The 67,272-nt window shown below is 36.0% G+C and overlaps 1 protein-coding gene and 1 pseudogene across 1 annotated transcript; both read right to left on the bottom strand.

Moving 5' to 3' along the window:
- Positions 1 to 7,873: 7,873 nt before the first annotated feature.
- Positions 7,874 to 58,417, bottom strand: LOC101889842 (protein fuzzy homolog). Its single transcript, XM_059131201.1, has 5 exons — positions 58,327 to 58,417; positions 58,158 to 58,271; positions 57,527 to 58,093; positions 7,942 to 8,441; positions 7,874 to 7,892 (listed from the first exon to the last, which is right to left on the bottom strand). The coding sequence occupies exons 2-5, from the start codon at positions 58,233 to 58,235 to the stop codon at positions 7,874 to 7,876; spliced, it is 1,164 nt and encodes a 387-aa protein (XP_058987184.1). The 5' UTR covers positions 58,236 to 58,271; positions 58,327 to 58,417.
- Positions 58,418 to 65,376: 6,959 nt separating this feature from the next.
- Positions 65,377 to 67,184, bottom strand: LOC131806662 (protein fuzzy homolog; annotated as a pseudogene).
- Between the last annotated feature and the right edge of the window lie 88 nt (positions 67,185 to 67,272).

The following is a 67,272-nucleotide window of genomic DNA, read 5'->3' on the forward strand; positions in this document are numbered from 1 at the left end:
CTAAAATTTGCAGTGAAAAGGAAAGCCAGATAGACACTATCACACACTCACCACTATGCGACGCGTTTCGCCGTTGGTTAAGCGGCTCATCAGGCATATTTGGTGTGGATGATGGCTTACAAGGGCCGTTCTCTGGAAAGTAGTATATATTTCGAACATATTGCAAATTAGCATATGCGAATTATACACTAGAAACTCTCCAGGTTCGACTCAAGTTCTATTGGCAGATCTTTTTCACAGCAAAGTTTTTTTGTTTTTGTAGTGATGGATTTTTTGTCCACAACAACTACATTGCTTCCAATGCATACACTTGTTTTAGTGCTGCTTTAGGAAGACGGGTTAATGGCTCTGAACGTAGAGACGGCAACTTCTCGTTGGCTGCACACCGAGGTCCGCGGTTCAAATCCCACAGCCAGGCTCGGCTGAATTTTTTTTTTTTTTTTTTTTTTTTGAGTTTTGCCTTATTAAGGCGAAGATCATATGTTTTATGATTTATGTGTTTGTTTTCTCTTTCGAGACGAGCTTAATGATCTAAAATTTGCAGTGAAAAGGAAAGCCAGATAGACACTATCACACACTCACCACTATGCGACGCGTTTCGCCGTTGGTTAAGCGGCTCATCAGGCATATTTGGTGTGGATGATGGCTTACAAGGGCCGTTCTCTGGAAAGTAGTATATATTTCGAACATATTGCAAATTAGCATATGCGAATTATACACTAGAAACTCTCCAGGTTCGACTCAAGTTCTATTGGCAGATCTTTTTCACAGCAAAGTTTTTTTGTTTTTGTAGTGATGGATTTTTTGTCCACAACAACTACATTGCTTCCAATGCATACACTTGTTTTAGTGCTGCTTTAGGAAGACGGGTTAATGGCTCTGAACGTAGAGACGGCAACTTCTCGTTGGCTGCACACCGAGGTCCGCGGTTCAAATCCCACAGCCAGGCTCGGCTGAATTTTCTGTCACTCTGTCAGTACCCTAAGCATAGACGCTCTAAATTGTTCTGGTATCTTTTCATCGCGGAGTCGGAGAAGGCGAGCAAAGTCAAACAATTTATTTTCAATGTTAGTGATTGTAACATTACAATAATGCCTAAACGCAAGTGTACTTTTAACATTTCTTTGCAAAATAAGTATCCATTTATAAAACAAAGAAGTGGTGAATCAGACGTTACGTGTGAAAGATGTCGTACTGATTTTAGTGTTGGACATGGTGGTGCCAGTGATATTGAGAAGCATTTAAAATCGGAAAAACACAAGCTTTCTGATCAAGCTGCCGCTTCAAGCTCGTCAATGCTTTCTTTTTTTAAAAGAACAAATTTGGCGACTTCCAAAGACTTGGATATAGCTGCAGCGGAGGGTGCGTGAGCGTACCACACAGTGCAAGAAAACCACAGTTTTCGTTCGAATGACTGTGCTTCAAATCTAATACAAACATGTTTTGAGCAAAAATTTAGATGTGCCCGTACAAAATCACAAGCTATAGTTGTAAATGTGCTGGCACCTATGGCGATGGACGAATTGAAAGAACACCTTCACGAAGCCCACTGCATATCTTTATTAACCGATGCTTCCAATCATGGCTCAATAAAATTATTCCCTGTTTTAGTTCGCTATTTTGTACCATACGAAGGCGTGAGAGTCAGGATTTTAGAGTTTCAAAAGCAGCCAGGCGAATCATCTGATATAATTGTGGATTATTTGGAAGAAGTATTATCTTGCAATGATTTGAATAAGAAAATTGTGGCATTTTGTGCAGACAATACAAACTGCAATTTCGGAGGAAAGAATAGAAAAGGGATAAATAATGTTTACGCGAAATTGAACCTATCCGTCGGAAGGCAGCTCATTGGATTGGGTGTGGAGCCCATATAATTCATAATGCTATCAAAACAGCCGCAGATTGTCTCCCTGTTGACTTCGAATGCATCATTGTGAAAATTTATTCATTCTTCTACATCTACAGCATTCGGGTAGAAGTTCTGAAAGAGTTCTGTGATTCCACCGACACAGAGTATCAGAAACTGTTGGGCTACAGTAAAACAAGGTGGCTTGCTTTAATGCCGGCGTTTGAGAGAATTTTAAAAATGTTTCAGCCTTTGAAAACCTATTTTCTAAGCATAGATAAATGCCCTACTATTTTAAAAACGTTTTTCGAAAATCCCAGCTCTGAATTGTGGTTATATTTTTTGCACGCACAGACAGCGATTTTTCATCAAGCCGTGTTGAAAATCGAGGGACAAAACGTGTCCGCAATAGAGTCTGCGAATGAAATTAATCGTCTCCGAGATAACTTAGAACTTAAAGAGAATTCGATTTTCCTTCCTCATTCCGTCCGCAATCTACTGGTAAAATTACAAAAAACTGACGTTGCTGTTGATGAGCAGAATGTGAAAACTGCGGCAGCGGATTTTTATAAGACAAGTAAAGAATACTTGGAACAGTGGTGCCAGTTCAATGCACAACTACCAGTATTTGAATGGTCAAATTTGAGAAAAGTCCCTACTTGGGAGGACGTACAGAATGTGACGGATTTGCTGATCACACAAAGATTTCTTAGCACTAGCCAAGATACGGAGGTGTTCGATGAGTTTTCGCTTATTTCCAGTTACGTCACAGTTGAAAAAATCAAAAGATGGAACGATGAGAATATTGCTACTGAAGACCGTTGGGTGGAGCTGTTTAAACACTTCCGTGCTAATAATCTCAACTGCACAAACTTTCGCACAATTATTGAGTATGCTTTATGTATGCCTGGAAGTAACGCACCTGTCGAAAGAGTTTTTTCCCTAATGAATAAAATATGGACAAGTGAAAAAACGCAGTTAAGTGTGACAGTTTTAAAAGCTATTTTAATTACATAATGCATATTTTTTTTTTTTTTTTTTACAAAATTCCGCAGGCGTCCCGCTCTGACGAAAAATATAAATGGTCACATTATGCATTAGCTATTTTTGCATCAATTCCTGTGCAAATAGCATGTGACCGATTGAAGCACAACCAACACTCAATTGTATTATCGGAGTCTGTGGGATTAGTACAATTATCATACGAGCAGAACATTTTAGATTTAGTAAAGCACGATGGCAACTCTGTTTATGAAATACACATAAGAGCAAACCAAAAAGACTATTTTGTAAGTAACACAAAACACTTAAACACCAATAAGTACTTTACGAAATATGTATACTTATCAAGAAATTAATTTATATTTAAGCGCAATTATCTTAAAATAACCATAAAATAAAATATTTTTTTTATTTAAGACAAGACAAATAAAATTATCAACTTTCACACAACAGGGTCGCCAAGAAAAAAATTTAGACCTGACAACAGAGTAAATGTAGTTAAAGTGTTATCCATTGATATTTATTGGAGTTTTTAATTGCAACAGTTGGAATACATTATCATATTATAAATTTATTGAAAATATCAAGAGCCGCGCATGCAATTTTCATTCAAACTCAATGTTTACAACAAATCAGCTGCTCTCTCTCCCTCTCTTACACTACACTGGTTTGGTGCTAACAGCGTTGCCACATAAAACATAGGGACTGTCAGCTGGGAGTACTAAAAGCTTGTGTTGCACTGCCGCAATTTCTTGTTACACCAAATGAAATAAAGAGCGTTACCAGAAACAAATTTCCCATTTTTATACCCTCCACCATACTATGGAGGGTATATTCATTTTGTCATTCCGTTTGCAACTCCTCGAAATACTCATGTCAGACCCAACAAAGTATATATATTCTTGATCAGCGCAAAATTCAAAGACGATTTAGCCATGTCCGTCTGTCTGCCTGCCTGTTGTAATCACGCTATCTTTCGAACGAATTGAAAAAGAAGGCTAAAATTTTGCACACCTGTTTATTTTGCCAGTAGGCAGGTTAAGGCCATGTAGGTCCACGTTTTCATATAGCCCCCATATAACGATACCTCCCGATATTCTGTATTTTGATGATTTTAGCGACATTATTCACCGGAATTGTTTCATATTTGGCACTTGAAGTTCGAAATGGATACTACAACCTGAGACAGAAAAATGTCTGTGCAGGTCCACGTTTTCATATAGCCCCCATATAACGGTACCTCCCGATATTCGGTATTTTGATGATTTTAGCGACATTATTCACCAGAATTGTTTCACATTTGGCATTTGGAGTTCGAAATGGATACTACAGCCTGAGACAGAAAATTGTTTGTGCAGGTCCACGTTTTCATATAATCCCCATATAACGGTACCTTCCAATATTCGGTATTTTGATGATTTTAGCGACATTATTCACCGGAATTGTTTCGTATTTGGCATTTGAAGTTCGAAATGGATACTACAGCCTGAGACAGAAAATTGTCTGTGCAGGTCCACGTCTTCGTATAGCCCCCGTATAACGGTACCTCCCGATATTCGGTATTTTGATGATTTTAGCGTCATTATTCACCGTAGTAGTTTCAAATTACGTATTTATGGTTCGTAATGGGAACTACAGTCTGTGACAGAAAATTGCCTATGCAGGTCCAGGTGTTCGTATAGGCCGCATATATCAGTACCTCCTTATATTCGGTATTTTGACGATTTTTGGTCCAATACTCACCGAAATTGTTTGAGATGTCGTATTTGAAGTTCGTAATGGAAGCTACAGCCAGTGACAGAAAATTGTCTATACAGGTCCAGGTCTTCGTATAGCTTCTATATAACGGTACCTGCCTATGTACAGTATTTTGATGATTTTGGCTGCTTTATTCACCGTTTATTTCAAGTTTCGAATTTGAATATGGTAATGGCTTGCGACAAATAATGCCTATGTAGGTGCTTGACGTACAGGCCCTAATATAACGGCTATATTCGGTATTGTAAAAATTTTAACAGAATTTTTGGCGAATGTTATCTTTTTCGAAAATTTTCAAATTCGTTCTACATGGTGGAGGGTATTCAAAGATCGGCCCGGCTGATCTTACCGCATTTTTACTTGTTAATACTTCTGTTCTCTTTTTGAAATTTTGAAATGTTAGCAAGTATTTATGCCCGGGACCATATAGAATGTCAAAAACGCCAATTTCAGCAGATTTAAAATACACTCGGCTAAACGATTATTAATTGAAACCTCACCTGAAAACGTTGGAGTCAGACAACAACTTAATCGATAAGGCGAACAGAGCAAAACGATTAAATTTATTTGTTAAAGGTAAAGAGAAGAAAGGCTAAGCTGAGAAATCCGTGGAATGCATATTTGCATACATACTTAAAATCCATGATGCAACCATAATATCAGCTCGAGTTATGTCTTCCTCAAGTGATAAAATGGATGCAATAATTGAAATGCAAGATAAAGAAATAGCTAAAAATTAATTAATAATACTAAAAAACTGGCAGGCCGTAAAATTATTATTGAGAAGACCTTACTGAAAACGGCAACAGAATAAGCATGTCTTATATCAATTGTAGACAGAAGTACTTGGTAATGATAAGACACATATGGTATTCGTAAGAAATTACTTAATAAAAATAGGAACAAAGTGAATGTTGTGATCAAAGACTGGAGAGTTGATGTGTGGAAATAAAAAAGCAGATATTAAAATTAAGAAGCATTATTTCTCCATAAGCTTAACAATTTAGATCTCAGTTATAAAACATTACTTAATAAATTAATTTCAAAAAACAAAAAACCTAAACACACTCAATATCATAATAATCTTGCTAATGTTCTTTCAAACAATAAAGAATAGTAGACAAAGATAGTCAAGAATAGTAGACAAACTAGAGGATTATTGTGCACTCTGGAATATGGAACTCAATATGCAGAAATCCAAAATCGTGATATTTCGAAAATGAGGAGTTGTATCCAGAAAGGAAAATGGTACTTTAATGGAAATGAAATTTCAATCACATCTGAATACTCTTATCTTGGACTGATATATACTCCGAAGCACATACTAGAAAGGAACGAGTTGGCAAAAAAATAGCATAAATACGACGTGGAAATGCTTCCTGTTCAGACCAAGTGCATCACTAAACCAAAATGGAAATTATTTCTAACAGTATGTAGGTCAATTCAATCTTATGGGTCACTCATTTCGGCGAAATCGATAAACTAACGCTTTTCTATTTAAAGAAAGTTTTAAAAATGCCAAGCCCTACCCCAAAATACATTCTCATGCTAAAAACTGGTGTCGAAAGTGGTCATCTCTACATTTTTAACAACTTAATGAATTATATAACTCGAATCTTGTTTCGGTATAAAGACTTCCTAAAATATTAGCGAAAAAGAATTGAATGAAATCGATGCGTGTGGTGATGGTGAAAAGAAACAACAAAGAAATGAAAAACAATGATTTATTAGTAATAAATTCTAAATAGTTTCATCTTTACTATTGGTGTATTATTTTTCTTTCTATGATACAACAGAGGCCTGGTGAGTATAACCGAGGTACGAATGGGTTAGAGCGCGAGAAGTGTACACTTCAACTACTGATCGACAATCACACAGGATCGCAATCACAGATAATCGCGGCGATCGCCGAGGATCTTTGTCGATTTCTACTACTACATCTACAATTGTTTCCAATGAGAGCAGAGTCTCGTATGTATCAAAGTGAGCTAACCAACAACAACCCCTGCCCAGTGGCATCTGCGCTCTATGGTCTCCGCCGAGGGAAGTTGCCGAGGCGATGCCTGTGGTATCAACCAGCAGCCGTGATTGACCGGACACGGGAAGTTGAAGGCCAACTTAAACACAACGTTTGTTTATTAGTGGAGAACGATGGTAATGTTTACCAGGGGGTAAGGCAGGGAATACCTAGGTTTCGGAAAGATCCACCAATCCTCATCAGTTCCCATTTTTTCAAAATTATGACAAAAAAACTTTTTTGTTGTTTTTTAAAAACAACAATAATGGGATTAAGCCTGACCATTTTGCAACAAAAAAAAAAAAAAATACTATGGTATCCCAAACAAACAAGCCAACACTGTTTATTAATAGACAAGGTTCGGTCGATGAAAATGTTTATAAGTGCGGTTGTAAGATTTAGAAGATTTTTCAATAGAATTTTAATTTTATTTAATTCTTTGGTTCCTCTTCTATTGAGTTTACGATTTCGTCAATTGGGTAAAAAAAGTTTTTTGTCATAGGAGTTATTTTTAAAATAACTTCTGGGGAGAATATCCCAGACAAAAAACAAGGGAACTGATGAGGATTGGTGGCTCTTTCCGAAACCTAAGTATTCCCTGTCTTATCCCTTGGTAAACATTGCCATCGTTCTCCACTAATAAACAAACGTTGTTTTATAAAAACAACAATAATGGGATTAAGCCTGACCATTTTGCAACAACAAAATTAAGCAAAAAACTCTCAGCATTTCTACAATAAACTAGAGCCTAAACTTATCGGATCCTTTTTTTAGGGACTATGTGACCAAAGATGAAATCTTGTGGATACTTAAACCAAGAGGTGATATGATATCACTAAATTCAAATAGATGCAAATCCAATATGTTAAATGTGCAATGTACAAGAAAATTAAAACATACAGCATTTTATAGGCCGCTGCCCAGCACTAAAAGAATTTCATCACATGTTCTTCCAAAACTCTTTTCTTTGTGCATCTGGACTAATAGATATTCTCAATGGAATCGTAGTTAATTGGATATGTCTAGCTAGCTATCTAAAATCATGTATACTTTATAGAAATCAACTGTTGCTGGAATTGAATTTGTAAATAACTATTAATACTAAAATCACTTAGAATCAAATTGATTTATACTTATAAATTATTGGCAGACGATTTTAAGTCAGTGCCTTAAAAATTAAAAATTACATTTTCATTTTGTATTTTTTTTCTGCAAGGTAAAAGTTCAATATAAAATAATAAAGAATATTACATCTTCTCATTACTACTAGAAATACAATAAAATATTTAAAAAAATTAAAATAAAAAATACTTACTTCATGGTATGCGTCGGAATTGATGAAATGAACAAGGAGCCAAATATATTATTATCTTCGTCAACTTCTGCGTAGAATTTGTTGCTATCAGAACACCAATATTGGTCAGCCACGCAATTATTACGATGATTTTGATACGATTTTTTTTCTAAAAACTCCAAATTTGAAAACGTTTGGCAAAATAACAATTTTAGTTGATCTTTATAGGAAAAATCGCCAATATATCTCTTATTAGACGCTCTGTGGTGAATGTTCGTTGAAAAAACATATTTTCTGCTTCTAGTGTTGACAATTATTATCGCTATTACAGCGGAGTCCAACTCAATGCACTCTGATATGCCACATGGTATAAATTTTTCTAACTTTTGCATTAAAGTAACTTCATTTCTGAATACGTTATCTGCTAAATCTACAAGCCTTTTTAATGGTGGTTCAGTTCCACAAATAACGGCCAAAATGTTGTTGATGGAAACTGGAATGGTAATAAAGCGGTACGCCATCTATAAATAAAGAAAAGTATTGCCAAAATTTTCAGAATTTTCAAATAAAAAAATAAATAAATTTTATTGATTAAATTGAACAGAAGGGTAATTTGCTTAAAATACGGAGATATAAAAATTATTTTTGGCAGTAAATGTAAGCATAGTAAATACAATTCAATGTTATAAAAACGAGAGCCTAAATTTTTTATACCCTTGTATATTTAGATTAGTTACAAACTTGAGAAAAATATGTGAGATGAAAAAATATATATAAAAACGATCATGATTTGAACGGTCAAAAATTTGCGTTCAATTATTAAATATTCATTTAAAGTACATCAGCGATTCAGCTACAAGTAATGAATGGTTAATGTGTTGCTTTAAAAAAATATTTGTAGGGTAAGTGCGCCTAAGTTCGGCATGTCCCAGTAGTCGGCAGTTTTGAAATTTAATCTTAAATAGCTATGAATAGAATTGACCAAATAATGAAATAATTGCAAAAGTGTTCAATGAGTTTCGATCATTTATTACGAGAGAATAAGGGTTTTCGTCAGTGAGTGTCTTCCAACGCGTGCGATAGTGCTTGTTTGTAACGAAACAAATTGTGGTGGTTAACTTAATAATCAAATTAAGTACATTAAATTCAATACTTTTGGAATCAGAAATATTTTACAATAGTAAATGACAGTCTAAAGATCATTTTATAACTTAAAAAATTTACAAATCAAGCATTTTTCTGTTATATCATTTAATGCCGACATTAGGAAAAGAAAAAAAGAGATTTGCCCGATGTCGGCAGGGGGTTGTCGATTAAAAAAAATATCATATTTGACCAATTTCACCAAAACTTGAAAAAGTTTTAAAAATAATCTAAAAACTACTGAAATAAAAAAATAGTTTTAAGTCGGCAGTTGCTTTTATTTGTGCTTTTTGACCAACGTTTCATTCATTTGACGTTTTAGATAAAGGTGGCATTTTAGAAAAAAAAATGTTGGCTATCCAAAGGAAAAATATCAGTTCACAAATTCGAAATATAAGAATGGTATTTTTTTCTTTTTTTATTTATTTTAGTTGAAAGTCCATACGTTACTGAAGGTAACCATACTATTCTTGATTTTCTACCTATATTTGGTCTACAATGATAAATTAATAAAACACTATTTAAAATCGAAATTAATTTCAAATTCTGTGAATTAGTAATATAGCATTATTTTATAATATTTGAAATAAAAAAATATACAAAATAATATTTTTTACTGAAATACCATATACCGACTACTGGCAAATAGACATGCCGAGCATTGGAAAATGGTGCAGACTACTGGCAAAATACTACTATTTTGGTAAAATTGCAAATTTTGCCAATTCAATAAAAACAAATTCAATTTTTGTTTATTATTTCGAAAAGTAAACAAAATTTGGAATCTGAAAAACTTTATTTTTCTGCATTTGAAAGATTTCACTCAGAATATTGAAAGATTGAAAAAACGAAAATACTAAAAGTGCCGACTTCTGGTACACTTACCATATAAGATAGTGCCATTATAACGAAATTCGGGTTTATCTTAACCTAGAGTAGAAGCTATTTTATTTCCCGAAGAGAGTTGAATCAAATAAAATAAAGGGTCGTTCAGATTACGTGTCATGATGTGATCTATAATTCTCACAGCATGTTTTTTACACAGATCACAATATACTTTAGCAATATTGTGCTTACGGTCTGATTCATAACTAACTCATATTTACAGGTCCTCATCTTTACATGGAAGTGTTGAGAATCCAAATTCAGGATGTTCTTCAATATTCCAACGAAATGACAACTACTATTATTGGGACGGTAATTATAACAGTACAGTTTGGGACAGTAATTATAAATACGAGGTAGTAAGAGAGAACAATTAATGTCATTGTAATGAGAACTATATTTTTTTCACTCCAAAAAAACTGACACCTGAACAGAAAGTGTGTCATTTCTCTTCTCGCCTTCTTTACATTTGGTCACTCAAACCGGGTAGATTTTAAATTACAGAGCAGTCGAAAAGTTGTCTTTTCTTTTCTCACAAAAAAAAACCAAGCGGAAAATTTTAAAAAGGCAGGAGATTACCACTCAGTCCTTATGTAAATTATGCTATTGGACTTCATGGAATGGAAGATTAAGCTGCCTGTGGTGTAGGCAAGAGAGATTGGGAAAGAAGGTGAGTCGTTTTCTGGAAAATGTCACCAAGCCGAATATTTATGTTAACTATATCTCGATATATCCATAAGATACGTGTCCATATTTGTTCGACACTCAGAATATTTCAACTTCTTTTAAATAACTTTAACGTAATATTGTTCAATTCAAATTTGATTCTCCTTCGTGTACATATTTTTCAAGTTTGTTCTCTAATTAATAACATTTTAATAAACAGCGCGTTTTATCTCTGCAAGAATATTAAAAGAGATTATGGGCGTTATCAGGCAAGAGTCAATACACGGGGGATCGCAGTGATCGAGGAGGATCATTGTCGATTACTTCTACTACATTTACAATTATTTCCAATAAGAGCAGAGTCTCGTATGTATCAAAGGGAGCTAACCAACAACAACCACCGTCCGGTGGTATCTGCGCTCTACGGTCTCCGCCGAGGGAAGTTTGCCGAGGAGATGCGATTGACTGAACTCGGGAAGTTGAAGGCCAACTTATACATTTCCGCCCACATTGATACATTTCAATGTTTTAACAAATTGCAAGTTTACATCAATGATATTTCAACAATTTAACTTTAGCTATAATAGATTATAGAAAGGATCGTAAGTTCAGGCTTATGTGAGCATTTAATTCAGTTCAAATCATATTCAATAAATACAATAATAAAGAATGTTGTTTAGAGAGGGACGGGATCCGAAAGAACCCATCCATATTGAGCCGTTGGCAAACCGGGTTGTGCAATTACTCGATTTGAAATAATTTTTGAATAAATTTCTGGACCGAGAGCCATGTTTATGGGTGCAGCTTTGTCGATCGTAGGATCCGCGAGTTCGAGACCAACGAAAGATTCGCGTATTGCGGGGGAAATCGACACTGACGGGATCACACCACGGGTAATATTCGCAACACTAGCCGTTACAAAATGTCTCTGGACAGAATCAAACCGCGATATTATAAGTAAGTCAGCGTACTCCAGCTCATTTACTCTTGTTGTCGGCCATCGTAACTGTTGAACAAGTGACGCGCAAACTTGGCTAATTTGACAACAGGGGCCAATCAGCGCCCTTACCGGAATGTTCGAATGTGGCAGACAGAGACGGACCAATACGGTTGGGGAGAGAGACCGGTAAAACATGAGGGGGTGGTGGTGGGAATATACCTCTAGGCACAACCGATGTTGGATTATTTATTTTTTTCTTGGACCGGTTTCCACGAGTTTTGTGCAAATGGGAATTGTGGCGGTCTGTGCAATGTCTACACGATAGGCGGACTGGAAAATTTTTGACATGTGGTCTGGACACAAACAATTATAGCAGTAACGATTATAAGATACAGTACGCAAGAGTTTTTCCAACGACATGTTTCTAAACACAGAACATTTATATACTGAATGCCTACGATTACAGATCCTACAAGACGCCATAGGGTGTTAAGCGGTTCGAGGCTGATGTTGTTGGCTTAGGTTCAGTATCGTGGCGGGTAAGGACTTCCCCATCAGCATCAACATTGGAAGCGGATGTGGCAGCAGCCGGATTCATCGCCAACCCTATCGCCAACATCGTCGTAATCTGGCAAGATAACTTCGGGGAACAAATCTTGCTTGGATGCCATAGCTAACATAAATGGGAAAAAATCACAACACGAAAAGAAGAAACAAATGGTATAGATTTAGTTAGGCAGTACCACTAACTTCACGACTGATCGCCTAACTATTCCCTGAAGAGTTCGAACATCTACCACGCGAACTTTACCATCATAACCGGGGTGAGTTTCCACGACACGTTCTAATTTCCAATAAGTAGGAGTTAATTTTTCATGACGAATCACAACTAAATCATTAATTTCGATATTTCTCTGTGGATACTTCCTCTTGTACCGCTTATTTAATCTCAGAAGATATTCTTGTTTCCACCTTATACAAAACTGATTCGTCAAAGCTCTTAATTTTCGGAACCTAATAACTAAAATTAATGGGGATTCCTCAAGAAGGAGTTCAGGTGGAGAAAGCAGGGGTGCACCTATAAGGAAGTGACCAGGGGTAAGCGCGACTAAATCGTCAATGTTATCCGATATAGGACACAATGGTCGAGAATTTAAACATGCTTCTATTCGAGTTAGAATAGTAGAAAATTCCTCCAATGTATATGAGAAGAATTTTACATACCTATTAAGATGCCTCTTAAAACATTTTACTTAAAACTTTTTACTGCCGCTAAAAGACGCTTATACTCGAAATTATTCGGAAGCTGGAATCCTACTGGAGAAACAATGTAGTGGTCAATTGCGGAAATGTGTTCTATGTATAAACGGATAGATGTAAGATAAAACTCTTAACGCTCTTTCCAGTGATGAGAATTGATGTAAGATGTCTTCATACTTTGAGAAAAAGGAAAGATGTGTTTTCACGCTACGAGCTTCAAGTTCAGTGTCAATAGGAGCTACATTCGAAGGATACCATTGAGAATTATCTAGACTTAACCAACTAGGACCCTTCCACCAAATCGAGCAATTTGCAAGTTCCGAAGGCAAAATGCCACGACTTCAGCTGGGTTGTCTTCAGGCCTTACATTAAACCAGTTATTATTTCCTACATTTTGTTGGATTCGACAAACTCGATTGCCTACAAATGTATTCCCTGTAGTTGGTGTTTTTCTCAACCAAGCTAACACAATGGTCGAATCGGTCCAGCAATAAATCTTATGTATTGGAATTTCTATGCCTTTTAGAATTGGTTTTAAGAGTTCAGATGCTAATACAGCCCCACACAGTTCCAAACGAGGCAACGGTTTCGTTTGATTTGATGGGAGTAACTCTTGTCTTGGAAGTTATAAGAGTAACATATATCTCGCCTTTAGAATTTTTTGTACGGATATAAACTAGCCCCGCAATATGCTTTCTCAGAAGCATCAGAAAAGATATGTAATGCTGTCAACGAGTTTGGTTCATATTAAACCCGACGAGATATTTTTATAGCATTAATAAGGGGATAGTTTTCAACAAATGATTGCCATGCATTTTGAGTAACAAAAAGAAGCGGATCGTCCAGCCAATACTATCTAACCACACTTTTTGCATTATAATTTTAGCTATGATAATAACGGGGGCTAACAAACCTACGGGATCAAACTATTTCGCTATGTGAGAAAGAACCTCGCGTTTAGAATAATTAGTTTGGAGAGGAATTGGATTCACACAAAAATAAAACGAATCTAAAACAGCATTCCACCTTATGCCCAAAGGTTTTGAACTACTTGACACAACAAAGCTTAGAACATGACTAGGCGGAAGACGAGCTAATACCGTTTTTTCATTTGACGTCCACTTCTTTAACTCAAATTAAGCAGCGGATAAGGCCGCGATAAGCTGATCACGAGCCATCAACGCAGTTTCTATATCATGTGCACCTGCTAGGAAATCATCGACATACATACTTTTACGCAAAATGTTGGCAGCCAGAGGATACTCGGATTCGTAATCATCAGCAAGTTGAAGCAATGGACGAATTGCAAGATAAGTTGCACAGTTTACACCAATTGTGACCGTCTGCAATTCGTAATCTCTAATGGGTTCACTGGGAGAATCTCTAAGCAAAATCCTTTGAAGTGGTGTATGTTGTGGATGTACGCGTATATGGCGATACATCTGCGTTATATCACAATTAAATACAAAGCGGAACAAGCGCCAACGCAAAATTAATAACACTAAGTCAGCTTGGAGGGTTGATCCCAAGTGAAGAGTGTCGTTTAGACTTATGCTAGTAGAAGTTTTGTTTGATGCATTAAAAACTACTCGCATTAAAAACTACTGGGGAAGTGGTTACCGGAAGCATATGACCTAAATCAAGGTACTCGCGAATGACTGCATCATACATACCTTTAAGGAAATGCTTACGAAGAAGTGAATTTTCATTTCGATCAAACTGACCCAGGGCACTAGAGCGAGAATCGCCGAGTTGTAGAGACTGAGGAAATTCAGCGCGAAGAGGAAGCGTGACAAAAAACGACCATCTGAATTTCTCGTTGTAGTGGACCTATAGTTTTCCTCACAAAATTTGTCAGATGGTGAAAGTAATTTGCGTTTGGATACTTCCTCAAGCTCCCAGAACCGCAAAAGCGTTTTATTTAGACTGGCTTCCTCACAAAAGTCTGAAGTGGTCGTAAAGACCTGCACAGGTGAACAAAGAATTGGGCCAGAAATAATCCACCCGAAAATAGTATTATGCGCCAGCAAAGAACCTAAAATGTTTTGTGCAAAAAAATTGAGAATGCAAATCCGCACCCAACAACATATCTACCGGACGGCAATCAAAAAGGTGTGAGTCAGCTAGAACTATATTAAACAAAGAGTGCGACAAGGAAGGGTCAACCGAAAAAGAGGGAAGATTACCCGAAATTTTAGGAAGAACAAAAGCTTTAGTTTCCAATAAAACGGTGGAATCTAGTCGAGAGTTAACTGTAATTCGGCAATTTTTCCTAGATATGACTGAAAAAGAGTTATTTATACCAGAAATAGTCGCTAGATTGGATCGGGAAGATAAATTTAGTCTATTTTCAAGATGCTCCGTAATGAAGGTAGCCTCGGAAGCAGCAGAATTGGATTGCGTACGTGGAGATGAAGGAGTAACGTTTTGAATTGGGATGGAGGTCTGTGGTCTTCTAGTGGAGCCTTCCATGTCAAATATTGCAATTACGTGAGCTAGAACGGCAAATAGCTTTTTTCACGGCAAATAGCTTTTGGTCAAAGGTTAACTTTTTAGAACGACAACAATAATACTTTCAGTGGAACAGAAGAAATAACGATGTTTAGATTGGTTTTTCAAAGTATCCGACGAAGTTTTGACAAATGTGCCTTAACGTTGCGCGAATTTGAACTAGGCGAATCAATACCTTTAATTCTTTCAGTTAGGAAAGAATCGAGCTCGGGCCATGACGATAAGGATGACTTATCTTTTAGACTCTGTTCCCAGAGTGTAACAGTAAGTTTTGGCAAACGCTGAATAAAAATGAAAACCAAAATTGGATCCCAATGATCCGTGACAATGTCATAAAAAGACATGGCAGGCAAATAGCCGTTTATGCCCCGTTGCAAGGTTTTTAGACCGGAACTCGTTTCATTTGCTAAAGAAGGGAGTTCAAATAGAATTTTCAAATGGCTATTGACAATAATACGTTTGTTATTGTATGTGTCGTGGAGAGATTTCCAAGCAAGAGGAAAGCTTTTATGAGTTAGAGGAAATATAGAAACTATTTCCTTAGCATCACCCTTGGTTTTTTGCACCAACTGACATAGCCTCTCAATGTCGCTTAACCGAGAGTTATTTATTTACATCATTGAAAAGAGGTCACAAAATGTGGGTCACAACAAAAAAATCTCCATGTAAATCATCAATATCACATGGTGGCAAACTGAGTAGTGGTAGGAGGAGATTTCACCAAATTGAGACTCCGCAAGTTCTCATTGATTTTGAAAAGCGTATGATTCTCAGGTTTAATCAAATGGGAAGAAGCAACAAACTTGACCACGTTATCAGAAGCTGCGTTAATGGAGTAAAAGACATTTTCTATGTTTTTATCTAAAAATTAAGAGGACCAAAATTAAAACAATAAATTTGTCAAATTTAAATCCAAATTCGACGCGAAATAGAAATTAATGAATTCCTCATGACTCACAAGCGGCAAGTGTAAAACCAAGAACAATGTTTTTTTAAGAGCTTTCTATGTACCAGTTGTAGTTGTATATATATATATATATATATATATATATATATATATATATATATATATATATATATACATATATATATATATATATATATATATATATATATATATATATATATATATATGAAAAATTGCAATTTTTACCAGACAGACCCGAATAAGTAAGGAAGGGGGGTTAGTTAAGACACTACAAGCAGATCACTGACAATGGTTATTAAGAATATCGCACAAAACGAATTTAAACACAAGCACTTTTTGTTTAGCGAACGAATCACAACACACTACAACCAGATCACTGACAGTGGTTATTAAGAATATCGTACAAAATGGAATAAAACACAAACAGTGCTTGCGGAGCGAACGACGCAGGGGGGATTAATTACCACACAACAAACAGATCACTGAGAATAAAGCAACAGTGATTGCAGGGAGAGTTAATTAATTGTACAGTGGCGGACAAAAGTCTACGTACGACCCCCTTTTTTGATTTTTACCCAACTTAAAACATTTAAAAGAAAAGTAATGATGCGGTTTTGTTTAGAATTTAATTATATTAGAAATAAAACAAAAATAGCGCATATTCAGCTTAAACTATAAAAGTTTTTAATAAAAAACATAAATAAGGCACTGACAAAAGTGTACGTACGTTTTTTATTTTCCTTTTTGTTGATTCATTGTTTTGCTATAAGTTAACGGTAAAGTACCGTTTATTTACTTTAGCGCTTATTCTTTGCATTTTCTTTTTAATTCCTGGAATTGTGTCACTTGAGTAATATTCCGATCGTGATAATGACGTCGCGCACAGAGATTTCTAAAGATTTGCTAAAATTGGTGGTGGAGCACAGAAATAATAAAAAATCTTTTGGCGAAATATCAAAATTATTAAATTTAAGCAAATCCACGGTGCAAACCATATTTAATAATTTCAAACAATCAAGTTGTTTTGAAAGTAAACCGCGCAGTGGCCGTCCTAAGAAATTAAATCGCAGGGAAGTGTCGTTCATCCGCAATGAAGTAGAGAAGAATCCCAAAATACATGCCACTAATTTGGCCCAGGAGCTGGCAGAAAGATCACAAATTGTTGTCCACCCACGCACAATAACCAGGGCACTTAATAATGAAGGATACCGTTGCCGAGTTCCTCGCAAGAAACCCCTTATAAGCGAGAAAAACCGAAAGCTTCGCTTGGAGTTTGCAAACAAGCATCGGGACAAGGGATTGGAATTCTGGAAATTGGTGCTGTTCACAGATGAGTCCAAGTATAATGTCTTTGGATATGATGGAAAAGCCAAAGTTTGGAGAAAACCAAATACTGCCCTGCAACCGAAGAACATTGTAAGTACGGTAAAACACGGTGGTGGCAGTGTAATGGTCTGGGGAGCGATTGCAGCCTCAGGAGTAGGAAACCTTGTGTTTGTAGAAGGTAATATGGACCGCTTGCAATACAAGCGCATATTGGAACATAATCTGCAGCCATCCGTGGACAAACTAAACCTTGGTGCGAGCTGGATCTTCCAACAGGACAATGATCCTAAGCACACGGCGAAAATTGTTAAAGATTAGCTGCTGTATTATGCCCCACGACAGCTGCATTCACCCCCACAAAGCCCGGACTTAAATATTATTGAGCATGTTTGGGAAATTTTGGACCGAAAAATCCGAAAGCACGCTATTACTAGTGCTGAACTACTCAAAGAGAAGCTGAAGGAGGAGTGGCAGAACATCTCGGTGGAAGAGCTAGAAAATTTAGCTGCTTCAATGCCTAGAAGACTCCAAGCAGTCATCGATGCTAACGGCGGCCCAACTAAATATTAATTTTGTTATTTATAAGTAAATTCTTTGAATATTCTTTAATTTTTGAGTTCGTACGTACACTTTTGTCAGTGCCTTATTTATGTTTTTCATTAAAAACTTTTATAGTTTAAGCTGAATATGCGCTATTTTTGTTTTATTTCTAATAAAATTAAATTCTAAACAAAACCTCATCATTACTTTTCTTTTAAATGTTTTAAGTTGGGTAAAAATTAAAAAAAGGGGGTCGTACGTAGACTTTTGTCCGCCACTGTATATTAATAGACCGACACTAAAAAAAAGGCGCGTGGAATATCAGAGAATTATTATTGTTGAGAACACACAGAAAATGTGATTTGTATGATTGGATAGAAAACTAGAATATTGATGTATTAGTGTTGAGACTATTAGAATAGAAAAAATGCGTCTCAACGGAGCAAACAAAGAGTTTGGAAAATATGACAGTAATTAAAGCACTCTTTGGCGGCAAAGTAGTTTAATAAATAATTTAAATTTGTGTAAGGTGTTAGCGAAAGAAAAACACAATATTCTGGTTAATAATAACGATTATTTTGCAACAAATGAAAAATATTGCGATGAACGATTATTAAAAAAATCTAATTCACTTTTTGAGCGATGATTAGGGGAAAATGGACTGTATTTTAAACGATGCGGTGAAATAGGGTGTAGATAAAGCGACCAGAACTGCGAAGAATTGCAGCGTTCGTTTGGAAAATGAAAAAGCTAATATAGCGTCAGCTTCGAAATCAATTTGTTTCATGTCAACGGTCCCTGAATAAGGATAAGTCTGAAGATATAGTATTCAAAATAGATTGAATGAACACATTACCGTAAATATTGTGAAAGATACTGAAAATATTTTAGCCTACAAGAAAGGTGCAGTCAAAGGATATTGGAAAGATACAACAGTCACAATGAAAGATGCCCTATGTGCTAAAGTACTTCGGGATAACTTGCTGTCTGTACCAATGCGAACAGAAAATGGAAAATGTTTTGATTTTTCTAAAATTGTTGCTCTTTTGAAGAGGGATGGATATGTCATTATAACAGCTCCCAAGAAAGGAAGTTTGTACGAATTGCAAATAAGAATTCAAAATAGGGCAATACAAGTTTAAGTATGAATTAAATTATGGCACTTAAGAATGGGCTCCTCGATATTAGCAGTAACTGTAGACCAAGGTACAACAAAACAACAAAGCAACGGAATATTTTAAAAGAAAAGCTTCAACACTCAGTTTCTTATACTCCGCAACAAAACGGGGGCTGAAAGATTCAACCGCACTTTGGGTGAAATAGTAAGGTCTATGCTTAAAGAATATGGTTCTCCGAAAGAATTATGGAAGGAGAACAGCCTTAGCAGCAACATATCTTATAAATAGAAGCCCCTGCAAATCTCTTTCTGACAAAAAGACACCTGCTGAATTGTGGTACAAGTTTAAGCGTAACATTTTAAAACTAAGAGTTTTTGGATGTAAGGCTTTTGTCTGGGTTGCTAAACAGAAGAGAAAAATACTGGATTCAAAATTACAAGAAATGATAATGATGGGTTATACGTGTAATGGATACAGATTGTGGAATCCAAAGAACCGAAAAATAGTTATTGCAAGAGATTCAGGAAAAATAACATCTTCAATTGCTTATAAGACCGAACAGCAGCGAGCAAAAGGGGTAATGTATTAGATTCTCCACACATTCCCCCTCTTGCTCGTCGCTCCTGCTGAACATTTCAGTAATTATGAAAGTAATTCATATGTTGAATTGGTTTCTGCAGAAAATGATAACGATATCGATTCTGCCGATGAAGAAACTACTATTAACGAAAATGAAGCCACGGCTACGCAATCTGAACCACCAAACTCTGAATCTAGAGCCATTGGAGCCAAGAATAAACGAAAGATTAAGGGCGAAATTAATGCGTTATATAACAGGAAATGCCAATTCTGCAATTTCCCATTGTATATGATGAAATCATGAGGGATTCCTTTAAAGATAATCGGATGTGAGATGTGAGGCAAGAGCTTGACTCTATTGAAGAAAATCGTGTTTGGGATTTGGTTCCACGCCCTGTCAAACATAAAGTATTGAAGTCCAAATGACTATAGTCATGACTATAGTAGCGAAGGGCTTCCTTCAGAGAACTGGAATTGACTATGAAGAGATCTATTCACTGATGGCGAAACTTAGTACAATTCGGATAATATTAGCGGTAAGCGTTAAGAGGCATTTATATTTGCACCAGATTGATGTAAGAGTTGCATTTCTTTACGGGGATTTAAAGGAAGATAGAGCAAGTATGCAAGTTTCCAAAGTCGCTTTATATACTTACAGAAAGCTCAAGGTGCTGGAACGAAAAATTTAACAATTTCTTGATCCAGCTTGGTTTTAAGAAATCTTTACATGATAGGTGTCTTAATACAACGTTTCACAGAAATTCGGTTTTGTACGTGCTACTATATGTGGACGATGTATTGATTGCGGGAAATGATTTGAAAGCAATAGAGAATGATAAATCGGATATACGTGTATCATACAAAATTTCCGATTGTGGACCCCTACAATATTACTTGGGAACGAAAATTGAATATGATAGAACTAAAAGCACGATGAAGCTTACAATTCGGATAATATTAGCGGTGAGCGTTAAGAGACATTTACGTTTGCACAAGCTTGATGTAAAAGTTGCATTTCTTTACGGGAATTTAAAAGAAAACCAAGTATGCAAGTTACGAAAGTCGCTTTATGGGCTTAAAGAACGCCCAAGATGCTGGAACGAAAATTTTAACAATTTCTTGCTCCAGCTTGGTTTTAAGAAATCTATACATGATCCGTGTCTTTGTACAATGTATGTTCGTATGGAACCTTTATTTATAATTATGCGGAGAAAACCCAACATAGTAGTTTTATCTACACGTTTGGCACTACAATAATGGATAAATCTAATACTGCCTTTGCTTCGGCCGTGTGTCTATTACAAATGCATATCACCATAATACACCGAATATCTATACGGCCTATCACTTTACTATATACGATGTATCTATAACCAACATATTTTGTGCTCTACTCCGCGCCTATCATGTCAGTACACTACGTGTTTTTTAAGGAAAAGTCCTATCAAGTCAGTGTCATCAAATGATAAATTAACTCTTTTTAAAGTAAGAAACTAACGGTGTTGTTTCTTCCGTAGCTCAAAGGGAACTCATTTTATTTACAATATTTCTTAACTCTAGACCTTAATGTAAATAACATGCATTTCAAGTACGTACAACACATAAATAAACATAGGCGACAAATCCTCTAAATTCTTTCTTTTGATTTCCCTACACTAATTATAAATTATTTTATGATTTACATTACTATCTGACTCCAACAGAAAACCCTTTACGTACATTTCACTACACTGTTAGGCATATTCGCGAGTACTTTCATGATGTAGAGAGAGATAGCATAGACAAATGAAAATATAGACAACGAAATGCTCTCACCGTTCATCTTCGAAAAAAATCGGATCAGCAGATGTCGTCTATATCGTTTCAGGGGTTTGAGTGGGAATTTTGAAGTCACTCAATTCAAAAATGTTAAAAATAACAAAAACTGTAGGATATTTGTCAGTTGAAAATTATTTCATAATAAAAGAAATGTGAAAAGTACGTGATGACATCGAAAAATATCGGAATAATCCAGAGAAATTCTTGAAAAACGATAAAATGTGTTTTCGAAGTCGAGTGGCTTCAACGCGTAAATCAGCATGTTGACTATGCAAAACATGATGAGAGCCACCTGGATACAAACAAAACTAACTTTTCGTTGTCTATATCTTCTTTTGTCTATGGAGATAGGTACTGAGATGTAAGAGATAGCCTAGAAGTTAACAAGACTATGAAGCAGAACTAAATGGTATTTACTATCAAGCGGTCAACGAAGGTATCATAGCAGCGACTTTGTTAAGGCAATATGGCAGCAAGTTTTACATTTACAAGAAGAGTGGAGAGCGAAAGCCCTAAAACAAGTAGAACGAAAAGTTGACAAACTAAAAGAAGAAAACAGAGAGAATTGGTTCGTCAAGAACACCATCATTGTATTTCCAGGTGAAATAAAATAGCTTCTCTCTTTATGACCGATGTTTGCATTACCTGTCATTTTTCAATACATACATAGTTGATCGATAAGACATTATACATTCAAACAAAGAGAAAGTACAGGATGCAAGAACGAAATTTGCAACATTGATAGACAACCACATACATAAGATGATATTGATAAAGCGGTCCTGAATGCAGATAAATATAATGTAACAGCCTCAATGTATAGAAATGAATATAAACAAAGAATTAACCATCCATTCTTGGGTAGCGCGTGCTGAGTGCGATGGTGCTGAGTCCTGTTGGAATGGCCAAGGTCCGCGGCCAAAATGTTTGCGTGCCCAAGTCTTGAATACACCCTCGAGATAATATTCGGCATTTATTCTGATGCCACGGTCGATTGATACGAGCGGAGAGCGACCATCGGATGTTATGACGGCCCATACCAACACCATGGCCGGCGCTTGAGTTCTGGTGGCCAACCGAAGGTGCACATTTTCAGCTGACCTCTTTGGCAAGTAAACACGATCATTTTGTTTGTTTACAAACTGCTGGACAACGAATGTTTTCTCATTGTATTAAATCAAATTCGGCAGTTCACCACTTTCGGCCAAGCGAAGCAACTCTTTAGCTCTTTTGAGCCTATTTTCTTTCTGTTGTGGTGCAAGTTTCTCATTTTTCGACAACTGCGATTGGGTTTTGATCAAGTCGCTTCTTTACTTTTCGAGCCATTTCTGCTAATGTTGCTGTTTTCTTCCTTCCACTTCCTTAACATCGGGCTACGCTAACAGTATCACAGTAACGAGCGATGGTACGAGACACAAATGATCTATTCACATTTAAATGCTGAAGTGCTCTAACCATAGCCACTTGCTATTTTTTAACCAAATATAAAGAAATCACACTATCACGCTTGAATTCCATCACGAATAACTTTTTTCTTTTCAGATTGCTTTTGTTCGCTTGTAATCAATACAATGAGTTGCCAGTGGAATAATTTTAAAAGCTGTCGGACAAGTGGCTTAGAAATGACAGCAGTCTGATGTTGGTTCAAATTTTTTTTATCTCACCCTGTAGTATGGGATATAATGGCTTATCAAAGAATAAATAAGGACCTTACAACACTGTTACAAAAAAAAAAACAATAATATAGTACAGGAGCTTTTTAACAATGGTCATATTACAGTTACTGAGAAAAACAATTAAAGATTATGCTTCAAGGATTTTTTTACTACTGAAGATACTTAAGGAAGCAAAGTTGAATATCTACCCTGCAAACAAAGAGGATTTTTTCTTTGTTTTAGAAAAAAAATCTTTGTTTTTAGAAAAAATATTAGAAAATCGGCAAAAAATCAGAAATGCTCACGATATTGCTTCCGAGTTTGGCCCAACATTCTAATTTCTGATCGAATTTGCCATGGATTTCCATTTGAATTCGTTTTGAAAAAAGGAAAATGAACAAATGAATGATATATGTACCGTATATATCCGATGGATTTAAAAAATTAAACACTTATAGCAAAGATATGTTCACTATAGCTCACACATGCAACCATACACTAAATAACCCTATATACAAATATTACAACAAAAATAAATAAAAACGAAAGGAGCTATATTTTATAACAAGTACCCCGCCGAGAAAAAAGAAAAAGAATGTTGAGAAAGTCAGGCGCTGGAACCAGCAAAAACAAATTAAAAACCAGTAAAGAAAGTCTTAAAGTCGGGCGGGCCCACTTTATAATACCCTACACCACTTAAAGCAAAAATAAGTTCACTATAGCTCACACATGAAACCAGGAACAAATACAGGAGAGGAATATCCTCCTCTGAATCGATTTATACCAAATTTGCCGAGTTATTTCTACCTTTTCAATTCGGGCTTGTATTACCCATTTGGTGCACAATTAACTTGACATAGTATAAAGATATATATGTGAGCTATATCCACATCTGAACCGATCACGATAACAATTGGCAAAGGGTTTTCTGAGCTGTATTTGATGTATTTTCCCAAATATCAATGAACAATATATATGAGACCCATTGCTATATATGAACCGATTTTCACCAAACTTGACATACTTGTTTGTAGACTCAATTTGGTCGTAAGTTCCCAATTCCGTCCAATTAGGGCTAAAATTACACGTTTGGTGCACAATAAAAGGAAAATTGGACGAATTAATATATATGTATTTCTGAGCTGTATTTGGTATATTTCTCCAATATCATTGTTGCAGAGTGCATATTACGGCGGCGGGCGACAAAAATAACAAATCGGATGAACAATATGTATGGGAGCAATAGCTATATCTGAACCGATCAAAATTGGTTCGTCCTTGGGACAAACAAATGATTTGTGCAAGATTTCGTCTGGATCGGGCAATAAATGCGTACAGGTCGGAATACATGGACAGACGGACGGACGGGATGCATAAATCGACTCAGAATGTGATTCTATGCAGATTATAAAAAGTAACAATGAGTCTATCTCGTTTCCTCTTGCCTGTTACAAACAAATGCACAAAGACATAATACCCTGACCACCTTGTGGTGTAGGGTATAACAAGAATACTCGGACTTAAATCCCATATAAAACTTATACGCCGAAATAACAAACCACACGTAAGTCACTGTTCCAACTCAACTCATAATTGAGGCTTGGGAGTGTTAGGGAGTAAAACACATCACAACAAACAATAAAAACGCCATGGAGATATATGCATATTTTTATATGCCAACAACAAACGTATGAACTTGAAAATGGACATCGACATCAGCGTTTTCGGAACTTTATCAATCCGCAGAGGATTGATAAGCAAGACAAAAAAAAACATATATATCGCAATACAAAAGAACGATTGTGGACCCTTACAATATTACTTGGGAAGGAAGATTGAATATGATAGAACTAAAGACACAACAAAGCTGAATCAGAAAAATCACAATGAAAAGACTCTTGAAAAATTCTCACTTAAAGAGTCGCAAGTAGCAGACATGTTTACAAAGTCATTGGATGCAAGCAAATTCATTTATACACATAAATAAACATAGGCGATAAATACTCTACATTCTTTTTTATGATTTCCCTACTTTTCCTACACTAATTATAAATTATTTTATGATGTACATATCTGACTCCAACAGAAAATCCCTTACCTAAATTTCACTACCTGTTCAGTACATGTCCTACGAAAAAGGATATGCAACCTCCGCCTAAGCATTTACGCAAAGACGTTCATGATCTAGAGCGAGAAAGAAGTGCAAGTCCCAAAAAAGATGTCAATATGCCATTACCTTTGTTCCGATGATAGAACAACATATTTGCGCCGAACATTTTGCTGTAGGTACATAGTCATTTTTTATAAATGCAGATATGTGAAAAGTTTGGAGTTTTGTCGCACACGTTTGAGGCGTACACATTTGAAATACCCAATGTTTTACGTACCTGCATTTGTATGCAAAGATTTCGATTGCACTGTGTGACATTTTTTTCCAAGTTTTTTTAGGGTCCATTATATATAAAGGTAACGATTGAATTCTACATGTGACCCATAAGTCTGTATCAATTTTAAGAAGTCTATCTTAAATTTTGGGCTGTATAGGGGAGAATGTTTGAGGCCCTTTGTTAAGGCTATATATAATTGGCCTAAAAAATGTTTGACCTGGGAACTCCCTTTTGGGATTTTGATTTACTGACTTAATGTTCACAAGTGCTGATGAATCTATATGTAATCTTCTGGCATGTGTACACGTTCTCATTCGATAAAATATTTTTTACAACTGTAACGCACTTTATAACGTCACCCCATTTTTATATTTTTGGTATCTAGAAGTATGTGACAGATACGTATGTAATTATAAATTTTCGAATAACTATCGTATATATTACGACCTATATCGCGACCCGAAGGCCCTAGTTAAGTCGATATGGAATTGTATTCTAATCAAGAACATCGCTTGTTAATTATCCAAAAAGTTATAAAACAAGATTCAGTTTTAAAAAAATGCGTTACACTTTTAAACTGTCGAAAAAACTAATTGAAAATTACAATTTTAATACAACAAAATTAATTTTTCAATGGTATAATACAACGTTGAATGTTTGCTATCTTTTCTATCTCCTTATCTATATTATCTATCAAAATACCCTAATATAATTCAAATTCAATAAGTTAATAAAATTTAACAAATAACAGATCAAACATAATTTACCTTAAGAATTCACTAAAACCCCGAAGACTACACCACGATTCACCAACTGAACAAAAGATAATATAAAGGCTTCCCAGCCCAACAGAAAACCCATAATAAACAGACACAACCTCTACAATAACATAACCTACATATTTAGGCAAAGACATTCAATTACTTTAAACCCAAGCAGATAATTGGTACAGCCAACAGTACGTAAAACCAAAAGAAGCTGATTCCACAATCTCACAGCTCTAAAACCTTGGACATAAAAGTTGGGAAACACAAACTGGGAAATTAACTTTTTTATAGTATTCCCCTGACCGCTTGTACCACTCTCTTTGGTTTCCAGTGGTTTTGGTAAGACTCGACTCTTTGTGATCAGGATACGAGAGAAACATTCCCCATCAGAGAGAGGCAGGTAGTTCCTCTCTCTCTCTTGGCTGAGCTGCACTAACTCGCTCCAACTTTATATGTACTTGATTGTGTCCGTGGTCGATACTTCTCCTGACACAATTTAGTTGTTTGTTGATTTGGGTTTGTTTTGTTGTTTTTATTTTTATTCTCCATTGAAATAAGAACTATGAAGTCGACGGAATCGTTCACCTAGCATAGCCTCCATATCATCGTAAAGACTTGGTAACTAAGCCTGCTGAGACACTTAGGTATCAGCGAGGCAACAGTTCGAATTCAGTTCGTGCCCTGACTGTAAACCTAGTGACACTGATTAGCACGGTGTACGTAACGACCCAGCGGACGACCAAATGGTTAACAGGTTCATTTGGGACGCCAGTGGTTTGCCTCGTCCAGTTCAAGGATCACCGGCTCTCGGATATTTGGTACTCTCAGACATTTGGTACTCAAGACTCTCCCCATGGAAACCGCTGAGCCGTTCGCGCGAATATATCCATTGGGAGTTTCACTATCCGCAACCTGTGGATGCGTACTAGATCACTCATCTATGCTTTCACAAACGGCAAAAACTGCAATCAAGTTAATTAAATTGATAGAAGGCTAAAATATTGCACACATGTGTATTTTGTTAGTTGGCAGGTCATGTTATCGGTCCACTTTTTCTATAACGGTACCTCCCAGTATTCAGTACTTGATGTGTTAAATGTAAAACTTTAACTGAATGCTCCAATCGATTTCAAATGCAAGTATTCAACTCACACGAATATAAAATAGGTTTTTAAGATTTCTTTACAATGGTATTAATGGTTTAACTTGTTGTGTATCTTTCGCTACCTAATTGGATTGTTAACCTTATTTTTTATTAATAGTCAATTATTTTCCTTGTTCGTAATGTCAGAAATTGTTTACTTTTTATCTTTGAATATCTGATAGTGACGCAAATGATCGAAACAGTGTGTATGTTTGTCATTTTAAATGTAAGACTTTAACTGAATACTCCAATCGATTTCACTTGCAAATAATCAACTCGCGCGAGTATAAAATATGTATTTTTTAAAGATGTTCTTTACAATGTTATTAATGATTTAGCCGCTACCTAATTGGATTGTTCATCCTTTTGTTTTTATTAATATTTAATTATTTTCCTTGTTAGTAATGTCAGAAATTGTTTAGTTTTTTATCTTTGAATATCTGATAGTGACGAAAAGTGATCGAAACAGTGTGTATGTTTGTCTTGTGTAAACTTCATGGAAATATGCATTTAAATGATGATGTTTTGCAAAGATATTTAGTCGATATTTTGATATATAAATACATTTTGGAGATTTGAAGAATTCTTTTTCTTTGTTATAGAAATCGCTTTGAATGTCATTTCCTGTTGTTTCATGACCATTTCATTTCCGTCGTCAAAAACAGACAAAAATACCCACTACAACATAATTAATATTAGGTGTGTACGATAACCTAATATTTTGTACAAAATAAATCATTAATAACATTGTAAAGAACATCTTTAAAAAATACATATTTTATACTCGTGCGAGTTGAGTATTTGCAAGTGAAATCGATTGGAGTATTCAGTTAAAGTCTTACATTTAAAATGACAAACATACACACTGTTTCGATCATTTGCGTCACTATCAGATATTCAAAGATAAAAAGTAAACAATTCTGACATTACGAACAAGGAAAATAATTGACTATTAATAAAAAATAAGGTTAACAATCCAATTAGGTAGCGAAAGATACACAACAAGTTAAACCATTAATACCATTGTAAAGAAAATCTTAAAAAACCTATTTTATATTCGTGTGAGTTGAATACTTGCATTTGAAATCGATTGGAGCATTCAGTTAAAGTTTTACATTTAACACATCAAGTACTGAATACTGGGAGGTACCGTTATAGAAAAAGTGGACCGATAACATGACCTGCCAACTAACAAAATACACATGTGTGCAATATTTTAGCCTTCTATCAATTTAATTAACTTGATTGCAGTTTTTGCCGTTTGTGAAAGCATAGATGAGTGATCTAGTACGCATCCACAGGTTGCGGATAGTGAAACTCCCAATGGATATATTCGCGCGAACGGCTCAGCGGTTTCCATGGGGAGAGTCTTGAGTACCAAATGTCTGAGAGTACCAAATATCCGAGAGCCGGTGATCCTTGAACTGGACGAGGCAAACCACTGGCGTCCCAAATGAACCTGTTAACCATTTGGTCGTCCGCTGGGTCGTTACGTACACCGTGCTAATCAGTGTCACTAGGTTTACAGTCAGGGCACGAACTGAATTCGAACTGTTGCCTCGCTGATACCTAAGTGTCTCAGCAGGCTTAGTTACCAAGTCTTTACGATGATATGGAGGCTATGCTAGGTGAACGATTCCGTCGACTTCATAGTTCTTATTTCAATGGAGAATAAAAATAAAAACAACAAAACAAACCCAAATCAACAAACAACTAAATTGTGTCAGGAGAAGTATCGACCACGGACACAATCAAGTACATATAAAGTTGGAGCGAGTTAGTGCAGCTCAGCCAAGAGAGAGAGAGGAACTACCTGCCTCTCTCTGATGGGGAATGTTTCTCTCGTATCCTGATCACAAAGAGTCGAGTCTTACCAAAACCACTGGAAACCAAAGAGAGTGGTACAAGCGGTCAGGGGAATACTATAAAAAAGTTAATTTCCCAGTTTGTGTTTCCCAACTTTTATGTCCAAGGTTTTAGAGCTGTGAGATTGTGGAATCAGCTTCTTTTGGTTTTACGTACTGTTGGCTGTACCAATTATCTGCTTGGGTTTAAAGTAATTGAATGTCTTTGCCTAAATATGTAGGTTATGTTATTGTAGAGGTTGTGTCTGTTTATTATGGGTTTTCTGTTGGGCTGGGAAGCCTTTATATTATCTTTTGTTCAGTTGGTGAATCGTGGTGTAGTCTTCGGGGTTTTAGTGAATTCTTAAGGTAAATTATGTTTGATCTGTTATTTGTTAAATTTTATTAACTTATTGAATTTGAATTATATTAGGGTATTTTGATAGATAATATAGATAAGGAGATAGAAAAGATAGCAAACATTCAACGTTGTATTATACCATTGAAAAATTAATTTTGTTGTATTAAAATTGTAATTTTCAATTAGTTTTTTCGACAGTTTAAAAGTGTAACGCATTTTTTTAAAACTGAATCTTGTTTTATAACTTTTTGGATAATTAACAAGCGATGTTCTTGATTAGAATACAATTCCATATCGACTTAACTAGGGCCTTCGGGTCGCGATATAGGTCGTAATATATACGATAGTTATTCGAACATTTATAATTACATACGTATCTGTCACATACTTCTAGATACCAAAAATATAAAAATGGGGTGACGTTATAAAGTGCGTTACAGTTGTAAAAAATATTTTATCGAATGAGAACGTGTACACATGCCAGAAGATTACATATAGATTCATCAGCACTTGTGAACATTAAGTCAGTAAATCAAAATCCCAAAAGGGAGTTCCCAGGTCAAACATTTTTTAGGCCAATTATATATAGCCTTAACAAAGGGCCTCAAACATTCTCCCCTATACAGCCCAAAATTTAAGATAGACTTCTTAAAATTGATACAGACTTATGGGTCACATGTAGAATTCAATCGTTACCTTTATATATAATGGACCCTAAAAAAAACTTGGAAAAAAATGTCACACAGTGCAATCGAAATCTTTGCATACAAATGCAGGTACGTAAAACATTGGGTATTTCAAATGTGTACGCCTCAAACGTGTGCGACAAAACTCCAAACTTTTCACATATCTGCATTTATAAAAAATGACTATGTACCTACAGCAAAATGTTCGGCGCAAATATGTTGTTCTATCATCGGAACAAAGGTAATGGCATATTGACATCTTTTTTGGGACTTGCACTTCTTTCTCGCTCTAGATCATGAACGTCTTTGCGTAAATGCTTAGGCGGAGGTTGCATATCCTTTTTCGTAGGACATGTACTGAACAGGTAGTGAAATTTAGGTAAGGGATTTTCTGTTGGAGTCAGATATGTACATCATAAAATAATTTATAATTAGTGTAGGAAAAGTAGGGAAATCATAAAAAGAATGTAGAGTATTTATCGCCTATGTTTATTTATGTGTATAAATGAATTTGCTTGCATCCAATGACTTTGTAAACATGTCTGCTACTTGCGACTCTTTAAGTGAGAATTTTTCAAGAGTCTTTTCATTGTGATTTTTCTGATTCAGCTTTGTTGTGTCTTTAGTTCTATCATATTCAATCTTCCTTCCCAAGTAATATTGTAAGGGTCCACAATCGTTCTTTTGTATTGCGATATATATGTTTTTTTTGTCTTGCTTATCAATCCTCTGCGGATTGATAAAGTTCCGAAAACGCTGATGTCGATGTCCATTTTCAAGTTCATACGTTTGTTGTTGGCATATAAAAATATGCATATATCTCCATGGCGTTTTTATTGTTTGTTGTGATGTGTTTTACTCCCTAACACTCCCAAGCCTCAATTATGAGTTGAGTTGGAACAGTGACTTACGTGTGGTTTGTTATTTCGGCGTATAAGTTTTATATGGGATTTAAGTCCGAGTATTCTTGTTATACCCTACACCACAGGTGGTCAGGGTATTATGTCTTTGTGCATTTGTTTGTAACAGGCAAGAGGAAACGAGATAGACTCATTGTTACTTTTTATAATCTGCATAGAATCACATTCTGAGTCGATTTATGCATCCCGTCCGTCCGTCTGTCCATGTATTCCGACCTGTACGCATTTATTGCCCGATCCAGACGAAATCTTGCACAAATCATTTGTTTGTCCCAAGGACGAACCAATTTTGATCGGTTCAGATATAGCTATTGCTCCCATACATATTGTTCATCCGATTTGTTATTTTTGTCGCCCGCCGCCGTAATATGCACTCTGCAACAATGATATTGGAGAAATATACCAAATACAGCTCAGAAATACATATATATTAATTCGTCCAATTTTCCTTTTATTGTGCACCAAACGTGTAATTTTAGCCCTAATTGGACGGAATTGGGAACTTACGACCAAATTGAGTCTACAAACAAGTATGTCAAGTTTGGTGAAAATCGGTTCATATATAGCAATGGGTCTCATATATATTGTTCATTGATATTTGGGAAAATACATCAAATACAGCTCAGAAAACCCTTTGCCAATTGTTATCGTGATCGGTTCAGATGTGGATATAGTTCACATATATATCTTTATACTATGTCAAGTTAATTGTGCACCAAATGGGTAATACAAGCCCGAATTGAAAAGGTAGAAATAACTCGGCAAATTTGGTATAAATCGATTCAGAGGAGGATATTCCTCTCCTGTATTTGTTCCTGGTTTCATGTGTGAGCTATAGTGAACTTATTTTTGCTTTAAGTGGTGTAGGGTATTATAAAGTGGGCCCGCCCGACTTTAAGACTTTCTTTACTGGTTTTTAATTTGTTTTTGCTGGTTCCAGCGCCTGACTTTCTCAACATTCTTTTTCTTTTTTCTCGGCGGGGTACTTGTTATAAAATATAGCTCCTTTCGTTTTTATTTATTTTTGTTGTAATATTTGTATATAGGGTTATCATCAGAGAGAGGCAGGTAGTTCCTCTCTCTCTCTTGGCTGAGCTGCACTAACTCGCTCCAACTTTATATGTACTTGATTGTGTCCGTGGTCGATACTTCTCCTGACACAATTTAGTTGTTTGTTGATTTGGGTTTGTTTTGTTGTTTTTATTTTTATTCTCCATTGAAATAAGAACTATGAAGTCGACGGAATCGTTCACCTAGCATAGCCTCCATATCATCGTAAAGACTTGGTAACTAAGCCTGCTGAGACACTTAGGTATCAGCGAGGCAACAGTTCAAATTCAGTTCGTGCCCTGACTGTAAACCTAGTGACACTGATTAGCACGGTGTACGTAACGACCCAGCGGACGACCAAATGGTTAACAGGTTCATTTGGGACGCCAGTGGTTTGCCTCGTCCAGTTCAAGGATCACCGGCTCTCGGATATTTGGTACTCTCAGACATTTGGTACTCAAGACTCTCCCCATGGAAACCGCTGAGCCGTTCGCGCGAATATATCCATTGGGAGTTTCACTATCCGCAACCTGTGGATGCGTACTAGATCACTCATCTATGCTTTCACAAACGGCAAAAACTGCAATCAAGTTAATTAAATTGATAGAAGGCTAAAATATTGCACACATGTGTATTTTGTTAGTTGGCAGGTCATGTTATCGGTCCACTTTTTCTATAACGGTACCTCCCAGTATTCAGTACTTGATGTGTTAAATGTAAAACTTTAACTGAATGCTCCAATCGAGTATAAAATATGTATTTTTTAAAGATGTTCTTTACAATGTTATTAATGATTTAGCCGCTACCTAATTGGATTGTTCATCCTTTTGTTTTTATTAATATTTAATTATTTTCCTTGTTAGTAATGTCAGAAATTGTTTAGTTTTTTATCTTTGAATATCTGATAGTGACGAAAAGTGATCGAAACAGTGTGTATGTTTGTCTTGTGTAAACTTCATGGAAATATGCATTTAAATGATGATGTTTTGCAAAGATATTTAGTCGATATTTTGATATATAAATACATTTTGGAGATTTGAAGAATTCTTTTTCTTTGTTATAGAAATCGCTTTGAATGTCATTTCCTGTTGTTTCATGACCATTTCATTTCCGTCGTCAAAAACAGACAAAAATACCCACTACAACATAATTAATATTAGGTGTGTACGATAACCTAATATTTTGTACAAAACCTAATATTTTGTACAAAATATTAGGTTATCGTACACACCTAATATTAATTATGTTGTAGTGGGTATTTTTGTCTGTTTTTGACGACGGAAATGAAATGGTCATGAAACAACAGGAAATGACATTCAAAGCGATTTCTATAACAAAGAAAAAGAATTCTTCAAATCTCCAAAATGTATTTATATATCAAAATATCGACTAAATATCTTTGCAAAACATCATCATTTAAATGCATATTTCCATGAAGTTTACACAAGACAAACATACACACTGTTTCGATCACTTTTCGTCACTATCAGATATTCAAAGATAAAAAACTAAACAATTTCTGACATTACTAACAAGGAAAATAATTAAATATTAATAAAAACAAAAGGATGAACAATCCAATTAGGTAGCGGCTAAATCATTAATAACATTGTAAAGAACATCTTTAAAAAATACATATTTTATACTCGTGCGAGTTGAGTATTTGCAAGTGAAATCGATTGGAGTATTCAGTTAAAGTCTTACATTTAAAATGACAAACATACACACTGTTTCGATCATTTGCGTCACTATCAGATATTCAAAGATAAAAAGTAAACAATTTCTGACATTACGAACAAGGAAAATAATTGACTATTAATAAAAAATAAGGTTAACAATCCAATTAGGTAGCGAAAGATACACAACAAGTTAAACCATTAATACCATTGTAAAGAAAATCTTAAAAAACCTATTTTATATTCGTGTGAGTTGAATACTTGCATTTGAAATCGATTGGAGCATTCAGTTAAAGTTTTACATTTAACACATCAAGTACTGAATACTGGGAGGTACCGTTATAGAAAAAGTGGACCGATAACATGACCTGCCAACTAACAAAATACACATGTGTGCAATATTTTAGCCTTCTATCAATTTAATTAACTTGATTGCAGTTTTTGCCGTTTGTGAAAGCATAGATGAGTGATCTAGTACGCATCCACAGGTTGCGGATAGTGAAACTCCCAATGGATATATTCGCGCGAACGGCTCAGCGGTTTCCATGGGGAGAGTCTTGAGTACCAAATGTCTGAGAGTACCAAATATCCGAGAGCCGGTGATCCTTGAACTGGACGAGGCAAACCACTGGCGTCCCAAATGAACCTGTTAACCATTTGGTCGTCCGCTGGGTCGTTACGTACACCGTGCTAATCAGTGTCACTAGGTTTACAGTCAGGGCACGAACTGAATTCGAACTGTTGCCTCGCTGATACCTAAGTGTCTCAGCAGGCTTAGTTACCAAGTCTTTACGATGATATGGAGGCTATGCTAGGTGAACGATTCCGTCGACTTCATAGTTCTTATTTCAATGGAGAATAAAAATAAAAACAACAAAACAAACCCAAATCAACAAACAACTAAATTGTGTCAGGAGAAGTATCGACCACGGACACAATCAAGTACATATAAAGTTGGAGCGAGTTAGTGCAGCTCAGCCAAGAGAGAGAGAGGAACTACCTGCCTCTCTCTGATGGGGAATGTTTCTCTCGTATCCTGATCACAAAGAGTCGAGTCTTACCAAAACCACTGAAAACCAAAGAGAGTGGTACAAGCGGTCAGGGGAATACTATAAAAAAGTTAATTTCCCAGTTTGTGTTTCCCAACTTTTATGTCCAAGGTTTTAGAGCTGTGAGATTGTGGAATCAGCTTCTTTTGGTTTTACGTACTGTTGGCTGTACCAATTATCTGCTTGGGTTTAAAGTAATTGAATGTCTTTGCCTAAATATGTAGGTTATGTTATTGTAGAGGTTGTGTCTGTTTATTATGGGTTTTCTGTTGGGCTGGGAAGCCTTTATATTATCTTTTGTTCAGTTGGTGAATCGTGGTGTAGTCTTCGGGGTTTTAGTGAATTCTTAAGGTAAATTATGTTTGATCTGTTATTTGTTAAATTTTATTAACTTATTGAATTTGAATTATATTAGGGTATTTTGATAGATAATATAGATAAGGAGATAGAAAAGATAGCAAACATTCAACGTTGTATTATACCATTGAAAAATTAATTTTGTTGTATTAAAATTGTAATTTTCAATTAGTTTTTTTCGACAGTTTAAAAGTGTAACGCATTTTTTTAAAACTGAATCTTGTTTTATAACTTTTTGGATAATTAACAAGCGATGTTCTTGATTAGAATACAATTCCATATCGACTTAACTAGGGCCTTCGGGTCGCGATATAGGTCGTAATATATACGATAGTTATTCGAACATTTATAATTACATACGTATCTGTCACATACTTCTAGATACCAAAAATATAAAAATGGGGTGACGTTATAAAGTGCGTTACAGTTGTAAAAAATATTTTATCGAATGAGAACGTGTACACATGCCAGAAGATTACATATAGATTCATCAGCACTTGTGAACATTAAGTCAGTAAATCAAAATCCCAAAGGGAGTTCCCAGGTCAAACATTTTTTAGGCCAATTATATATAGCCTTAACAAATGGCCTCAAACATTCTCCCCTATACAGCCCAAAATTTAAGATAGACTTCTTAAAATTGATACAGACTTATGGGTCACATGTAGAATTCAATCGTTACCTTTATATATAATGGACCCTAAAAAAACTTGGAAAAAAATGTCACACAGTGCAATCGAAATCTTTGCATACAAATGCAGGTACGTAAAACATTGGGTATTTCAAATGTGTACGCCTCAAACGTGTGCGACAAAACTCCAAACTTTTCACATATCTGCATTTATAAAAAATGACTATGTACCTACAGCAAAATGTTCGGCGCAAATATGTTGTTCTATCATCGGAACAAAGGTAATGGCATATTGACATCTTTTTTGGGACTTGCACTTCTTTCTCGCTCTAGATCATGAACGTCTTTGCGTAAATGCTTAGGCGGAGGTTGCATATCCTTTTTCGTAGGACATGTACTGAACAGGTAGTGAAATTTAGGTAAGGGATTTTCTGTTGGAGTCAGATATGTACATCATAAAATAATTTATAATTAGTGTAGGAAAAGTAGGGAAATCATAAAAAAGAATGTAGAGTATTTATCGCCTATGTTTATTTATGTGTATAAATGAATTTGCTTGCATCCAATGACTTTGTAAACATGTCTGCTACTTGCGACTCTTTAAGTGAGAATTTTTCAAGAGTCTTTTCATTGTGATTTTTCTGATTCAGCTTTGTTGTGTCTTTAGTTCTATCATATTCAATCTTCCTTCCCAAGTAATATTGTAAGGGTCCACAATCGTTCTTTTGTATTGCGATATATATGTTTTTTTTGTCTTGCTTATCAATCCTCTGCGGATTGATAAAGTTCCGAAAACGCTGATGTCGATGTCCATTTTCAAGTTCATACGTTTGTTGTTGGCATATAAAAATATGCATATATCTCCATGGCGTTTTTATTGTTTGTTGTGATGTGTTTTACTCCCTAACACTCCCAAGCCTCAATTATGAGTTGAGTTGGAACAGTGACTTACGTGTGGTTTGTTATTTCGGCGTATAAGTTTTATATGGGATTTAAGTCCGAGTATTCTTGTTATACCCTACACCACAAGGTGGTCAGGGTATTATGTCTTTGTGCATTTGTTTGTAACAGGCAAGAGGAAACGAGATAGACTCATTGTTACTTTTTATAATCTGCATAGAATCACATTCTGAGTCGATTTATGCATCCCGTCCGTCCGTCTGTCCATGTATTCCGACCTGTACGCATTTATTGCCCGATCCAGACGAAATCTTGCACAAATCATTTGTTTGTCCCAAGGACGAACCAATTTTGATCGGTTCAGATATAGCTATTGCTCCCATACATATTGTTCATCCGATTTGTTATTTTTGTCGCCCGCCGCCGTAATATGCACTCTGCAACAATGATATTGGAGAAATATACCAAATACAGCTCAGAAATACATATATATTAATTCGTCCAATTTTCCTTTTATTGTGCACCAAACGTGTAATTTTAGCCCTAATTGGACGGAATTGGGAACTTACGACCAAATTGAGTCTACAAACAAGTATGTCAAGTTTGGTGAAAATCGGTTCATATATAGCAATGGGTCTCATATATATTGTTCATTGATATTTGGGAAAATACATCAAATACAGCTCAGAAAACCCTTTGCCAATTGTTATCGTGATCGGTTCAGATGTGGATATAGCTCACATATATATCTTTATACTATGTCAAGTTAATTGTGCACCAAATGGGTAATACAAGCCCGAATTGAAAAGGTAGAAATAACTCGGCAAATTTGGTATAAATCGATTCAGAGGAGGATATTCCTCTCCTGTATTTGTTCCTGGTTTCATGTGTGAGCTATAGTGAACTTATTTTTGCTTTAAGTGGTGTAGGGTATTATAAAGTGGGCCCGCCCGACTTTAAGACTTTCTTTACTGGTTTTTAATTTGTTTTTGCTGGTTCCAGCGCCTGACTTTCTCAACATTCTTTTTATTTTTTCTCGGCGGGGTACTTGTTATAAAATATAGCTCCTTTCGTTTTTATTTATTTTTGTTGTAATATTTGTATATAGGGTTATCATCAGAGAGAGGCAGGTAGTTCCTCTCTCTCTCTTGGCTGAGCTGCACTAACTCGCTCCAACTTTATATGTACTTGATTGTGTCCGTGGTCGATACTTCTCCTGACACAATTTAGTTGTTTGTTGATTTGGGTTTGTTTTGTTGTTTTTATTTTATTCTCCATTGAAATAAGAACTATGAAGTCGACGGAATCGTTCACCTAGCATAGCCTCCATATCATCGTAAAGACTTGGTAACTAAGCCTGCTGAGACACTTAGGTATCAGCGAGGCAACAGTTCAAATTCAGTTCGTGCCCTGACTGTAAACCTAGTGACACTGATTAGCACGGTGTACGTAACGACCCAGCGGACGACCAAATGGTTAACAGGTTCATTTGGGACGCCAGTGGTTTGCCTCGTCCAGTTCAAGGATCACCGGCTCTCGGATATTTGGTACTCTCAGACATTTGGTACTCAAGACTCTCCCCATGGAAACCGCTGAGCCGTTCGCGCGAATATATCCATTGGGAGTTTCACTATCCGCAACCTGTGGATGCGTACTAGATCACTCATCTATGCTTTCACAAACGGCAAAAACTGCAATCAAGTTAATTAAATTGATAGAAGGCTAAAATATTGCACACATGTGTATTTTGTTAGTTGGCAGGTCATGTTATCGGTCCACTTTTTCTATAACGGTACCTCCCAGTATTCAGTACTTGATGTGTTAAATGTAAAACTTTAACTGAATGCTCCAATCGATTTCAAATGCAAGTATTCAACTCACACGAATATAAAATAGGTTTTTAAGATTTTCTTTACAATGGTATTAATGGTTTAACTTGTTGTGTATCTTTCGCTACCTAATTGGATTGTTAACCTTATTTTTTATTAATAGTCAATTATTTTCCTTGTTCGTAATGTCAGAAATTGTTTACTTTTTATCTTTGAATATCTGATAGTGACGCAAATGATCGAAACAGTGTGTATGTTTGTCATTTTAAATGTAAGACTTTAACTGAATACTCCAATCGATTTCACTTGCAAATACTCAACTCGCACGAGTATAAAATATGTATTTTTTAAAGATGTTCTTTACAATGTTATTAATGATTTAGCCGCTACCTAATTGGATTGTTCATCCTTTTGTTTTTATTAATATTTTATTATTTTCCTTGTTAGTAATGTCAGAAATTGTTTAGTTTTTTATCTTTGAATATCTGATAGTGACGAAAAGTGATCGAAACAGTGTGTATGTTTGTCTTGTGTAAACTTCATGGAAATATGCATTTAAATGATGATGTTTTGCAAAGATATCTAGTCGATATATTGATATCTAAATACATTTTGGAGATTTGAAAAATTCTTTTTCTTTGTTATAGAAATCGCTTTGAATGTCATTTCCTGTTGTTTCATGACCATTTCATTTCCGTCGTCAAAAACAGACAAAAATACCCACTACAACATAATTAATATTAGGTGTGTACGATAACCTAATATTTTGTACAAAATGTATTGTTGTTATTTTTGGCCAATGGTTTCATATACAAATTAAAACAAATCATTTTATTTTGTATTTTATTCCCGACGTTTCGTCGCTGTTTTGGCGACTACTTCTGGGGAAATCGTCTATTTAAATAAATCAAAAAATTGCAATTTAATGATTTCTATTACTAATATCTTCGGAACTACAAAAGATATCAACACGTATGACACCATTTTAGAAAGGTAATAGTGTTGGCTGTTATTAGGTAGGCAGATTTTAATACCCTATAATGGGTCCATTTTTGAGTTTTTTTTTTGGGTTTTTCAAAACGTAATAGTAAGAAATATCAATTTTCTTGCATTACTCTGGAACCGGTTCTAGTAACCCATCATGTGGCCCCTTGTTGAATAGGTATTTTCATAAGCTTTCAAATGATACATCTGAATTTTCGGGACCAATAACCGGGTAACCGGGTATTTCCCCCACAAAAAAATTACTTTGCCGTAATCAGGTTAAAAATACCAACCTGTGCTAAAAATTTCAGAATCGTCCGAGCATAGCCCCTAAACTCAACTTGCTCCTACGCCTCTGCACGTTCGATCCATTATGTATGTTATGTAGATATTGGTATGCGACATATTTGTTTTATTTTAAATTTCCTCTGCGCTTCTTTATAATATTAAAATATTTTATTATTTTCTATTTTTCCTACAAATGAATAACTACGTTCGAATACAACGAGAGGCACACAACAAAACGTAAACAAACTTCTCGTTTCTGAATGGTTGAAGCAAATTTGCCGCAAATCTTAAATGTCGTGGCGAATCTATTTTTTTGCCTTGTATGCCCATTTTGACATTATTGGTGCACAAAGTTGCTTTGTTGCAGCAATTCGCCAATCCGAGTATCTGATAAATCTACCCTAATATCAAATGTTCAGTAATCAGTTTTTCCAAACCGTCATATAAGGGCTATACGAAGAGGTGGCCCTGCATACGAAATTTTTTACCATAAGTTGTAGTACCCATTATGACCTTTCAATACGAAATTTGAAATTTTTCCGTCGAATAATATTGCTGAAATCGTCAAAATACCGAATATCGGTAGGTACCGTTATATGGGGGCTATACGAAAACATGGACCTGCACAGACAATTTTTCTGCCATAGGCTGTATTATCCATTACCAACTTCAAATGCCAAATTTGAAACAATTTCGGTAAATAATGTCGCTAAAATCATCGAAATACCGAATATCAGAAGGTACCGCTATATGGGCTATACGAAGACGTGGACCTGCACAGACAAATTTCTGCTTTAGGATGTAGTATCCATTCAAATACCAAATTTGAAACAATTCCGGTAAATAATGTCGCTAAAATTATCAAAATACCAAATATCAAGAAGTTCCGTAGACCTGCACAGACAATTTTCTGTCTTAGGCTGTAGTATCCATTACAAACTGACAATACCAAATTTCAAACAATTCCGGTGAATAATGTCGCTAAAATCGTCAAAATACCGAATATCGGGCGGTACCGTTATGGGGGCTATACCAAAGCGTGGACATACGCAGACAATTTTCTTTCATAGGCTGTAGTATCCATTACGAACTTCAAATACCAAATTTGAAGCAATGACGATGAATAATGTCGCTAAAATCATCATTATATGGCTATACGAAGACATGGATCTGCATACGAAAATTTTAGGCATAGGTTGTAGTACCCATTAGGATTTTCCAGTACGAAATTCGAAACTATTCCGGTAAATGATGTTGCTGAAATCATCAAAATATCGAATATCAGGAGGTACCTTTATATGGGGGCTATACGAAGACTTGGACCTGCATACACAAATTTTTTTCATAGGCTGCAGTACCTATTACGAAATTCAAATACAAAATTTGAAATGATTCCGGTAAAAAATGTCGCTAAAATCATGAAAATACCAAATATCGGGAGGTACCGTTATATGGGGGCTATAGGAAAACGTTGAGCGACATGGCCCATTTACGAACTTAACCTGCCTACTTGTAAACTATGCATGTATGCAAAATTTTAGCCTTTTATCTCAATTCGTTCGAAAGATAGCGTGATTACAACAGACAAACGGACATCGCTAGATCGTCTTAGAATTTTACGCTGATTCAGAATATATATACTTTGTAGGGTCTATTATGAATATTTCGAGGAGTTACAAACGGAATGACAAAGTTAATGGACAAAGCGAGCTTAAATAAAGGTGAGAAATAAAGAGCCGATGATGAGCTATTTTTTTTATTTAGGTGCCAGTATTTGTTACAGAAGGTATTTTTATGCATGGAAACGGTATATTTTTTATTATTCATTAGTTTTGGTAATGAAAAAGTAACATGTAAAGAGGCAGCTAAGTTCGACCGGGCCAAACTTTTTGTTCCCTCCACCATTTCGGTAGAAACTTGAAAAATTGCAAAAAAAAACCGTTGAAAGATACTGCTCAAAGACGATAAACGAAGACGTGATGTTGGATAGTCATTTTTTGTGAAAGGTTGTAGTAACGATTTCGAACTTCAAATACGAAATTTGACGCAATTCCAGATAATAATGTCGCTAATATCATCAAAATATCGTGGACCTATTAATTCTCTTTTAGAGGGTAAAGTACTCACAGAGAACTCCTTGTGTACATTTTAAACCAATTTCTTTGAAAAATATGGCTAAAATAATCCAAATACTCAATATGGCGGGGCACCATTGTATAGGGGCTATACAATATCGTGGACCTATGTAGACAATTCTTTTTCAGGGGTAAAGTAGTCACAAGGAACTCCTTGTGTAGAATTTCGGACAATTCCACTGAAAAATGTGGTTAAAATCATTAAAAACCATATACAGTTATATGGGGCAATATGATATCGTGGACCGATATAGGCCATCGTCGAACTTGACCTGCCTGCAGACAAAACACAGATCGGTGCAAAATTTTAGCTTCCTTTCTTTATTCATTTTGACTCTAGCGTGATTACAGCAGAAGGTTAGATGGACAAATCGTCTAAGAATTTTACGCTGAACAAGAATATATACTTTGTTGGGTTTAAAATATTATTTCGATTTTTATGGGCCAGCTGTTATCTTACAAATGTTTTGTAAGTTGTTGTTCGTTTACCTTTTGCAAATTTTACTCTCGAGAGATAAGAAATAGTATTTTGTTATCTATTACTTGTTATTAAGTAAATGTTACTAGGAAAGTAAACGAACGAACGTAGGATAAGAAGGTAGCCCTTTCGGCCAGTTGGTATCAATTTGATCTGTATAAAATTGTTCAGCATTGCTTACAACTTTTTCGATCGAAGTTGGTAAATAGTTGCAAAACTTTTCAATTTTAATGGAAAAAAAAAAAACAAAAAGTGTGAACATTTTTATATTCAATATTTGATTGAATGGAAAAATTTACCCCAAATTTTATATTTCAAATAAATTCGCCATGATTTCAACTTTGGCATATCAAGTTTCCAAAAAAGTTACTTTGTTGCAATTTTCGGCTATGTGCCTGGTACTTTTGCCATGGTCCAATCAACATTAATTTTTGAGTTTTGCTGTTTATGTATATATATATATATATATATATATATATATATATATATATATATATATATATATATATATATATATATATATATATATATATTATAATCCAAGATGACAAATAGAGGCCAAATCAAAAATATAGCAGAACAATATAGCATGTCGTAGCATTTTGCGTGATTTAAATAAGTAAAAATAGTTTTACCCACCTCATAATTGAGGTCAGAATGATAAGATGGGAATTAATTTTATTTGCCATTTAAATTGTAAGTTGGAGACCCCTTAAAGTCCATATTTTCATCATAGTATAATTCAATGATGATTCAACAAATATTCGGTCCCTTTCTTATATTTGTAATTTGTTCATGTTTCCACAATTTATTTCATATATGTGTACATCCCAAATCTACGTTCACAACCAATATTCTCTTGGGTGTTACAAATTCAATAGAATACAAAATTTTCTTTTCTGACCACACATTAGATATGAAAGTTGACTTGGGGATACTCCAATGTGGGGACTTTATTTAAATAAATTCCTATGTGGCAATAAATAAACTTTTTTAGCCAAATCAATTGATGAATGTGGTCAAGACCACAAGACCGCCCTACTCTGAAAATTTCAAATTATATGCGAAGAGGTTCTCTACCCCCTTAGAAAGAAAAATGCCAAATAAGGGCCAAAAAATGAAAAAAGTGGCCAAGACCCCAAAAATAACTTAAATCAAAGATGGTTATATAAATATGAAATCGGGTTGTTCCCTTATCCGTGAGTTAAGATCGATATAAAGACCTGCAAAAGCGATTTAAGGTATTTTGAATGTTTGGGAAGAATTTCTGGAAGGATATAAAACCTTTTCTTACTAATGATGTAGGCCCTGGAGTTGAAGGGTAGATGTCAGTTAACATCCTATTTCGCACTTATTTATTATTATTTTTGTTTTTTTGGTTAAAAATGTAGATAAGTCTGTAAACATTGTAACTGCCCCAAAAAATAAATGACGTCTGTCCGATTCTTTATCAAAATGTAAGAGGATTAAACACTAAGCTTAGAGATGTTTTCCTTAAAAGTTTCTTTTCTGAATATAAAATAATTGCTTTCACCGAAACGTGGTTAAAACCTGATGTCCTGGACACTGATAATTATCAAGTCTACAGAAAAGATAGATTATCGAAAAAAGGTGGTGGAGTTCTAATAGCAGTTCATAACTCGATTCCTTCCGAAATGATTGATGTCTCAGCGGATCCTAATATCGAATTTATCTGCGCAAAATTAAATATCATTGGTAATACCATTTTCTTAACTTGTTCATATATTTCACCTAATTCTGAACTTGAAATTTATCTTAACCATGCAGATTTATTTGTAAAGATGTCTTCGTTGCTTACAGATAATTCTGCATTTATTTGTTTAGGGGATTTTAACCTTCCTTGGGTATCTTGGACCTCAGGTGACAATATTCTAGATTACATACCTCTGACTTACTCAACAGGTTTTGATAACTTTTGGGATAAGATATTTGAGCTTTGTCTGTACCAAGTAAACCATGTATTAAATGTTAAAGACAGGCTGTTAGACTTAATTTTTTCGCCTTCATTAAATATTTCGATTTCTAGATGCTCTCCCTACGTACTCCCTGAAGACAGTTATCACCCTACACTTTCGATAAACCTCGAATTAAGAAACGCTTCCCTGAATTTTAAATCTGTTAATGCTTCTATTGATAGGCGTAGCAGATTATTCAAAAAATTTAAAATGTCGAATATTGCACTGAACTATTCAAAGTATTCTTCTTCCGCAAGGAGTAGATACAACTCTGAAAACTGCAAATGTTATTCCCAATATTTAATAAAAATGAAACAAAACCTGCTATATAAACCCAAAAACTTTTTTAAATTTGTAAATTCCAAAAGGAAGACACATAAATTTGCCAGTAGTATGAAACTTGGCAGTAGTGAATCTTCTGACCACTTAGTGATTTCTAATTTATTTGCTGAGTTTTTTCAATCTTCTTATACCCAGAATACTTTTAATGGTTCTTACAGCTATAATATTGAGAAATTAAATCATTTTCCCCGTATTATCCTGACAGATGACGAAGTTTTCTATGGGTTAAGAACACTACGCTCCTCATTCTCTCCAGGCCCTGACGGCGTTCCAACTTACATTTTAAAATCTTGCGCTAGTGAAATTTCTGTACCTCTCACTAAAATGTTTAATTTCTCCCTATCTAAAGGATATTTCCCATGCTTTTGGCGATCGAGTTTTGTTATTCCCCTGCATAAATCGGGAAATAGGAGTGTCATCAGTAGTTATAGGTGTATCGCTAAATAAGGCGCCATTCCTAAACTCTTCGAACTTTTGGTATCACGAAGAATATTACACTACATAAAAAGCATAATTTCACCTTGTCAACACGGTTTCATGAAAGGTAGATCTACAATTACTATTAGAATTGGTTTGTCAAGTTCAAAAAGGTTTTGTGAATAAGCAACAGACTGACGTTATTTACACTGATTTTAGCAAAGCTTTTGATACGGTAGTTCATAGGCTCTTGCTTCACAAACTAGACTTAATGGGTTTCCCAACATCACTTTTAAACTGGATATCCTCCTACTTACATAATCGTACACAAAGAGTTATTTTTAATGATGTATCTTCGAAGAATATCATTGTTTCATCAGGTGTACCCCAGGGAAGTCACTTGGGCCCATTACTGTTTGTTCTTTACCTAAATGACCTTCCAAACGTAGTTCGTTTTTCCAAAATTTTAATGTACGTTGATGATGTGAAGCTTTTTCTTCACACAAATTCACTTAGTGATCAAATCTCTTTACAATATGATTTATACTCACTCGTAAACTGGTGTAGTACAAATGGTATGACCCTTAATCTAAAAAAATGCAAAAAGTTGTCTTTCTTTCGATCCCGACCTTTATTATCTAATTACTTTATTGGCTCCCACAAATTGGATAATGTTGATTCGTTCGTTGATTTGGGCGTAATATTAGATCCTAAGCTTCGGTTTCATTTCCATATTGATTCTTGCGTTAATAAAGCGAAATCTTTACTAGGATTCATCAAGCGCTGGTCTAAAGAGTTTGATGATCCTTACGTAACTAAAAGATTATTTGTTAGCTTAGTGCGTCCAGTATTAGAATATGGCTGTATATTGTGAAGTCCATTTTATAAATTTTACTCTGATAAAATTGAATCAGTACAAATTCAGTTTTTAATTTTCGCTTTACGTGGTTTAAACTGTAACGTTTCCGAACCTCTTCCTCCTTATGAGAGTCGGTTACTGTTAATTGACCTTCCATCACTTGAAAGAATGCGTTTTATGTTAAGAGCACTATTTATCATTAAATTAGTACGCGGTCTCATTGATTCTGCATTTCTTATAGGTGAAATATACCATAATGTTCCTTCTCGCAGGACTCGTAATTTCGAACCCTTAAAATTATCGTTTGCGAGAACTAACTATGAGCTTAACAACCCTATGAGGTCACTTTGTGTTATTTATAACAGTTTATTTAACACTATTTGCTTAAGTAATCCATTAAATACAATATCTCAATTCGTTCGAAAGATAGCGTGATTACAACAGACAGACAGATGGACATCGCTAAATCGATTTAGAATTTTACGCTGATCAAAAATATGTATACTTTGTTGGGTCTGACATAAGTATTTGGAGTAGTTACAAACGGAATGACAAAGTTAGTATACCCTCCATAGTATGGTGGAGGGTATAAAAATATTGACCACACCTACTTTTACGCCCACTATTTCGATTTATCGAAAATCCTAATATTTGCCACGTAATGAAGATATCGGCTTGAAAATTATTACACGAGATACTGTTGAGCTTGCATCCAATCCTAGGTATTTTTTGGCCGCTAAGGAACTGACCACGCCTATTGTTGTTCGTTGGTTGTTGTTGTAGCAGTAGTGCATGCATGTGTTTGCGTTCTGCTAATCTGGTTCCAGCTCCAGGTTTAGAAATTCGGCTACTTTAATTGGCTTTAGCCAGAGATCTTCTGGAGTGAGTTGGGTAGGTTTGGCTGTGCAATTAAAGAGGTGCAGCGTATTGAGCGGGCATGTATCACACCCCGGGCAGGAGTCACGCACATCTTCAGACGACTACACCATCCTACCCTTGTTTGTCTAGGCAGCTGACGTTCATCAGCTGCAATGGATAATAGCATCTGCGACTGCATCGGTATGAATGCCACTCAGACCTGCCTGATAGGCTTCCTGATCTAGAGGTTCTCTCTTGTAGCGCTGGACCTCCCTCTCTAGATCATGTATGTCCTTCCTGACACGCCTGGGTGGTGGAGATTTATCCACCATGGTAACACCCAAGCAGATACTGCAACGAAAGCGTATGATTATGCTGACGTAAGGAAAGGACTTTCGCCTTCTCGTGTAGATGGTCCACTGGTGACATGAGAAGGCACCCTGTCGCAGTTCTCAGGGCCGCGTTCTGGCAGATCTGGATATGCTTCCACTGCGTAGCACTAGTATTCGCAGACCACACTGGAGCCGCATAGCTGACCACAGACCGACCTATCGCGTTATAAGAGGGCAACAAGGCTTCTTTGTCCGCACCCCAATTGCAGCCGGCTAGCGCCTTGAGGACCTTGTTCCTACTTTCCATCTTGTCGCAGATAGCTGTGGCTTGCGCGGACGACTTGAATATGCTGTCGAACGTGACCCCAAGAATCTTGGGGTAGTTCGTGGTCAGTATTAGATTCCCCTCGACCTGCACATTCAGCTGTGTTCTCATCTCCGCAGACCATGTGGTAAAGAGTATTGCCGTTGATTTCGTGGCGGATATTTTCATATTCCTCGCGTGGAAGTATGCGGCAAGCTCCGCGAGATAGGGGTTCAGCCTTTCACATATGTCATCGACCACTGGGCCCGACGCCATGATCAATCCGCATACGTTACGATCTCAATGCCGTCTGGAGAGCGAGGAATTCCGGAAAGGTAGAGGTTAAACAGTTCCGCAGATATCATCCCACCTTGAGGAACTCCCTGTTGATTATCAACACATATAGTTGATTATCCAACGTTTCAAACTTGACCGGAGGGTAGTTCTCTGCACGTCCTCAAACAGTATGGCATGATTGACCGTGTCAAATGCCTTTGATAGGTCAAGGGCTACCAACACTGTTCTGTCACACGGCCCTAGCGACAAAATGAGAACTTTCGTTAAGTACTCGACTCCCGGCGTATCCAGCTGCTTCAACATTACCATTGAGATTCCGTCCGGGCCCAACGCTTTGGATGACTTAGCGTTACGGATGACATTTGTAACATCACCCATCGTAAACTGTGGTGGTTCCTCCGCGGCGGGAAGAGATCTGATACGACGTAGTACATTTCGCTTCGCCCTGTGGCTCTCGGGGTGCTCGACGAATTGTCGGTTAAAATACTCCGCGCAACTCTTCGGATTAGTCACCGTTACGTCATTAAAAGTGACTGAGGTCCTATCATCCTTTTTTCCAGGGTTCGAGAGCGACTTAACCGTTATCCACAACTTACTCATATCGGTTTCAATGTTGCAACACTTCAGATGTTCTAGCCACTTTTTCCTCTTATGCTCCTGTACCATCCGATTGACTTCCACTGTCAAATCGCGGATTCTAGGATCAGTAGGGTAGGTACGACGGAGATCATCACGCTCGTTTACTAATCCCGCTGCCTCTGCTGGGAAGTTTGGTCTTATCTCGGGTATTCGACCAGCATGTATATACCGAGCGGCTGCAGCTTTGCTGATGTTTCGGAAAATCCTTTCTGCTACCCGTCAGAAGGGTTGGACAGTTCCCTGAAGCGGCGGTTGGTGAATTCTCTGAGCTCTGACCAGCAAGTCGCAACATAATCCCTTTCGCTGTAGTCTCGCAAACGCCTTAGTCCGGAACAGTCCTTAAAGTGCACTCATTCTCTACATCCATTACATCGCACCAAAACAGATCTGTGGTGGATGACGTTCTGACAAACCGAGCAAAACCAAGGTCCGGGGTTTTCGTCAATACCGGCACGGACCAATAAAATCCGGAGCAATCATTCCGGGATATGCTGATCTCAATGCAGAAAAATAAGGATATTTTTTTTTCTAAATATTCTTTAGGTTTTTATTGAAAGAAAAAGTGACCACGTCCAATTTTACGCCTGATTTTCGGATTTACCTAAAATTCTTATATTTTCCAAAATCATGAAGATATCTGTTCCACAGTTAGTATTTGGCGTAATCTTTGCTCTCCCTCCAACCCTAGGTATTTGTTAGGGGCCAGAGGAACTGGCCACGCCTACTTTTCTAACACATAAGTTGAGAACGGCTAAGCCGATTGGACTCTTTTGGTTATTTGTAATTACAGTGGAAACATTTTCATGAAAGAAAATGTTGAGAAAAGTCTCTTTAAAAATAGCGGAAATGAAAACTTTGACTTTTCTATTTTGATATGGAGTTGTGAATAGTTTCAAAATGCCCTTTAAAAATTGAAAATTTTTATTGAAAAAAATTTTTTGCATATTTGCTATAGATGCCGTTATATGGTTGCTATACAAATGCTGCTATTTTCAATTTTGATTGAAAAATACTTTTTCATTAAAATTCTCAACATACTTTTAAATTGAGGCTATGCCTAATGGGGAACCAATAGTAGCCAGTTATTGTCGGTATTGATTTCTCAATACCGAAAACTTAAATGTCAAGTTACAGATAATTCGGTAGAAATTGTAACAAAAACAGGCAAAGGACGAAATTTTCGTGGTATTATTATACCTAAACGGATATATTTAACTTCCTAGGAATATTGTAGTTTAAAGATTAACCTAAATAAATCGCCTTTATTGCGATTTCAACGAACGAACGGCCACATACACAGTCGGATATAGTTTAATTGACTGGTAAAAACTAAATGCTAATTAAACATGATCTTCTAAAAGTTACGAATTCTTAAATTATTTTTGATTTGGAAAATATTGCTAAGACCTTTGTAGTACTGATAACTGAAATTTGAAAATTTAATTAAATACGATGAAATAATGAATATAAAGAGGCACATTTGGTTTGATTAAATGAGAATAAATATATACCTTTTGTAACATCAATCATCCTAACAATAATATAAAAACCTGTGCAAAGTTTGAAAGACGCATATTAAATTTGTTGACCTCTATCGTAATTGCAGATGGTGAACGAAGAGGCTCACGGACATAATTTAATTCTGAGGTCCAAAACTCCAAGAAATTGATTAGATATGGAAAAAATCCATCCAATGAGAACTTAAAATGCAAAATTCATTGGGACTGCAATCAGTGAAATGCCCAATATGAAGAGGCACTGTAATATGCGGAGTATACACAATAGTGGAGCGAATTTAAAATTTAGTAAGAAAAGGATTCATATCCTCGGAAAATTCTTCCGAACCTTTAAAAGTAATCTTAACACACATGTAACGTTATACGGGGACTATTGCGCTTTCGTCAGTAATTACACTGCGGAAAATTACACTATGGAAATTGTTCGGTTGGTAGATAAAAATCCCCAAAGGGAGTTTTCGGGTCAAACGCTTTTAGGTTCCATTTTATATAGCTTAACCATACACAAAGGGCCACAAATAGTTTGCTCTATACTCCGCAAAAGTTAATATAGAGTTTTAAATTTGATAGTCCTAGGGGTTACATGAAGAGTCATTTGTATAAAAGACTAGTTGGCCCAGTCCGCGTTGCCGGCCCGTAGTTTTAGTCTTTAACGCACAGTTTTAAAGCATAATAATTCACAAATCTGGCTCACATAAATGGCACAATTTTTAGTATAAACGAAGAAATAAATACGTCTTTCAAAAAACCTTATCCTATTTTTAAGTAAAAGGTTTTAGTTTGAGAGTTAAAAACCTAAATAATATAGCATATATATTAAAAAGAATACATTAACTGTTTATAATAGGCCCATGTAATATGGTTCTCTACCCACAAAGTACCCTAAACACAAATTTAAAATCAAATCGATTCGAAAATATAATCAAAACCCTCGAAATAGATAAAATCAGGAGGAATTTTTATATGAGCGCTACTCCGAAACATTGACATTGAAAAACTTCCGCGAAAAGGTCTTCTACCAGAAGCCAGATGCTAAATAGAGCAAAATCAATTGGAAAATGTGACCAAGACCCTGGCAATAGCTAAAATCCGGGAACCCCTCTTTTGGGATTTTTATTTACAAACCGAAAAATGTCCTAACCCCAAGATTGTCTGCGGCGCAGTGTAATTACTGAAGATAGCGCACAGTGCCCGTATAAACTTAGCTATGATTTAAGGTTACTTCTAAGGGTTCCGAGTATATGAATCCTTTTCTTACTATATTTTCAATTCACTCCACTATTTTGTATAGTCCGCATATTACTGTGCCTCTTCATATTCGGTATTTCACTGATTGAACTCCCAATGAATTTTACATTTTGAGTTCTCATTGGATGGATTATTTCCATATCTTATCAAAATTAAAATTTGGGTATGGCAACCATATAATAACATGTATAAAAAATATGCAAACTTTCTCGATTTTTTCGGTTTTTTCAATAAGAATTTTCAATCCAAAAGGCATTCTGAAACAATTCTACACAAAATTCCATAACATAATAAAACAGTAAATTTTTTCAGTTTCGCGATTTACTCAACATTTTCTTTCTTGACAACGTTTCCACTGTAATTACAAATAACCAAAACCAAATTTGAGTCAAATCGGCCCAGCCGTTCTCAACTGTTGTGTTACTATACCTTTTCAATTAAGTCGTATACCAACTGTGGAACAGATATCTTCATGATTTTGGCAAAAATTAGGATTATAGATAAATGGAAAAAACCTAAATCGAGGTAGGACGAACATTTATAAAGAAATATCCAAATAGTTCCAGCCGGTCCCAACTGATTCAATTACCAACGAACAAAAATTGGTTTATATATAGATTAAAAAATAGGCGTGGTCTGTTCCTCAGCCCCCAAATAAATACTTAGGATTGGAGGGAAAGTCAACAGTATGTCGTGTAATAATTTTAAAAGCAATGTCTTCATTATTTGGCAAATAGAAAGATTGTAGATAAATCGCAATAGTGGGCGTAAAACTAGGCGTGGTCAATATTTTTTCTTAAAAAAACATAACTCTGGGTATGACGAACGTTTGTACAAAAAGATATGCAAATCGTTTCAGCCGTTCTCAACTGATTCCATTACCAACGAACAACAATTGATTTATATATATATATATATATAAAGATGTATCAGGTCGGTCTACATTGTGATATAGCCCCCCTCGCTGGGCCAGCTATGATTTATATGTTTATTTCTCTTTCGAGACGAGTTTAATGATCTGTAATTTGCAGTGATGTGAAATCAACGCGTTTCGCCGTTTGTTAAGCGGCTCTTCAGACATATTGGTGTGGATGATGACCATTGATTTTAATCTTTTATATATGAAGACAACAATGAATCAAACACAAAACAAGTAAAGTGATTGTCCATATATTTCAAGTATATTGACAGTTAATTTCTATTTGAAATGCTAATATTGATTTTTTCCCAGAGGGCTCTAATGTAGGCCATCAACTCTAAAGGTAGTCAGGATTAAAATCTCCCTCACGATCATATTATGCAATATTTTACCCAAGAGAAAACTTCATTGCATTATGAAGTTTTTTGAAAATCTCTTGGAACCCCGCATATGAAGCTAAAAGAAGACTTCCAATTTGTTAAGAAAGAATCATCCTTCGTTGGAATTAAGTGACACATATCCGCGAAACTGTGATACCATATCTGTATGGACTGTCTAACCTCTCAACCTTCCAATATAGCGGTCATGCTAATCTACAAACTGGAGCGACCATATGCGGGGCACATTTTGTCTAGAGCGCGAAAATGGCTACATGTTCAATTGAAAAAAAAATTGGTACATTTTCCCATGAAAGTGAATCCGAAGAACCGGCTAAGGGCAAGTTAATTATAATTAAAATTATACATTTTAATAAAATAACTTGTTGCCCCGTTATATAAAAAAAATGTTGTTTAAATTTCGTTTACATGAGTTAATCGTTACATTTCCAGTTTGCGTTGGCACCAGCTATTTCGTGTTGTTATGTTTAAGCTGCAGGTTCCAATTTCTGTTGTCAGTTTGTATATTTTTGGGAGATCTACAAGAAATATGCAAATTTTGTTGCCGTGTTAGTTATCGTTTTGGAAAGGTCGTTCCTAGTCAAACTGTTCGATTATTCAAAGAACTTCCACAACCTCTTAAATGTTTTAATTATTCTGTAAAAATATATAAACGTAAGCTCCTTATGTTGTTGGCCAATTGGTTTTACTACAGAAAAATTCAATTTTTTGTGATATTTGTTAGAATTTAAGTTAAGTTGTGTCGTGTAACTTTCCCTGGTCTGATGGGGTTGCTTACAAAACATGGAATGAAAAAGCAAACAAAAAATTTAGACTTTCCGGTCCAACTTATAATAGGGCATGTTACCATCCAAAATGCTTATTTATTGTATGGACAAAATTTACCGTTTTGAACATGGTTTTGAATAGAAATCTTGACCTTCCATTCAATTTTTGCAATTATTATTTATTCAAAATTAATGTGTTCATAGTAATTCTGACATTATAATCCACACAGGTAGGCCTATTTCTCTACCTTATCTACATTGTACCATGGTTTTGGAATAATGTATGTAAATTTTTCATAAATAAAATTTTATATGTAAATACAGTAGTTATTTAAGAAACTATTAAACTTAGAGAAAGAGTTGTTGTTGTTGTAGCAGCTCATACATCTGTGTTCGTTCGGTTTCCATTTTCTGACACAGTTCATTCAGGTTCCGCCTCGAGGTCAGTCTCAAAAAGGATGCAACTTGTATGGGTTGTGTCCATAACGAGACTGGAGTTAGGTGAGTAGGCTTGGCTGGGCAGCGAAATAGGTGTAGCGTGTCATGTGGGCCTGTGCCACATGCTGGACAGATGTTCTGCACGTCGCCTTTAATCCGGGCCCAGTAGGAATTTAGGCGGCTGCACCATCCGGATCGTAATTGAGCCAAAACTACTCGGGTTTGTCGGGGCAGCTCTCGTTCTTCAGCTGCGACGGGAGGGGGATGGTCTCCTAGCACAGTATTCACTCTATATCCTTCAATGGCTTCTAAGACCGCATTAGAGTGAATACTATTCAGTCCCGCTTGATAGGCCTGCTGATCTAGAGGCTCTCTTGCCTATCCACAAGATGGTTATTTGGATGGCCTTGTCTATAACACCCAAGCAGGTATTGCATTGACAGCATTTTGTTATGCTGTCGCACCGGTAAGACCTTCGCCTCCTCATGTAGGTGATCGACAGGTGTCATGAGAAGGCACCCTGTTGCGGTTCTAAGGGCGGCATTCTGGCAGGACTGAACATTTTTCCACTGCGTAGCAATGACGTAGGCGGACCACACCGGAGCCGCATAGTCAACAAGGTCAACAAGGTTTCCTTATCAGCTCCCCAAGTACTGCCGGCCAGAGACTTGAGGACCTTGTTCCTACTTCTAATCTTGTCGCAGATAGCTGTGGTATGCGCGGACGACTTAAAGAGGCTATCGAATGTGACCTCTAATACCTTGGCGTAGTTGGTGGTCGGAATAATAGCACCATCGACCTGCACATTCAAGGATAGCCCAATCTCCGCAGTCCATGTGGTGAAAAGTGTGACCGTCGACTTAGTGGCGGATATCTTCATATTCCTCGCAGTGAAAAAGGCGGTAAGACCAACAAGGTAAGCGTTTAACCGATCGCAAATGTCATCAATAATGGTTCCGGACGCCACGAGCGTACAATCATCTGCGTACGTTATAGTCTCTGTGCCGTCTGGAGGGCGTGGAATGTCAGAAAGGTAAAGGTTAAACAGTTCCGGAGATATCACCCCACCTTCGGGAACTTCCTGTTTAACTCTACGGATGACTACGGTGACTCGACTTCTTGTTTCTGAATTCCACGTACGACTGGCGTCCACACATGTAGTTTACTATCCAACGTTTCAAACTTGGCCGGAGGGTGGTGCGCTCAATGTTCTCGAACAGTGTGGCATGATTGACTGTATCAAAGGCTTTTGATAAATCAAGTGCCACCATAACTATTCTATCGCACGGCCTGTTCTGGTTGAGACCTCTGCTGACATGTGTGGAAATGGCGTGTAAAGCTGTTGTTGTGCTATGCAATTTTCGGAATCCGTGTTTATGATCGGCTACTGGGAAACACTCTCTTATGCTGGGGAGGAGTAAAGCCTCAAGCGTCTTTGCTACTGGTGACAAAAGCGATATCGGCCTGTATGAATCACTTTAGCTGGCATCCTTTCCTGGCTTCAGTAGCGGGACCACCCTGCCCATTTTCCAGGCATCGGGAACTACTAGGCTAACGACAGCTTTGTAAGATACTCAACTCCTGGTTCATCCAGTTGCTTCAACATCACCATTGAGATTCCGTCAGGACCAAGCGCTTTGGATGACTTTGCGCTTCTGATGACCTGTGCAACATCTGCCAACGTAAATTGTGGTGGTACCTCCTCGGCTGGAAGGGATAGTACACGGCGTAGGATCCTTCTCTTCGCCCTGTCACTCTCGGGGTGCTCTACAAACTGCCGGTTAAAATAACACGCGCACCTCTTCGGATCTGTCACTTCTACGCCGTTGAATGAGACAGATGTCCGATCGTCCTTTTTCCCAGGGTTCGAGAGCGACTTAACCGTTGCCCACAATTTACTCGTTCCGGTACCGATGTTGCAATGCTTCAGATGTTCTAACCACTTTTTCCGCTTATGCTCACCTACTAACCTGTTTACCTCCAGAGTAAGTTCCCTGACTCTGGGGTTAATAGGGTTAGTACGGCGAAGCTCATCTCGCTCGTTTGCTAATCCCGCTGCCTCTGCTGGGAAATTTGGTCTTATTTCAGTTATTCGACCAGCAGGTATATAGCGAGCGGCTGCAGCTTTGATGATGTCCCGGAAACACCTATCTGCTACCTGACCATCAGATGGGTTGGGCAGTTCTCTGAAGGGCGATTGGTATACTCTCTGAATTCTTGCCAATTGGCTTTCCCGTGGTTAAGAAGAGTGCGGCGTTCAGATTCAACAGAAGTCGGGTGGTCTGTTGATGGCGATAATAATGGGGACGTGGTCTGAGCCTAGAGAAATAACTGATTGCCAAGTTACGTCATTCGTCAGACCTGGGGACACGATGGATATGTCCGGAGAACTGTGGTAGTATCCCCTTATTCTGGTGGACGCGTCCTCATTCACTGTGCAAAACATGGAGCTATCAATTTGCTCAGCCAGCGCCATGCCTCTCTGGTCATAACCTAGGACGGAATGCCATAACTCATGATGGGCATTGAAATCCCTTAGTACCGGACGGTTATTGCCTACCAGTAGTGAACTGATATTAGGCATATAACGTGGGGGAACGGAATGCCATAACTCATGATGGGCATTGAAATCCCCTAGCACCAGACGGTTATTGCCTACCAGTAGTGAACTGATATTAGGCATATAACATTGACGCAGCAGGAAGCAATGTAGTCCCTATCGCTATACTCCTGTATCCGGTTTAGGCCGGAACAATTCCGGAAATGCACCCACTCCATGCATCCGTTGCATCTCACCGAAACCGATCTGTGGTGGATGCGATTACGACAAACGGAGCAGAACCATGGTCCGGGGTGGTCTCGATCCCGGCTCGGACCAAGAGAATACAGAGCAAACATTCGGGTAATGTTGCTCCCACATCAGAAAAATGGACGAACACGAACATGTATTTGCTGGGTTGGCGGCCCCTGGTCGGAGAAATGTGCCTCCGAGTCAATCCGGTACATAGAACCGGCCGCCGTGGCGTAGTTGGACATACTGCAGAGGAGAGAATCCGAATCGTGACCGAAAGCCGGATAATATTAAAAGCTTTTAATTTAGCCACAAATCAGAGGAGAAAATCCTAATATCATGATTTCTATGACTTATATCTTAGAATATCTTGTATTCGGGTCTAATAGACGATTAACCGGTTATTTCTCCACAAAAGAATTAATTTAACATTTCAGGTCAATCCATGTCTCCAAATATCTTTTTTTGATACCTATCCGAGCAGAGCGCACAAAATCAACATAATACACATCTCCAATTTGGTTGGTTATAGCTGAACAATATGACTTAGGGAAAGCTAACTGATTGGTATATTAACTTAATCTATAATATTCTTTCCGATAACATTTTCAACAGACAGATTAACTTAAGTAAAAATGTTATATCTTACGTTTGGACTTTTCTTCGGCAAATAAACTGCAATATCATTTTGCAGCGAACACGATGTTTGCAAGAGTAGCAGCAACAATTGCCTATCCACGATATTTAAATCCCACCAACCCTCTGTACCTGCAGCTATTCGTTGTCCCACAAGCAAACAACAGAATAAAGAACCACATTGAGAGCTGAAGTCGTTGTTTAAACGCTGCACTATATGTGTATTGTCAGTGGAAAGAAGACAACTGGAGAACCCAAGGAATTGACTTATACCGGCCTCTAAAATAGCATCTAATATCGGAAGATAGTGCTTGGATTCTTTTTTTAAGCGCTCTGCAAATGTAGGATGTGTCATTTCATCCCGGCTTATAAATAAACTAAACGCTCCATATACCATTTCCGGTAATAGATCAAGAACGTAGTCCTCAATACCTACTGAGCAAATTATTATTGTAATAGAGTTGTCAAAATCTTTCCAAATATATTTCCAGTTCTCGGCGTACGTCCTGTTTAATCGAATGCCTAATGATTTAAAGAACATATGAAATCCATTTAAAGAAGCCATAGTAGAGAATGGTAGCTGAAAGTTTAATAAATAAATCATTTTTTAAGGTGAACAACATACAAAAACTTGTTTACTTTACATTTTCACAATCTCCTTTTTTACGAGTAAGAATTGGCAACCCCCCATTGGTCGTTAAGCAGATGACGTAAATGGACATTTCATTAAAAACTTCCCAACCTAAAGTTAATTGACTCTAAAAGATTATACGTTTATATTGTTGATAGTTTAGAAATTGTCAACAAAATTACTTAGCGTAGAGTTGCATATGATATGGCCATGGATAAGGCCCACCTAAAAGTGTTACCTAAAATTGATTTGTACATCCGAACAGTGTTGCCAGTATTGAGGAATTTTCCCCATAAAGGGGATATTTTTTTAAATTGGGGGACGAAAAATTCAAGTTGGGACTTAAGGATTTAGTCGGGATCTTTTTACAAAATTGCGGAATTTGTGAGGTTTTTTTCAATAAAAATTCTAACTACCTTACTTATTTTGATAATTACATTTATGTTACACATTTATATCTAGTTATCTCTTACCATAATCTGTGTTTGCCTGTGTTTGACGCATCGACACAGCTACTGGGACAATGAACTGTCAAAACAATTTTGGAATTGAAAATGTTGAATAAAAAATTTTTTAAATTTGTAAAAATTGTTGAAAAACGCTAATTATAATGACCTCCGAATAACGTGGTATAAGAAAACATTTAAGAATCTACTTATATTTGAAAACACATTTAAAGTTTTTTGACATATCAATGTTCCCAAACGTTGATGCATCTACCTGTATTTTTCTACCATGACACATACACTTTGGAAAAACAGTCTCGGTTGCAGAGATGTCAAAAAATGTATATTTGTAGAACAGTTACATTGATATTGTATTGAAAGTGCTAAAAATTGCATGATTGTTTTACATAGAAGGTACCAACTAGCAATGCATGTGTAGAACGAATTTTTCAGTTACGGACTCAGTGAAAACCAAACTTAGAAATAAAATGCAGTATGATTTGTTGGAGGCTCTGTTGCTTACTAAAGGCCTGCTCAAGACGAATTGTATGAATTATGCTTTTTTCGACACACTAACTTTGTCTACTCAATCATGCGCTATGTATTTGATAAGCAATGACAACCAAGGTTCGATCGTGGCATGGTTGACTCGAATATTTGCATGGTGTTCTCCATAAATGCAGGGTGTGAACGATGACATCGAACCGTGTCATCGTCAAATTGTGTGTCATTTGTGTACGTGTGCTTAAATTGAGAGAGTGTGTTTGTGTTACTTTCAACGGTAAGGGTGTGTTTTTGTGTGTGCTGTAATTTTGAAGTAACAAACTCCGCGTAAGCATGAATTGGATTTCAATAACAAAATGTGCATAAACATCAACAAGTGAATAGAAAAAATGAAATATATACTGATCAAAACAATTTATTGGTGATTATCATAAAATTTTGGTCATAAAATAGAGGTAAATATTGTTTGCCTATTTTCTATCTATATATAGTGTTCTTTTAAAATTAAAGTTTGTGGGCAGAGATTTGACTCTCATTCAATAACAGAATATGCACAGAATTGAACAATGGAAGTATAGAGTGTTGTTACGTGAATTACAGTAGCACTCATTCTCATTTACACCTCCCTATCGGAGGCAAACATTTACAACATTAATTTCATTATAATCAAAATAGGAAAAATTTTCAGGGGATTATTGTTTATTAATAAGTATTAGCATTTTTGATTGTTTCGTCAATAACCACGAAATGTGAAAATTATATGTGGACCAACTAGAAGTACCTTTAATATATTAGTTTTCGCCAAGAAATTCTTTATTACAAAAAATTAATTTTTTAACATATCGGAAAAGCAGGTAGCGATTGCGCTTTGCCTTCATCACGTGTGTGTCTTTTCCGTTGGCAATTGTTTCATACTTGTTGTTGATTTTTGATAGAACATTTTTGTATGACACACTATTCAACATTTCCTTTTATTGGTCATTACATGTTATGACGATGGATTTGAGTGTGACCGACATGACGAGACATCGAGCATTTGGTTGGATGTCATGTACTGTTATGCGTTTGATCAAATAGAGAAAATTGTCACATTTGCAGCCCTTTAATTTCTAACACTTGACACATCGATAAGTCAATACCTCGCGCTACCACCTTATCCTATTGGATTCTGGTGAACTCGGGCCGCTTTTCTAATTATCTCCTCACTTAAATGAGCTCTCTTATGTGGTTCTAGGGAACATTAACATTTGGTCCCACAATAAACTAATTTCTAATAGGATTTTCTGGGGTAACTCTACACTTGTCGCATTCTATCTAGCGTTAAAAACTTTTACAATCACAAATAAAATCTTATATACTAATCACTAACTACTAACATATACTTAAACTAACAAATAAATGTTTTAGCATATCAATTCCTAATTATGAGTTCGGTGTTATATTTTAAGTTTTTTTTTAACATATAATCTAATCTTTCATTTGTATTTCTCCTTTTTATACCCTCCACCATACTATGGAGGGCATATTAACTTTGTCATTCCCTTGTTAGACCCAACAAAGTATATATATTCTTGATCAGCGTAAATTTTAAGTCGATTTAGCCATGTCGTTCTGTCTGTCTGTTGTAATCACGCTATCTTTCGAACGAATTGAGATAGAAGGCTAAAATTTTGCACACATGTTTATTTTTCCAGTAGGCAGGTTAAGTTAGTAAATGGGCCATGTAGGTTTTCTCATAGCCCCCATATAACGGTACATCCCGATATTCGGTATTTTGATGATTTTAGCGACATTATTACCGGATTTGTTTCAAATTTGGAATTCGAAGTTCGAAATGGATACTACAGCCTAAGAAAGAAAACTGTCTGTGCAGGTCCACGTCTTCGTATAGCCCCCATATAACGGTACCTCCCTATATTTGGTATTTTGATGACTTAAGCGTCATTATTCACCGGAATTGTTTCAAATTACGTATTTAGATTTCGTAATGGGAACTACAGTCTGTGATAGAAAATTGTGTATGCAGGTCCAGGTCTTCGTCTAAGCCCCATATACCAGTACCTCCCTATATTTCAAGTTTCGAATTTGAATATGGTAATGACTTATGACAAACATTGCCCATGTAGGTCCACGTCGTATAGACACCCATATAACGGCTATATTCGGTATTTTTAAAACGTTAACAATATTTTTAAGGATTTTATCTCCAAATTCGTTTCAAATGGTGGAGGGTATTCAAAGTTCGGCCCGGCCGAACTTACTGCTTTTTAACTTGTTAGATGTTAGCACTCAGGCTCTGGGCCTAGATCCTCCGAAAGAATGTGCTCAAGGCCGGTAAGTAGATATTTTTTCTTTTAAATATTGTTACCTTGTCAGCATATACTTATACTGGTTTTATTATTCCAGGTTTTTGGACATCACGGACTTAGGCACAATGGATACTTCAATGGTGGTTGGTGCTGGACGGACACATGAGACAGGTCTAAATTTGCTGCCGTTCCAGTTTACTTGGCTTGGGTCAGAGATGGTTTTAACGGTTGGTGTTGTTGGCGTTGCATTAATTTGTTCGCACAAACGCATTCACACACAACAATAAAACACAAGTGTTAATTAAACACAAAAACAAATTGTCCTAAAATTATTTTAATTTAATTTTTGGGACATTTTTAAGTATATTTTAATTCGCAAATAAAAATGTCTTCTTTGTTTTCCTAATTAATCAAATTACCTTTAATGTACCTACGAGCCATGGTAGAAGAATACAGGTAGTCGCATCGACACAGCTGCTGGACAATGAACTGTCAAACCGATTTTGGAATTGAAATCTTAATGAAAAAATATTGAAATTTGTAAAAATCCGATTTGCATTGTATAAGAAAACATATAAATATCTACATATATTTGACAAAACACTTTAACGTTTTGACATATAATGTTCCCAAGCGTTGTTGCATCTACCTATATTCTTCTACCATGCTACGAGCCCTACATTAGATTTGTATTTCTCGGGTTTATATTATACACAAGTTGGCAACGCTGATTCTTTAAACCGCTTGTACCGAGCTTAACATATCCGGTTCATTTGTTCTGACCGGCAACAATTTAATTAACATTTTCCGCATTTCGAATATTGATTAAAAAGCGTGAAAGATGAATGAAATGCCTGGATTTCTTTCAAAAATATTATCCCACTTGATAATCTTTCAATTCCGTGGCAAAAATGGTTATTACCTGTGCACGCTGCAATGTTACTTTCTTCCAATCATTGATTTTGAAAATATTTTTCTTTTTTTAAACCAATAAATGCATACACAAAATTGTCAGAAGTCGGGCACCTTAAATAAATGTGATCAGCTGGAAGCTCAACCTTACCTTTTATTGTGGATCTACCCATGATAGAAGAATATAGGTAGACGCATCGACACAGCTGATGGGACAATGAAACTGCCAATTCAATCCGTCAATTTAAATGAAAAATCATTCAAATTTGTAAATCATTTTGAAAAAACATATATTATAGTTTCTTTCGATTTAGGTCGTATAAGAATCATATAAAAATCTACTTATATTTGAAAAAACATTGTAAATTTTGACACATCAATGTTCCCAAGCGTTGATACATCTACCTGTATTCTTCTACCATGGATCTACCCATGGAACAATTACATAAGGTAGATCAAACCTACCCCCTTAATAATTTTTTCTTTTGGTGCTTCATTCTGTCAAAACATATACACAGTTTGTATATGTTGTGAATAAAAAATAAATAATTGAAATTATTTCAAGGCCAATTATAAAATTTGTAAATATTGTACATAGTAGAATTAGTTCTTAGTTCGTAGTATTAGATTTTAAATCATAGTTTTAAGATATTATATAACTTAGTAGAGTTCGCCCATTTTTGTTTTTGGGGCATTTATGTTAAGTTTCAGTTTATTTAGTTCATTTATGTTGATGGATGCTAAGTGCCTGGAGCATAGCGAATTACTTTGTATTATGTAGTAGATAGCGATAGCTATACATAGTTAAGTCTTAAGTACTGTAAGCCATTTCTGTTATACGTAAGTTTCTTATCCAAATAATATGGCCATAGGCAAAAATTGAAAAAATCGTTATGGTAAACTAAGAAGGTAAAGTAATGCGACTATATGTGAACATTTTGTTCAATTATACAGTTGACAACATCTCATTTTCAAAATCAATATCATAAATCCATTGTATGCACACAATATCAGAGATTGGAACTGTTTTTATGCATTAAAATTTGACAAGTGAATTACAGAAAAATGTAGAGCTTGGGAAATGCTATTTTGAAATGAGGTTACTTTTATTTCATTGCAACATGCTTATGGGGAAGGTTCAAATGAAAACACTTGTCTTAATTTCAAGACTCTGGGCGTTTTGAATTTATATATTATTTATCAAAACAATATTTGGGAATTTAGTGGCTAACGTTAGCTACTTGTTTACGATCGTTTTTCCATGAAGACAACAGTTGCTCCATGGTAGAATCATGAATCCAAATAAGCAATCCCATCTCTGCATTTTCTGTAACACTTCTTGTCATATACAATCCATATAAACTGTCACAACAAGAACAGTTTTGTTTATTTGCATTTATAAAGAATTGAAATTGTCAATAAAATTTGTGAAAAATACTTTAAGTGAAAGTGGAGCCCTGCATGCAATTTGCAGAGTGTGATGGTAAACGTCTGTGTTTCTGAGTGCGCAACCCCATGTCTGAGTAAACGCGGGGTTTAATCGCAGCTGATCGTGAGCTAAATAATTAAGATTCCAACTATTTTTTTTTGCTTCTTCTTTGCTTGTAATAAGTCAAAAATGTACTTTCGACTCTTAAACAAATTAAATTTTTTCGTGAACTCTTTGATATCGGTGAAATCTAATAAACTTTATTGCTTGCTTTGGAGCCATGGTTCTTGTTGTTGCTGCATTTGTTTTTGCTGTTGTTGCTTGCCGATATGTCTGCAAATAAGACTAAAAAACATTGTTACATGTGGACTGTATTCTAAAGGCATTCCTTAAACCTGTGGAAGCATTGAATGCAGAATTTGCTGCAAATGGATTCATTTAGCATGTGCCAAACTCTCACCTCAAGATCTTTCAACACTGAAGTCAATTGGTGTGAGTTCATTTATTTGTGCGGCATGTGACCAAAACCTTAATAATGTACGGGGAAATAGTGTTGTGGTTGACGACATTCGAGATCTCAAGAGGCAGATTGATACTTTTGTTGGTGTTCATCAAACCGAGTTGAATGGCATTAAAGATGCCATTGACAATATGAAGGTTGAACTGAGTTCGGGTCTGTCTGTAATCAAGTCTGATATTGCCAATGTAATGACCGCATTAACCATGTTGGAGAGTCAGTATCGTCCAAGATGAATCTTTTGGAAGCTGAGAATAACATTCTTCATCGTCGCTTAAACCGTGCTGACTTCATTATTGGTGGCTTATCAATTGCCGATTTCTTTAAAGTCAGTTTGAATAAAAGTGATGTCAATCATATCTGCTATATCCACAATAGGCAAAACTAGATAATGTGGGTATTCGAGATGACATTATGAAGCAATACTTTAGAACCCGTGTATGTGATTTTATAAAGGATGGTCCTGGTAGTGATGTTTCTAGTCGTATATATCTTAACGATCACTGTAAGACTGCGGGCTTCGAAACTCAGTTCAATTTGCGGCTGAACTTAATTTCAAAATTTTAAATGGAGACAAAGTTTAAGCGGAAATTACAAATCGCAATGGTTTCAGGACGAAAAGAGACATTGATTTTTGCTGCTCCTTATTGCAACAATCCGAGATTTCGTCTATGTAGCAGGATTTTTACTATTACACTGATTGTATGTATGATCTCATTAATATTTTTTACGATCAGCTGTGTTATCTAGTATTTTAAGTTATTTGTATTAAACATGAAATTAATATTATATCGCAAATTTATTATATTGTACTCTTTATTTCATCTTTATTATCCTATTTGTTTGGCTCCCCACCGCATATTTTTTCAAACAATTTAATATCTTCTAATAGTAATTTAGGTCCTATAGTTAGCTGTAACATATTATTAAATCAGAGTAGAAAATGCTAATATCATGATTTTTATGACTTATATCTTAGAATATCTTGTATTCGGGTCTAATAGACGATTAATGGTTATTTATCCACAAAAGAATTAATTTAACATTGTAGGTCAATCCATGTCTCCAAATATCTTTTTTGATACCTATCCGCAGAGCGCACAAATCAACATAATACACATCTCCAATTTGGTTGGTTATAACTGAACAATATGACTTAGGGAAAGCTAACTGATTGGTATATTAACTTAATCTATAATATTCTTTCCGATAACATTTTCAACAGACAGATTAACTTAAGTAAAAGTGTTATATCTTACGTTTGGACTTTTCTTCGGCAAATAAACTGCAATATCTTTTGCAGCGAACACGATGTTTGCACGCCTATCCACGATATTTAAATCCCACCAACCCTCTGTACCTGCAGCTATTCGTTGTCCCACAAGCAAACAACAGAATAAAGAACCACATTGAGAGCTGAAGTCGTTGTTTAAACGCTGCACTATATGTGTATTGTCAGTGGAAAGAAGACAACTGGAGAAACCAAGGAATTGACTTATACCGGCCTCTAAAATAGCATCTAATATCGGAAGATAGTGCTTAGATTCTTTTTTAAGCGCTCCGCAAATGTAGGATGTGTCATTTCATCCCGGCTTATAAATAAACTAAACGCTGCATATACTATTTCCGGTAATAGATCAAGAACGTAGTCCTCAATACCTACTGAGCAGAGGGCTGCAATGAGTATGATTGAGTAGGCTTGATCACACACAGTGGAAATACAATCAAACTCAATCAGTCGGTCAGATGCAACATGTTCATTCGAGTTACTCAAGCCAAACGAAAAAATTGTGATCAAACATGTATTGATCGAAGTTTTGTGATCGCAATCAAACAGCTCACATGAGTTATTTGTTTACGAACTTATGTTGAATTGTTCATAACGGGTCGATCATCTATGGTGAGTCTGATCGGTTGTATTTATCCTAGTTAAGTGAGTGATTTGATTTGATTAAAACGCAAATGTTCGAATTTGAGCGAAATCATGATTGTAATTTTACTAAGGATTTCATAACTAAAAGATGTCCCCATAAAAAGATTGGTACAAATTATTTTTAATAAGCATACATTTTCATTTTATATGGGTTTTTGGTATGCTAGACTTCAGTAACTTATTTGAAAAAAAAAAAAACAAAATAAATTTTTAATAAAGAAAACATCATTGGTGTTTAGAAAACTAAAAATATTTAAATTTTTTGTTTTAATTTACAATATTGGTCAAGATTTTTCACAAACTTTGACCTTTTTGTTTACCTACACCTGTGTAGTTTCTACTTACAACAAAATCGGTCGCACTATCACAATATTCTTCCATTTCAAATATTAACAAAGTCAAAATAAACTGTCCCAACTTGTTTAAATGGTTGAATAAACAATGACGCTGAGCGAACTCGATTCAAAGAAGACAATCACGGTTGTGTGCTCATTTACATCATGTGTTCGATCAACTCATGTTGCTGAACATATCAAACCGTCTCGAACGCTCATGTTTGATTGTGAGTGAAGTGATTCAAACTGAGAGTTCGATTCGATCCAAGCGAAAACGGTCATTTCATTCGCATCAAGCTAAACGACTGCATCAACAAAAATCATGTAAGAAACCGAGTATGCTTGAATTTTGCATACTCGTTGCAGCCCTCTGCTACTGAGCAAATGATTATTGTAATAGAGTTGTCAAAATCTTTCCAAATATATTTCCAGTTCTCGGCGTACGTCCTGTTTAAACGAATGCCTAATGATTTAAAGAACATATGAAATCAATTTAAAGAAGCCATAGTAGAGAATGGTAGCTGAAAGTTTAATAAATAAATCTTTTTAAGGTGAACACCACACAAAAACTTGTTTACATTTTCACAATCTCCTTTTTTACGAGTAAGAATTGGCAACCCCCCATGGTCGTTAAGCAGATGACGTAAATGGACATTTCATTAAAAACTTCCCAACCTAAAGTTAATTGACTCTAAAAGATTATAGTTTATAGTGTTGATAGTTTAGAAATTGTCAACAAATTA

The sequence above is a fragment of the Musca domestica genome, unplaced genomic scaffold (genome assembly GCF_030504385.1).
Source record: "Musca domestica strain aabys unplaced genomic scaffold, Musca_domestica.polishedcontigs.V.1.1 80, whole genome shotgun sequence".
Taxonomy (NCBI): Eukaryota; Metazoa; Arthropoda; class Insecta; order Diptera; family Muscidae; genus Musca; species Musca domestica.

Bases quoted from the DNA above. Each gene is read 5' to 3' on its own strand.
- LOC101889842 (XM_059131201.1), bottom strand. From the start codon at position 58,235: ATGTCCATTTACGTCATCTGCTTAACGACCAATGGGGGGTTGCCAATT. The intron at 58,094-58,157 runs GTAAAGTAAACA...TTAAACTTTCAG, and splicing joins AAAAAGGAGATTGTGAAAAT to CTACCATTCTCTACTATGGC. The intron at 8,442-57,526 runs GTAAGATATAAC...CTTTATTTATAG, and splicing joins TGCCGAAGAAAAGTCCAAAC to ATGGCGTACCGCTTTATTAC.